General features: G+C 45.7%; 1 protein-coding gene and 1 non-coding gene across 2 annotated transcripts; one reads left to right on the top strand and one right to left on the bottom strand.

Moving 5' to 3' along the window:
- The first annotated feature begins 22,225 nt into the window (after positions 1 to 22,225).
- Positions 22,226 to 31,784, top strand: LOC123409179 (formin-like protein 15). Its single transcript, XM_045102146.1, has 4 exons — positions 22,226 to 22,442; positions 24,543 to 25,423; positions 31,122 to 31,655; positions 31,767 to 31,784. The coding sequence occupies exons 1-4, from the start codon at positions 22,313 to 22,315 to the stop codon at positions 31,782 to 31,784; spliced, it is 1,563 nt and encodes a 520-aa protein (XP_044958081.1). The 5' UTR covers positions 22,226 to 22,312.
- Positions 31,785 to 34,598: 2,814 nt separating this feature from the next.
- On the bottom strand, positions 34,599 to 34,795 carry LOC123414319. The gene has a single exon (XR_006614317.1). It is a non-coding gene; the product is annotated as a U2 spliceosomal RNA (small nuclear RNA).
- Positions 34,796 to 72,089: the final 37,294 nt, after the last annotated feature.

Here is a 72,089-nt window from a genome sequence, read left to right as displayed (position 1 = left end):
CGCAGGCATCATGATCATAGTTAGAACACCCATACCAACATATAATCTCTCATGCTGAAGTGATAATTCCTTCACAGAGTAAAGTATGGATCAAGAACCTTACCGAGAATTAACAACCGATAGCCTTTAGTCATTGAAGCACTTGCAATTTATCATAACATCGGAAAGAGTCAAATAAGAGCTTGTAAAGAAAATGCACATACTCAATCATCCTTTTGTCTTCTACAATTGCTACAACTCACGTGGTACTCATGAGATCAAAGTTTCAGTCGAACACACAAAAAGATAGGGGCTTATAGTTTCGCCTCCCGACTATTTACCTCAAGGGTAATGTCAACAATAATAATTCATGAATACTTACTTCAAAGCTGACATATGAATATAGATCTTTCCCTAGCATATGACGTTAGCCAATATAAAGGCGAAATAAGGAATTGGTGTAGATCACCATGACTCTTTCAAGGGCAAAAAGTAAAGGTACAAGATAGGCCCTTCGCAGAGGGAAGCAGAGGTTGTCATGCACTTTTGAGGTTTGAATGTGTGTCCTCTTAGTGTGAAGGAACGTCACTTTATATCGCCTCCTGTGATAAAGAACTTTATTATGCAGTCTATCGCTTTTATGTCTTCCTCATCACAGGTTCGTACAAAGCTTATTTTCGACATACTAATAGATCATACATATTAGGGAGCAATTTTTATTGCTTGCACCGATGACAACTTACTTGAGGGATCTCATTCAATCCATAGGTAGGTATGGTGGACTCTCGTGGCAAAACTGGGTTGAAGATTTATGGATGCACAAGTAGTATCTCTACTTAGTGTGGACGTTTTGGCTAATATGAGGTGGAAGCAATCGTCACATGCTAAGGGATCTCTAATCATATAACATTGTTCGGAACCAAGCAAACATAATCCATTATGTTATCTTCTTTGTCCAACATCTACTTCTAAGCATGTAATAGTTTAGTGAGTGTTCACAATCATAGCTGGTGTCAAGGATGGTATATTTATATGTGAACCTCTCCTTCTTTATCACTTCCTATTAATTTCAACAATGACCAAGGTCTATGTTTGTCCACCCTCAGCCAATTTCAATCAACATTCTTTTTATATGTGATGGCATCACTTCCCATAAGATCATTACATGATATTTCATGCTTTTTTTTCTTTTATCATTCTTTTGATCATGACATGAGGCAAGGCCCTTAACTAAGACACTCTTTATTATATGACTCACGAACTCGAATACATCGGGGGTGACACAAAGAAAAACTCAAGTCCAAAACACTAAGGACTTTATTCTACTAGAGAAAGATAAAACCAAAAAGGAACAAACTAAAACAAAGGTAAAGACAAAAGATGTGATGGTGATACGATACCAGGGCAACTCCCCCAAGCTTGGAACCAGCCAAAGGGATTGCCCATACCCATGCTTAGTTGTCTTCCTTTGGAGGTGATGGTGGTGGAGTTGTTTTGTCATTTGATTCCAAGGGGGGCATCAATCTTTGATTTATACCTTGGAGCTCTATGATATGTTTCTCCAGCAAAACAACTTCACGAGTGAGATAAGTATTGCGAACACGAGTTGTTTCACAAAACCTCAAGAGTTAAATCAAGGATGGAGACAATAGGTGGAGGTAGGGTTGAAGGAAATCCACTTCTTCAACTTCTTCCTTGTTGAACACATATTGCACTTCGTCCCACGCCTGATTCTTCTCCTTAGTTTTGCCCCTGGCTTCCGTGACTTCCACTCTTTTCAGATCAGCACCTACTTCTTCATAGACACGGGGGAAATTGTTCTCCCCGACAGATTCCTGAGACGACATACTTGCTCTAAATCTGTAGCAGAAAACAGGCTCGAAACGAAAACACTAGAAAATTTGTGTGATACAAGGGTCAGACCTTTCGGGAGAATATATAATGATTTTTTTCCGACCAGAAGGAGTACTCCGCAAGAAAATGGAGTCTGGGAGGCACACGAGGTGGCCACAAGCCCCCGAGGCGCGGCCAGGGGGGTGGCCCGCGCCTGGCAGACTTGTCGCCTTCTTGTGCGCTTTCCGGACTGCTTTAAAATTTTCTATTTTTTCAAAAATTCCAAAACGGAGGAAAATTCCTACTGGAAAAGTTTTGGAGTCTATTTACTTACCGAATCACATACCTTTTCGTTTTCGGAGTCTGAAACAGGTTGATAAATATCCCTTATGTACTCCTTCGGAGTTATGGTATTGATAATATTGCTTACAACATTTATGGGAGTACGTGAGATATAATGCTTGATTCTCTGCCCATTTACGACTCTCGGAAAATTACCTTTCGTGTTGTTGATCTTGATTGCACCAGAATGATACACTTCCTCAACAATGTAAGGACCTTCCCACTTGGAGTGAATCTTGCATGCAAAAAATCTTAAACGAGAATTATATAGCAAGACATAATCACCTACATTGAACTCACGCTTTTGTATCCTTTTATCATGCCACCTCTTAACCTTTTCTTTGAACGACTTGGCATTTTCATATGCGTGAGTTCTCCATTCATCAAGCGAGCTAATGTCAAATAACCTCTTCTCACCAGCAAGTTTAAAAACAAAGTTGAGCTCTTTGATTTCCCAATAAGCCTTGTGCTCTAGCTCAAGAGGTAAATGACATGCTTTACCGTAAACCATTTTGTACGGAGACATGCCCATGAGATTCTTATAGGCAGTTCTATAAGCCCAAAGTGCATCATCGAGCTTCTTAGACCAATTCTTTCTAGACCTATTAACAATCTTTTGCAGAATTAGTTTAATCTCTCTATTGCTTAGCTCTACTTGACCACTCGACTGAGGATGATAGGGAGACGCAATTCTATGGCTGACATCATACTTAGCAAGCGTTTTACGGAAAGCACCATGAATGAAATGTGAACCACCGTCGGTCATTAGATATCTAGGGACTCCATATCTAGGGAAAATAACTTCTTTAAGCATCCTGATAGAGGTGTCGTGATCAGCACTACTAGTTTGGATAGCTTCTACCCACTTAGTGACGTAATCAACAACAACTAGGATATGAGTATACCCGTTGAATTTTAGAAAAGGTCCCATATAATCAAAGCCCCAAACATCAAATGGTTCAATGACAAGTAAATAGTTCATAGGCATTTCCTGACGTTTACCGATATTACAAATTCTTTGACATTCGTCACAAGACAAGACAAACTTACGGGCATCCTTGAAGAGAGTGGGCCAATAGAAACCTGATTGCAATACCTTGTGTGCAGTTCTATCTCCCGCATGGTGTCCTCGGTAAGCCTCGGAGTGACACTTCTGTAGGATCTGTCCCTGTTCATGTTCAGGTACACAACGTCTAATAACACCATCTACTCCTTCCTTATAAAGGTGAGGATCATCCCAAAAGTAATGTCTCAAATCAAAGAAGATTTTTTTTCTTTTGCTGGTATGTGAAACTAGGTGGTATATATTTGGCAACGATATAATTTGCATAATCAGCATACCACGGTGCACTACGTGAAGCATTGGCGACATTCAATTGCTCAATAGGAAAGCTATCATCAATAGGTTGTGGGTCATCAAGAACATTCTCCAACCTAGACAAGTTATCTGCTACTGGGTTATCAGCACCCTTTTTGTCGTCAACATGCAAATCAAATTCTTGTAGCAAGAGAACCCATCTGATAAGTCTAGGTTTAGCGTCTTTCTTTTCCATGAGGTACTTAATAGCAATGTGATCAGTGTGAATAGTGATTTTGGAATCAACTATGTAATATCTGAACTTTTCACATGCAAACACGACTGCTAAAAATTCCTTTTCAGTAGTAGCATAGTTTCTTTGGGCACTGTCTAGAGTTTTACTAGCATAGTGAATAGCATTCAACTTCTTATCAACTCTTTGTCCTAGAACAACACCAACATCATAATCACTAGCATCACACATGATTTCAAAAGGTAGGTTCCAATCAGGTGGTTGAACAATAGGCGCAGTTATCAAGGCCTTCTTAAGTATTTCGAAGGCTTCCTCACATTCATCGTCAAAAACAAAAGGAATATGTTTTTGCAAGAGATTGGTAAGAGGCCTAGAAATCTTAGAGAAGTCTTTAATAAATCTTCTATAGAAACCAGCATGACAGAGGAAACTTCTTATACCTTTGATATCTGTGGGACATGGCATTTTCTCGATTGCATCAACCTTAGCTTTATCGACTTCAATGCCTCTTTCAGAAATTTTATGTCCTAAGACGACGCCTTCATTAACCATAAAGTGGCACTTCTCCCAATTCAAGACAAGGTTGGTGTCTTTACATCTCTGCAAGACTCAATCAAGGTTGCCGAGGCAATCATCAAAAGAAGACCGGTAAACCGAGAAGTCATCCATGAAAACCTCAACAATCTTTTCACAAAATTCAGAGAATATAGCCATCACACATCTTTGAAAGGTAACAGGTGCATTACATAAGCCAAAAGGCATACGTCTATAAGCAAAGGTACCGAAAGGGCAGGTGAAAGTGGTTTTCTCCTGAATAGATTGTGCAACTGGTATTTGGGAGAAACCAGAATAACCATCTAGAAAGCAGAAGTGTGTGTGTTTAGACAGTCTTTCTAGAATTTGGTCGATAAAAAGCAAATGGTAATGATCTTTCCTAGTGGCTTTATTCAATTTCCTAAAATCAATCACCATCCTATAGCCAATAATAATCCTTTGTAGGATCAATCCATCCATATCATTAGGGACAACGGTAATACCTCCCTTCTTAGGGACGCAATGCACCGGACTCACCCAATCACTACGAGCAACAAGATAGATAATTCGTGCTTCCACGAGCTTTAATATTTCTTTTCTTACTACCTCTTTCATATTAGGATTTTATCTCCGTTGATGATCAACAACTGGTTTGGAATCAGGATCGGTTTTAATCTTGTGCTGGCATCGAGTGGGACTAATGCCCTTAAGATCATCAAGATTATATCCTATAGCAGCACGGTGCTTCCTCAAAGTTTTTAGTAACTTCTTTTCTTCATGCTTTGAGAGGCTAGCACTAATAATAACAGGATATATGTCTTTTTCATCAAGATAAGCATACTTAAGAGTATTTGGCAATTGTTTAAGCTCGAACACATGATCACCCTTTGGTGGGGGTGGATCTCCAAGCAGTTCAACACGCAAGTTATTCTTAAGGATAGGATATTGTTCTAAAACAACTCTATCTATCTCATCCCTGTCATTCATAAGCATATCATTTTCATGCTCAAGCAAGTATTGCTCTAAGGGATCAGTAGGAGGCACGACAATAGAAGCTAGCGCAATATTTTCATCCTTACTAGGCAACTCTTTTTCATGAGGTTGTCCTTACCTGACTCCTTACCTTCATCAAGCTACCAATATTCAGAGTTGCGTTTAATTATTTCCAATAAATTCCATTTGAAGTCAATATCTCTCTTCATAAAAGAACCGGTACAAGAAGTGTCAAGCATGGTGCGATCATCATGAGAAAGCCGAGCATAGAAATTTTGAATGATAATTTCTCTCAAGAGCTCATGGTTGGGGCATGAATATAACATTGATTTAAGCCTCCCCCAAGCTTGAGCGATGCTTTCTCTCTCACGAGGCCAAAAATTATAAATATAATTCCGATCACGATGTACTAGATGCATAGGATAAAACTTTTGATGAAATTCCAATTTCAACCGATTGTAGTTCCATGATCCAGTATCATCACATAGCCTATACCATGTCAATGCCTTATCCCTCAAAGATAAGGGAAATACCTTCTTCTTGACCTCATCCTCGAGAAAACCTGCAAGCTTAAATAAACCACAAACTTCATCTACATAGATTAGATTCAAGTCGGGATGTGATGTTCCATCTTCTGTAAAAGGATTAGCCAACAGTTTCTCAAGGATACCCAAAGGAAATTCATAGCAAGTATTTTTAGTAGGTGCAGCAGGTTGAGGAGCAACTCTTTGTGCTTCCGCTCGAGGTGAAGATACCCCGAACAAGCCCCTCAAAGTATTAGTTTACATAGCAACAAGTGACTATAAATTTCAGCACACTATATAAATGTTTCCTTACCAAATTCCACTTACCAAAGGCGCTTCACTCCCCGGTAACGGCGCCAAAAAAGAGTCTTGATGACCCACAAGTGTAGGGGATCTATCGTAGTCCTTTCGATAAGTAAGAGTGTCGAACCCAACGAGGAGCAGAAGGATCTGAAAAGTGGTTTTCAACAAGGTATTCTCTGCAAGCACTGAAATTATCTGTAACAAGTAGTTGTGTGACAAGATGATCCGCAACAAGTAGCAAGTTTTCATCATGTTCATATGATTCGCGTTCGCTACTTTGATAGTTTGATATGTGCGTGGACCGGCGCTTGGGTACTGCCCTTACTTAGACAAGCATCCCTCTTATGATTTACCCCTCTCGCAAGCATTCGCAACTACGAAAGAATAATTAAGACAAAGTCTAATCATAGCATGAAACTAGTGGATCCAAATCAGCCCCTTACGAAGCAACGCGTAAACTAGGGTTTAAGCTTCTGTCACTCTAGCAACCCATCATCTACTTACTACTTCCTAATCCCTTCCTCTAGTCCCAAATAATGGTGAAGTGTTATGTTGTCGACGTTCACATAACACCACTAGAGGAGAAACAACATACAACACATCAAAATATCGAACGAATACCAAATTCACATGACTGCTTATAGCATGACTTATCCAATGTCCTCAGGAACAAAAGTGACTACTCACAAAGCATAATCATATTCATGACCAGAGAGGTAATGAGTAGCATCAAAGATCTGAACATATAATCTTCCACTAAGTAATCCAACTAGCATCAACTACAAAGAGTAATTAACACTACTAGCAACCTTACAAGTATCAATCGGAGTCGCGAGACGGAGATTGGTTACAAGAGATGAACTAGGTTTTGGAGATGAGATGGTGCTGATGAAGATGTTGATGGTGACGAGTACCCTCCGATGAGAGGAGTGTTGGTGATGACGATGGCGACAATTTCCCCCTCCGGGAGGGAAGTTTCCCCGGCAGGATCGACCTGCCGGAGCTCTAGATTGGTTCTACTCAAGTTCCGCCTCATGGCGGCGGTGAATGCTTCGAAAATCCTCCTCCTGATTTTTTCTGGAATGAAACCCTTCTTGTAGCAAAATAGGGGGGCCACAGGGCCAAGTGGGAGCCCACAAGCCCCCTAGGTGCGGCTAGGGGGGAGGCCGCGCCTAGCAGGCTTGTGGCTTCCTCCTGGCGTCCCTTTTGGTACTTTTTCGGCCCAGTATTTTTATAAATTCCAAAATAAATCCTCGTTGATTTTCACAGCTTTTGGAGTTGCACAGAATAAGTATCTCAAACTTGCTCTTTTTTCAGGCCAGAATTCCAGCTGCCGGCATTCTCCCTCTTCATGTAAACCTTGCAAAATAAGAGAGAAAAGGCATAAGTACTGTACCGTGAAGTGTAATAATAGCCCAAAAAGCGATAAATATCAACATGAAAACATGATGCAAAATGGACGTATCACGCACCGGTGAATGAGTGGTGTTCGGTACACACTTTAACCTTAGCTTCGGTATGCCCGCCAGTCTCTTCCTACGACAGTTCCTCGAGTTTTACGGCATCCAGATCTACCATCTCAAGGTGAAATCGAACTTGTACCTCGCGTGCTTCGCCACGCTGTGCGAATGTTGTTTTAGATTTTGACATTTCTCTTCTCTCTTCCACGTTTTCTTCCATTTCCACGTCGAGAAGAATGGCAACGTGTCGTACCCCTGTGGGGGCTTGGTGGTGTAATCCCGGTGGAATGTATTCTCCCCGCGCGTTTAGCTGGTTGAATCCTTCAAAAAGTAGCAGCGGGCGTTCTTCTACGTACGGAGCGTCGGGGATGGGTGCGACTGGGTCAACGTGCCGATGTTCCTTGATGCACCGCCGACCGGTCTAACTAGCTCCTCGAGCCATACGGCAATGAAAACACCGGGATCCTGAGCCGGCTGCAGCAGCTCAAGGTCACGGAGGGGATGATGCCTGCGGATCTGTTAGAGGCCTTCATCTCCTCCCGGGTGTTGCTGTTGTAGGAGCGACCATACCGCATCTGGAACATGGGCTTCTAGAAGGACCAATATCGGTTGTCGATCATCGACCTAGTGCCGATAAAGATAGCCGCGTGCGTGAACGCCATCACCGTCTTCAAGCTCCACGAGGAGGACTGGTGGTTCAGCAAGGAGCCGTTATGCCGTAACTTCCCCCGTTGAGGGTAAGTTTCAACACTTTAGTTTTCCTTTAATTTTCTGACATGTCGACTGACGCGTGACTGACCGCCCCTTTTTACCTTTTTAGCCGACAACTCACGCCGGACGGCCCGAACCCATAGAATCAGGTGGCTGACCACATGAACTCCGACTGTATCGATTACAAGACACACGGAGACGATTCCGATGCCTCCGAGGGCTCGAAGCTGCTGGAGGCACCGATCGGTGCCGCGACCGGGGGGTCTCGGGCAGCCGGTGAGTCCCGCCCCGATGTGATCTTGAAGGACTGTATGGATGATGACGATGATCACGTGCATATTATGAAAGTGTTGTTTGTCACAGTGGAGCTGTCCCAACGCCGCCGACGAGGAAGGAGTGAGGAGCTACCGGTTGTGGCGTGAGCCGATAGGAGGACAGCCGCCCCCACCCGCAAACGATGCAGGAACGGTGGAAGGACATACGATCGATCGAGGCGTCGTCTATCGACCCGGACATTAAGAAGGCGCAGTCGGCGATGCTACCACCACGCACTCGATCGTCGGTGCACAGGGTGCCGAGGCGCAACGGGCGTCAGCTCCCCCTCGTGTGTGGGTAAGGACTTTTGGTATTTGATCTCGTGCTCTTTTCTTTCTTTTGCTGGTTCGCGGTGTTTGAGCTCATGCTTTTTTTCATTTTTCCTGGCATCGAGGCCATTGATCTTCCGCCGCCGGCTCCATCGGGCCCTGCGGGTGAGGCGGCCGCGAAGTTGGTCGTGGAGCATGCCGCGACGGCGCGGCTCGAGAAGAAGCGTGTCCTCCAGCTTCGGTTGGCCAAGGTGGCGAGCGATGCCACGACGCCGGCGACCCCCAAGGCTCATGCCCTCGAGGCCTCTTCGGCTTGCACGGAGCAGGGCTAGGAGCCGGCCATGGAGACGAAGGTGCCGCTGGCTACGGAGCCAACGGTGGTGGAGGAGGAGGGGATGTTGAGCTCGGCAACGGAGCCGTCTCGGTGGCCCAAGCCTAAGCCCAGGGCGGCGATGATCGGGACCTGGTCATTTCATCGGTGTGGCCAAGTCGAGACACGTCGAGTGTTCGGCGGGGGGACTAGCCGGACGATGTCCGCCATGCTGGAGGACTGGGCGAAGTTGAATCATGCCCCAGGAGCGTCTCGGGCGAGCGTGACGACTAGGGAGCAAGCTGTCATGCAAGTCAGCACGGTAGAGGTCATGGCGCGATACCATCATCGGATGGCCGCCTTCACCCATTCCATGGTGAGCAACTTCTAGCTGGTGTAGCAGGTCGTCCAGGTAGGAGACGCAAATTTCTTCTTTTTCGTTCCTTTGCCTTCTAGTGGGGGTGCGCCAGCGCATCCACTGGGTGTAGTCCCCGAGATTCAGGCCGGCCTCCAGGTAGGATCAGCAAATCTTCTCTTGTCTTGTTGTAATCTTGTCGTGTCGGTTGCTAACCGGCTTTTCAATGCAGAGGGGCCATCTCCGAGGTCGAGGCGGCGAAGCTGCGCCACGCGCTCGCGGACGTCCAAGGCAAGAGTGATGAGGTCACCGGCGATCGCGACCGGCTAGGGAAGGATCTTGAGACCGAGCGGGTGGCAACAAAGCGGTTGAAGGCCGCCCACGCGGCAGAGTCAGAGCGGCTCGCCGGGGCCCTCAAAATGGAGGTAGCAGTGAACGAGGATGCATTGACGGCATCGGCTGCGAGCGGGCAGGAGGTAGAGGCCCTCAATGTTGAGGTGGCTCGGCTCAGGAAGGAACTCCGTAGGGTGGAGGCAGCCAAGACAAGGGCGGGGGCGAGAGGCGGTCAACGGGCTCAAGCTCTTCCACGAGGTAGACGAGGCTTTCTCCGGTAAGTGTCTTGGCTTTTTTCTTGGTTGCGGTTGATCGACAGCCGTGTTGGAAATATTCCCTAGAGGCAATAATAAAATAGTTATTATTATATTTGTTGTTTCAAGATAATCGTTTATTGTCCATGCTGTAATTGTATTGAATGAAAACATAAATGCATGTGTGGATATATAGACAAAACTATGTCCCTAGTATGCCTCTAGTTGACTAGCCAGTTGATCAAGGATGGTCAAAGTTTTCTTACCATATGCAAGTGTTGTCACTTGATGACTGGATCACATCATTGGGAGAATGATGTGATGGACAAGACCCAAATTATAAACGTAGCATGTGATCGTGTCATTTTGTTGCTATTGTTTTCTGCGTGTCAAGTATTCATTCCTGTGACCATGAGATCATGTAACTCAATGACACCGAAGGAATACCTTGTGTGTATCAAACGTCGCAACGTTACTGGGTGACTATAAAGGTGCTCTACAGGTATCTCCGAAGGTGTCCGTTGAGTTAACTTGGATCAAGACTGGGATTTGTCACTTCGTGTGATGGAGAGGTATCTCGGGGCCCACTAGGTAATACAACATCACATATAAGTCTTGCAAGCAATGTGAACTAAAGTGTTAGTCACAGGATCTTGTATTATGGAACGAGTAAACACACTTGCCACTAACGAGATTGCAATAGGTATAGTGATACCGACGATCAAATCTCGGGCAAGTAACATACCGAAGGACAAAGGGAATGGTATACGGGATTATATGAATCCTTGGCACAAAGGTTCAACCGATAAGATCTTCGTAGAATATGTAGGATCCAATATGGACATCCAGGTCCCGCTGTTGGATATTGACGGGGAGTGTCTCAGGTCATGTGTGCATAGTTCTCGAACCCGCAGGGTATGCACACTTAAGGTTCGGTGATGTTTCGGTATAGTTGAGTTATATGTGTTGGTTAACGAAGGTTTGTTCAGAGTCCCGGATGAGATCACGGACGTCACGAGGGTTTCCGAAATGGTCCAGAAATGAAGATTCATATATAGGATTGTTTCATTTGGCCTACGAAAATATTTCGGGCATTACCGGCAGTGTACCGGGAGTGACGAATGGGTTCCGGGTTTTTATCGGGAGGGGGCCACCCTCTCGGGAGAGAACCTAATAGCCCATGGGTGGCGCAAAGTGGACTATTTCGGCTAAGGTAAAATCACAGGAGAAAAAAAGAGGGAGGTGGGAAGGAAGGAAGGGACTCCTCGTTCCCCAAACCAAATTGGAGTTGGAGTCCCTCCTCTCCCACTTAGTCAGACGCCCTAGGTGCTCCCTTGAGCCCCAAGGCTAGCCCCTCCCCTCCTCCTATATATACTAGTGGTTTTAGGGTTTTTCAGACACAACTTTGTCATGTGCAACCCTAAACCTCTACTTCGTAGTTCTTCCTCTAGATCGGTTTTCTGCGGAGCTCGGGCGGAGCCGTGCAGGAATAGATCACCACCATCACCGGCACACCGTCACGCTACCGGAGAACTCATTGCTACTGCGACAACAGACCTTCCCTGGTAACGGCGCCATGAATCGTGCTGCTACGGCTACGCCTATAGGGACTTCCTTGGCAAATATGCAAAGGTTTTCCCCGTGGCCTTGGAGCCTTGTGTTGGTGTTCCCTTGAAGAGGAAAGGGTGACGTAGCACAGCGGCGGTAAGTATTTCCCTCAGTTTAAGAACCAAGGTATCGATCCAGTGGGAGGATCGCGTCAAGTCACAAGCACCTGCACAAACACAAAGAGCTTGCACCCAACGCTATGAAGGGGTTGTAAATCCCTTATAGATTGTTTGCGAAGTGAGAACTGAAAGCAAAAAGAAAAACAAAGCAAAGTAAAAGTGAAAGTGGAGACGATAGTTGTGAATAGACCTGAGGGCCGTAGTGTTCACTAGTGGCTTCTCTCATGAAAGCAAGTAGACGGCGGGTGAACAAATTACTGTCGAGCAATTGATAGAACCGCGCAAAGTCGTGACGTCATCTATGGCAATGATTATATCTATAGGCATCACGTCCAAAACAAGTAGACTGATACTTTCTGCATCTACTACTATTACTCCACACGTCGACCACTATCCAGCATGCATCTAGTGTATTAAGTCCAAAAGAACAGAGTAGAGCCTTAAGCAAGATGACATGATGTAGATGAACAATCTCAAATCTATGATGAAAGCCCATCTTGTTACCCTTGATGGCAACAACACGATGCGTGCCTTGCTGCCCCTTCTGTCACTAGGAAAGGTCACCGCACGGTATGAACCCAAAACCAAGCGCTTCTCCCATTGCAAGAATCATATATCTAGTTGGCCAAAAAAAACCCAAGACTCGGAGAGACTTACAAGGATATAAAATCATGCATATAAGAAATCAGCAAAGACTCAAGTATAATTCATAGATAATCTGATCACAAATCCACAATTCATCGGATCTCGACAAACACACTGCTAAAGAGGATTACATCGGATAGATCTCCATGAAGATCATGGAGAACTTTGTATTGAAGATATAAGAGAGAGAAGAAGCCATCTAGATACTAACTACAGACCCGTAGGTCTGAAGTGGACTACTCACAAGTCATTGGAGAGGCGATGATGTTAATGTAGAAGCCCTCCAACTCCAAAGTCCCCTCCGGCAAGGCACCGGGAAAGGTCTCCAGATGAGATCTGGCAGAAACGGAAGCTTGCGGTGGCGGAAAAGTGTTTTCGTGGATGCCCTGATTTTTTCTGGGATTTTAGGGAATATATAGGCGAAAGAGCTAGGGTAGGGGAGCCCCAAGGGGGCCACAAGCCTGGTAGACGTCGGCCCCCGTGGTGGCGGCTACAGGGTTTGTGGGCTCCCTGTGGCTCTCCTGCCTTGGCCCTCAAGTCCCCCGATCTTCTTCTGTTGTGGAAAAAATTATTTTGGGGATTTTATTCCATTTGGACTCCGTTCCAAAATGAGATATGAAAAGAGTCAAAAACACAGAAGAAACAGGAACTCACACTTGGCACTGAATTAATAAGTTAGTCGCAAAAAAGATATAAAAGGTATATAAAACATCCAAAGTTGACAAGATAACAACATCAAACCATCAAAAATTATAGATACGTTTGAGACGTATCAAGCATCCCCAAGCTTAACTCCTGCTCGTCCTCTAGTAGGGAAGTGATGAAGAATGAATTTTTGACGCTTTCATGCTACCTAGCATAGATGTCCTTTGTAACTCCTCTTATGTGACATGAATGTTCAGATCCATTAGATTCAAAACAATAGTTTGCTATTGATGTGGAGACAATAGTACTTCAAGCAAACTAGAAAGGTAATCATGAACTTTCAAAATAACAAGGCCAAAAGAAAGTTATCCCTACAAAATCATATAGTCTGGCTATGCTCTATCATCCTTGCACAATGAATTTAAATCATGCACAACCTCGGTATTGGCCAAGTAATTGTTTTCACACTTTCACTTTCTCAAACTTTTTTAACTCTCATGAAATACATGAGCGTGTGACATGGTTTTAGCACTATAGGTGGAATGGAGTGTGGTGGAGGTTGCAAGACAAACAAGGAGAAGATGGTCACACTACCTAGGCATATCAATGAGCTATGGAGATGCTCATCAATAGATATCAATGTGAATGAGTACGGATTGCCATACAAATGATGCACTAGAGCTAAGAGTACGTGAAAGCTCTTAAAGAAAACTAGTGGGTGTGCATCCAACTTGCTTGCTCACGAAGACCTAAGGCAATTTTGAGGAAGCCTATCATTGGAATATACAAGCCAAGTTATATAATGAAAATTTTCCACTAGCTAAATGGTGGTGACTAAACGAGAGACTCTGAATCATGAAGATCATGGTGCTTAATAAGCACAAGTGTGGAAGGATAGTAGAATTGTCCCTTCTCTCTTTTTCTCTCATTATTTATTTGGTGGGCTCTTTGTCCTCTTTTTTTTTCTTTTTTTGGTGGGCATCTTTGGCCTCTTTTTGTAAATGGGCTTCGCTGGCCTCTTTTATTTCCTCACATGGGACAATGCTCCATCAATGATGATCATCACACTTACAACTCAAAACTTAGAGCAATGATGACTCTATATGGAATGCCTTCGGTAGTGTACCGTGACAATGATCTAGCATGGCATAGACATCAATGGAAATATCATGCTAGCTATGTTACGATCATGCAATGGCAATGTAGAAGCTGTGGCACATGTCATGGTGGTAGTTGCATGGCAATATATCTCGGAATAGCTTTGAAAAAGCCATAGTAGGTAGGTATGGTGGCTGTTTTGAGGGAGGCTAATGGTGGGTTTTGTGTACCGGCGAAAGTTGCACGACACTAAAGAAGATAATGATGGTAGAAGGTGAAAGTGCATCTAAACCATGGACTCAACATTAGTCATGAAGAACTCATATACTTGTTGCAAAAGTTTTAGTAGTAATCGAAACAAAGCATTCAACGCATACTCCTAGGGGAAGGGTTGGTAGGTATAAACCAGCGCGCGATCCCGCCACACAAAGGATGACAATCAATAGACTAATCATGCTCAGACTTCATCACATAGCAGTTCACCATATGTGCATGCTACGAGAATCACTAACTTCAACACAAGTATTTTTAGATCCACAACACCTTACTAGCATAACTTCAATATTACCACAACCGCAACTCAAAACTAATTGAAATAAATCAAACTTCTCTAACTACTCAATGCACATGAAGGTGGAAGTTTTCATATCCCTTTGGATAACTACCCCTTTTGAGACTACTTTCATAGCATAAGCCAACTACCAAGACACGCACCGCTGTGCTCTAAAAGATATAAGTGAAGCACAAAGAGCAAAATGAACTAGCTCAAAAGATATAAGTGAGGCACATGTGAGCTGAATTGTCTAACAAAAGGATATAAGTGAAGCTCGACAAAATCACGATGAGTGCATGTCTCTCTCTCTAGGTGTGCAGCAAGGAAGACTGTGACACAACAAAAATAAAAGACTCCTACGATACAAGACGCACCAAGAAAAACACATAACATGAGGTGAATAAAAATATAGCCCCAAGTAACGTTACCGATGGATTGAAGACGAAAGAGGGGATGCCTTCCTGGGGCATCCCCAAGCTTAGGCTTTTACGACATCCTTGAATCAACTTGGGGTGCCTTGGGCATCCCCAAGCTTGAGCTCTTGCCACTCTTTATCTCTTTGTCCATAAGAACTTCACCCAACACTTGAAAACTTCACAACACGAAACTTAAACAAAAAATCGTGATAACATTAGTATAAGAAAGCAAACCACCACTTCCTTAGGTACTGTAGCAAACTTAAATTCTGCTTATGTTGATGTTGGGTTACTGTATTTTCAATCCTCCATGGCTAATACCCCCCGATACTATCCATAGTTTCATCAAAATAAGCAACCAACTCAACAAAAACAGACTCTGTTAACAGCAGACCAGTCTATAGCAATATGTATACTTCGTATACTTCTGTTAATTCGAAAATTCTGAAAAATTACGACGGTCTGAAGAATTTTCGTAGCAATAAGCAGCAAAAAGAATCAACTCAAAAGCTCTTACATAAAAAAATGAAATTTCTTTTCGTGAGCAGAAAGTTTTTGTCTTTTCTAGCATGACCAAACGATCATCCCCAAGACTAATCATAACGGTTTTACTTGGCACAAACGCAAAAAGAAACACAAAAAGCACAATCATAACAGAATTATGAAAGTGTGAAAACATAAAATAGAAATAAAAAGGATAGATTCGTTGGGTTGCCTCCCAACAAGTGCTATTGTTTAACGCCCTTAGCTAGGCATTCAATGATGCTCTCACAAAAGACAAGAATTGAAGCACAACGAGAGAATCCTAAAGCATGTGAAAATCACATCTAAGTCTAACATACTTCCTATGCATAGGCATTTTATAGGAAAACAAATTGTCAAGACAACCAATAGCTGCCATATGCAAGGAAGAAGAAAGAGACAAGAGCAATCTCAACATCACGAGAGGTGATTTGGTAACATGAAAGTTTCTACCACAATATTTTCCTCTCTAATAGCAATTACATGTGGGATCATAATCAAATTCAACAATATAGCTATCACAAAGAATATTATTTTCATGATCCACATGCATGCAAAGTTGACGCTCTTCAAAAATAGTGGGGTTATCATCAACTAAAGTCATGACTTCTCCAATCCCACTTTCAATATTATTGCAAATATCATACTCATCATGAGGTTTGAACAAATTTTCAAGATCATTGGAAAGATCATCACCCCAATCACGATAATTGCAACAAGTAGTGGACATAGCAAAACTAGCATCCCCAAGCTTAGGGTTTTGCATATTTTTAGCATGATTGTCACTAATAGGATTTATAGTGAAACCATTGCAATCATGCTTTTTATTCAAGGAGTCCTCGTGAATCTATTCCTGAATTTCTTCATCACGATTTTCAAATTCACGCATCTCAAGCAAAACTCCATAAAGAAAGTCAAGTGCACTCAACTCACTAGCAATTGGTTCCACATAAGTGGATCTCTTAAAGAGATTAGCAAGTGGGTTAGGATCCATATCAATGGATTTTTAGCAAGCAAAGATGCAAGCTAAAAGAAGGCACATGGTAACACAAGCAAACAGAAAGTGAGCGGAAGAAGGGCGAACGGAAAAAGGCAAATGAAAACAGCAAAGGAGAAAGGCAAAAAGGCAAATGAAAACCGCAAATGTAAAGTGGGGGAGAGGAAGACGAGAGGCAACTCGCAAAAAAGGTAAATGCAAGAGATGAGTTTGTGACACCTACTTGGATAGATCTTGACTTGATCTCTCCTCCCCGCGCGAGAAATCGACACATTGACGAGAGACTATTCTTGACTTGATCCTCCCCGGCAACGGCGCCAGAAATCCTTGTGCTACTGCGACAACAGACCTTCCGTGGTAACGGCGCCAGGAATCCTGCTCCTACGGCTACGCCTATAGGGACTTCCTTGGCAAATATGCAAAGGTTTTCCCCGCGGCCTTGGAGACTCGCGTTGGTGTTCCCTTGAAGAGTAAAGGGTGATGTAGCACAGCGGCGGTAAGTATTTCCCTCTGTTTGAGAACCAAGGTATCGATCCAGTGGGAGGATCGCGTCAAGTCACAATTACCTGCAGAAACACGAAGATCTTGCACCCAATGCTATGAAGGGGTTGTCAATCCCTTATAGATTGTTTGCAAAGTGAGAACTGAAAGCAAAAAGGAAAACAAAGCAAAGTAAAAGTGAAAGTGGAGACGATAGTTGTGAATAGACCGGGGGGCCGTAGTGTTCACTAGTGGCTTCTCTCATGAAAGCAAGTAGACGGTGGGTGAACGAATTACTGACGAGGAACTGATAGAACCGCGCAAAGTCATGACATTATCTATGGCAATGATTATATCTATAGGCATCACGTCCAAAATAAGCAGACCGATACTTTGTGCATCTACTACTATTACTCCACACGTCGACCGCTATCCAGCATGCATCTAGTGTATTAAGTCCAAAAGAATAGAGTAACGCCTTAAGCAAGATGACATGATGTAGATGAACAATCTCAAATCTATGATGAAAGCCCATGTTGTTACCCTTGATGGCAACAACATGATGCGTGCCTTGCTGCCCCTTCTGTCACTAGGAAAGGTCACCGCACGGTATGAACCCAAAACCAAGCACTTCTCCCATTGCAAGAATCATAGATCTAGTTGGCCAAACAAAACCCAAGACTCGGAGAGACTTACAAGGATATGAAATCATGCATATAACAAATCAGCAAAGACTCAAATATAATTCATAGATAATCTGATCACAAATCCACAATTCATCGGATCTCGACAAACACACAGCCAAAGAGGATTACATCGGATAGATCTCCATGAAGATCATGGAGAACTTTGTTTTGAAGATCCAAGAGAGAGAAGAAGCCATCTAGCTAATAACTATGGACCCGTAGGTCTCAAGTGGACTACTCACGAGTCATTGGAGAGGCGATGATGTTGATGTAGAAGCCATCCAACTCCATAGTCCCCTCCGGCAGGGCACCAGGAAGGGTCTCCAGATGAGATCTCGCGGAAATGGAAGCTTGCGGTGGCGGAAAAGTGTTTTCGTGGATGCCCTGATTTTTTCTGGGATTTTAGGGAATATATAGGCGAAAGAGCTAGGGCAGGGGAGCTCCAGGGGCACAAGCCTGGTAGCCACCGACCCACCTGGTGGCGGCTACAGGGCTTGTGGACTCCCTGTGGCTATCCTGCCTTGGCCCTCAAGTCCCCCAATCTTCTTTTGTTCTGGAAAAATTTATTTCGGGGATTTTATTCCGTTTAGACTCCGTTCCAAAATCAGATCCGAAAACAGTCAGAAACACAGAAAAAACAGGAACTGGCACTTGGCACTGAATTAATAAGTTAGTCCCAAAAAAGATATAAAAGGTATATAAAACATCCAAAGTTGACAAGATAACAACATGAAACCATCAAAAATTATAGATACGTTTGGGACGTATCACTCATCTACTTCCCCGTCTCTCTTTTCGGATCAAGAAGGCGGAGATCGTCATCGAGGTGTACGTGTGTTGAACGCGGATGTGCCGTTCGTTTCGTGCTAGATCGGGACGGATCATGGGACGACAGTGATTTGAATCACGAAGTTGTTCCACTACATCAACCGCGTTTCTTAACGCTTCCCGCTTAGTGATCTACAAGGGTATGTGGATCTGATCTCCCTCTCGTAGATGAACATCACCATGATAGGTCTTCGTGTGCGTAGGAAATTTTTTGTTTCCCGTGCAACGTTCCCCAACAGTGGTATCAGAGCTAGGTTCATGCGTGGATGTAATCTCTAGTAGAACACAAAAGTTTTTGTGGGCACTGAAATTCGATTTGTGCCCTCCTTAGTCTTTTCTCGATTCTGCGGTATTGCTGGATTGAAGCGGCCCGGACCATCATTACTTGTACGCTTACGAGAGACAGGTTTCATCGACTAACATGCAACTTGTTGCATAAAGATGACTGGCGGGTGTGTGCTTCTTCAACTTTAGTTGAATTGGATTTGACCGAGGCGGTCCTTGGAGAGAGGTTAAATAAGAATTTGCACATATCCGTTGTGGTTGTGCGTAAGTAAGATGCGATCGTACTGGATGCACATAATAGCCACGTAAAACATGCAACAACAAATTAGAGGACGTATAACTTGTTTTTGCAGGGTATGCATGTGATGTGATATGGCCAAAGACATGATGTGATATATTGGATGTATGAGATGATCATGTTGTAATAGTTAAATATCGACTTGCACGTCGATGCTACGACAACCGACAGGAGCCATAGGGTTGTCTTTAAACTAATGTTTGTCTTTGCAGATGCATTTACTATATTGCTAGGTTGTAGCTTTAGTAGTAATAGCACAGATAGCACGACAACCTCGATGGCGGCACGATGATGGAGATCATGGTGTGGCGCCGGTGAGGATGAAGATCATGCCGGTGCTTTGGTGATGGAGATCAAGAAGCGCAAGATCATGTCCATATCATGTCACTTATGAATTGCATGTGATGTTAATCCTTTTATGCACCTTATCTTGCTTAGAACGACAGTAGCATTATAAGGTGATCCCTCACTAAATTTCAAGAGAAAATTGTGTTCTCCCCGACCGTGCACCATTGTGACAATTTGTCGTTTCGAGACACCACATGATGATCGGGTGTGATAGACTCAACGTTCACATACAACAGGTGCAAAACAGTTGCACACGCGGAACACTCGGGTTAAACTTGACGAGCCTATCATGTGTAGACATGGCCTGTGAACACAAGAGACCAAAAGGTCGAGCATGAATCGTATAGTTGATATGATTAACATAGAGATGTTTACCACTGAAACTACACTCAACTCACGTGATGATCGAACTTGAGTTAGTGAATTTGGATCATGCCACACTCAAGTAACTAGAGGGGTGTCTATTTGAGTGGGAGTTTATTAGTAATTTGATTAATTAAACTCTAATTGTCTTGAACATATTCTAAGTCCACATTGCAATATTTTATGTTGTAGATCAATGGCTCACGTAGTAGCAACCCTGAATTTCAATACGTTCCTAGAGAAAGCTAAGCTGAAAGATGATGGTACCAACTTTGTAGACTGAGCTCGTAATCTGAGGCTTATCCTACAAGTTGGGAAAAATAATTATGTCCTTGATGCATCGCTTGGAGGTGAAACACCCGCTACGTGTGATCAAGATGTTTTGAACGCTTGGCAAGCATGTAAGGAGGACTACTCAGTAGTTCAATGTGGAGTCTTGTATGGCTTAGAACTGGGACTTCAACGACGCTTTGAACGTCATGGAGCATATGAGATGTTCCAGGAGTTGAAGTTTATCTTTCAGAAGAATGCCCGGATCGAGAGGTATGAGACCTCTGATAAATTCTATGCTTGCAAAATGGAGGAGTATTCGTGTGTCACTCAACATGTGCTCAAAATGTCTGGGTACTCAAACTGTCTAGCTCGGCTGGGGATTGAAATCCCGCAAGAGGCTATCACTGACAAAATTCTTCAATCACTGCCACCTAGCTACAAGAGCTTTGTGTTGAACTATAACATGCAAGGGATGAATAAGTCACCCGGCGAGTTATTCGCGATGCTGAAAGTCGCAGAGTCAGAACTCCGGAAAGAACATCAAGTGTTGATGGTGAATAAGACCACTGGTTTCAAGAAAAGCGGCAAAGGCAAGAAGGGTAACTCCAAGAAGAGCGGCAAAGCTATTGCCCCTCCGGTGAAGAAACCCAAGGCTGGACCTAAGCCAGAAACTGAGTGCTATTATTGCAAGGGGATGGGTCACTAGAAGAGCAACTGCCCCAAGTATTTGGCTGATAAGAAGGCTGCCAACGCCAAACCATGTATATGTGATATACATGTTATTGATGTGTACCTAACCAACTCTCGTAGTAGTGCATGGGTATTTGATACCGGTTATGTTGCTCATATTTGCAACTCGAAGCAGGAAGTGCGGAATAAACGAAGGCTGGCAAAGGATGAAGTGACAATGCGCGTGGGAAATGGTTCCAAGGTTGATGCAATCGCCATCGGCACGGTCTCACTTCAGTTACCATCGGGATTAGTTATGAACTTAAATAATTGTTATTTAGTGTCTGCGTTAAGAATATCTGGATCTTCTTTATTGCGAGATGGTTACTCATTTAAGTTAGAGAATACTAGTACAAATGCCCGTGCGTTGCACCGGGCGTAGAAAGAGGCACAACCAGCTTAAGAGTTATGGGAGAAACAGGAAGAAACAAAGGACTGGAGGAGAAATCATACATTCAAGGGCGCCTATGATGTCAAGAATAAACTCATCAGAGAAAATCTTCTCAAAGATCGATGGGCTGTTCAGCAATACTACACAATGAAAATGACAATAAATAGGAGTCCAAAATATTGAAATGATATTGTGAGTGAAGCTTAAGATGGAATTTGCTTCTGTTGCTTGATAAATATTGCTGCTTCCGATTCTAATGTTGCATGCTTATAAGTTTGAACTATCCAATGTTACGTGGTCAAGTAGCAATAAACTGCACAATGCCATGTCATCGCAACACTGCCGCTACATCAGTGAATTTCCTGTTCTACAGGTTTCAGGTGGATTCCAACAGGAGATATGGAATTTCAGATAGCAAGTCTGAGCCCATGATTTTCAGCAAGTTTTAACCACGACGTTCAAGAGTGACTTGAAAAGAAAACCTTCCATCATCAAAAGTATATGTGTCTCATTCTCCAAGGCAATGGTAACGTAACGTAGCCAATGCAGCCACTCGCACCCACAATAACTTCAAAGCATCATCTGCCAACTCCTCAAAGCCCAAGGAGCATACAATCATACGCACATGAGCCGTGACTGCTGAATGTACTGATCGCTGATCATACGTTCGAGGCGTAGCCATAGGCGCCACAACCAACCATGCCGCTCCCATCTCTCGAGCCATCCTTTCGCTCGTGACGATCATCTTCATCTCCGCCGTCTGCAGCTCCGACCCGGACCTCCTCGTCGACTACTGCGTCGCCGACACGAGGGCCGTCGCCGGTGCGCACCGGCACAGCTACCGCTGCCACCCTCCTCCATTCTATTTTGTTCCCTTGCGCCAAGCCCAGCGAGGAAGAAGAGAAGGGAACTCGCTCGCGCTCCGCTGCAGCAGCGAACCCCGCGCCGCAGCGAACCCGATCGATGGCCTCCGCTGCGGCGTCGCGGCCCCCGGCCCCGCCGCCGCCGCCTCCCTCGCCCCCGCCGTCGGCCGCGATGCAGTGGCTCGCCCTGCGCGTCTCCTTCAGCCTCGAGGACGCCGGCGGGTGTGGCGGCGGTGTTAGATATAATCTTGATGCCTATGTATCTGCATGTTATTTTCGTACTGCATGTAGTTTAGCTTAGAACTGTTCCGGCAAAGTCATGGCTGCAACGCACATGGAAGCGAGATGCATCCGACCGTGCGATGCGGTGTGGTAGTGCGGCAACGTCGTGTGAAGCGGCGAGCAGCGTGAGCAGCTGGAACGTGACGAGCTACATGGTCAAGTTGATCTGGCTGGGTCATCACGAGTCTGTTAGCATGCATGCGTAGTTAGTTGTATGACCAAGTCGTGTGTTTGTTGGAGCGATTCCAGCGATAAGATAAGGTCATGGATAGTGCGTGTGTTAGTGCGTGCATGGGCTAGCTTAGTGGGATTAGTTGCCGAGAGTAGCGGCTGGTTAGTGTGTGGTTGTGTGTTACTTAAGAGTTGTAAGCATCTTTGTTTTAGAAGAGAACAAGGGGAATAGAGAGAAGAAAAGAGCTTGGCTGTGTGATACAGCAGCTCACCAAACATCTGTCTCCATTGTTCTTGAGTTGGCTGTGAGAGGCAGCCGTGAGAGAAGGGAGCCGAGAGAGTTAGCCCCAACATTTGGTATCAGAGCTAGGTTGAAGATGACGCGTGACTCTTCAGCGAGTGGAGCGCTGGTGCCGGCAGTGTCCGCGACGGCGGCGGCGGTGACGGCGACGGTGGCAGCGGGAAAGCTTCCATTCCCGCTGCTAACAAGGACGAACTACACGGCATGGGCGATGAGGATGAAGTACCTCTTGCGAGCCAACGACGCATGGGCTGCCGTTGATCACGAGGCGTCGTCCATGGAGGTCGACAAGGGCAAGGAGGAGATGGCCATGACGATCATCTCCCAGTCGATCGACGACATGACGCTGCTACGCGTAGCGGAGGAGACCGCTGCCGATGTGTGGGCGGCTCTACGCTCCATGCACGTTGGCGTCGAGCGCGTCCGGGAGGCAAGGATTCAGTCCTTGCGCTCGGAGTTCGATGGCCTCAAGATGGGTGATGCAGAGTCCGTGGATGATTTCGCGGCGAGGTTCACGACGCTCGTGGGACGCATCCGTGAGCTTGGTGATCCATTGGAGGAGAAGTACGTCGTGAAGAAGCTGCTGCGAGCCGTCTCCAACAAGTTCATCCACGTTGCTTCGTCAATTGCGTTGTTCGGCGACACCAACAAGATGGCCATGGAGGAGGTCATTGGTTCACTCAAGGCACATGAGGAGCTCGTCAAGGGGCGGGAGACGGCGCGTGAAGAGGAGCAACTTCTCATGGCGAGAGGGCATGACTCGTCGCGAGGACGGGGTCGTGGCCGTGGACGTGGCCTCGGACATAGCCGTGGTGGAGAGCACAGAGACAAGAGCGAGGTACAGTGCTATAACTGTGATGCCTTTGGACATTTTGCTTGGGAGTGTCGGGAGAAGAAGAAGGAGAACGAGGAGAAGGCACTCCTGGCCGGCTAGGGCAGTGAAGAACCGTCTCTTCTTTGAAGTTTCTGCCTGAACAATGGACATCAAGATTAGGGGGTTGAATATTAGATATAATCTTGATGCCTATGTATCTACATGTTATTTTCGTACTGCATGTAGTTTAGCTTAGAACTATTCCGGCAAAGTCATGGCTGCAACGCACATGGAAGCGAGATGCATCCGACCGTGCGATGCGGTGTGGTAGTGCGGCAACGTCGTGTGAAGCGGCGAGCAGCGTGAGCAGCTGGAACGTGACGAGCTACATGGTCAAGTTGATCTGGCTGGGTCATCACGAGTCTGTTAGCATGCATGCGTAGTTAGTTGCATGACCAAGTGGTGTGTTTGTTGGAGCGATTCCAGCGATAAGATAAGGTCATGGATAGTGCGTGTGTTAGTGCGTGCATGGGCTAGCTTAGTGGGATTAGTTGCCGAGAGTAGCGGCTGGTTAGTGTGTGGTTGTGTGTTACTTAAGAGTTGTAAGCATCTTTGTTTCATAAGAGAACAAGGGGAATAGAGAGAAGAAAAGACCTTGGCTGTGTGATACAACAGCTCACCAAACATCTGTCTCCATTGTTCTTGAGTTGGCTGTGAGAGGCAGCCGTGAGAGAAGGGAGCTGAGAGAGTTAGCCCCAACAGGCGGCAGGGACGCTGCGGGGGGCGGGGGAGCCAGCGCCGACTTCGAGTTCCTCCTCGCCGGCTGCTCCGCCGTGTCCACCATGCTCCCCGCCGACGAGCTCTTCTCCGGGGGCAAGTTCGTCCCGCTCTGCCTCCCATCTTCCTCGGAGGCCGCGGCGGCGGCCACCCGGCCTCCGCTGGCCCCGGCGCTGACAACGCAGCAACCCGAGAGGGCGAGGTCGGAGGAGACGCCGAGGGCGGAGGCGGCCAAGGATGCGGTGGTGGAGGCGGAGCAGGCAACGGAGGAGCCTAAGGATCCGGCCAGGAGGTGGAGGGACCTGCTGCGGATGCGGAAGCAGCAGGAGTCGGCGTCGTCGTCGTCTTCCTCCTCTTCCTCGACGGAGACCAAGCCGCTCCGCCGCCTCCTCCGCCGCGGGCCGAAGCCGCTGGAGCAGGAGCCGTCCCTCAGCCTCCCCCTCCTCCGCGACCCCAACGACGCCGACATGCCGCCCGCGTCGGCTCCAACTCCATCACCGACCCCGCCGCCTCCCGTGAGCACGTCGCAGCACCAGTTGCCGCCGAAGATCCGGCTCACGGCAGCGCAGGCGGCGGTGGCGGGCACCGTGAGCCCGCGACGACGCCACCAGGAGCAGGAGCTGCCCACGACGCGGACTCGCGCGCGACGTCCCTCTCCTCTCCCTCACCGCACACGACTCCCCAGCGCAGACCCTCGCGAGGCGAGGCCGGAGAAGGCCGGGGCGAGGTGGATCCGCGTTGGGGTCAACAGATCCCAGCGGCTCGAGCTCGGATCTGGCCAGAGACGGGGGCGAGGTGGCCAACGGCGGAGCTTTGAGCTCGGGCTCCCATGGCAGCAGCCTCGCAGCAGGGAAGAAGGAGACCGAGTGAGGGAGAGAGGAAACGTTTTTTTTCGAGATCCACATAGGGACTGCGGGTTGAATACCCAGAAATGGAGGGAGTTTTGTGCAAAACTGCCAACGACGTACGACAAAAGCGATCGACGCTTTATTATTATAACAAAAGGGCCCATGCGTTGCAACGGGAGAAAGAAATACCACACGACACACGCTCTTAATTTATAAAAAAATGTCTATAATTTGAGAATTTATAGTTACGATACAAATAAAGATGGTCTTATCCTACAAAAATGCAGTTCAAAATTTCACAGGTCTTCTATTTTAACACGGCTTGCATGTGGATTTAATACATACAAAGAATCAGTCAAGTGACCTTCAGTTTCATCTCTAATCCTGATTTTGTTGACGTGTTCATCCCCAACCCGGATGAGTACTGATATGAAAGAAAGACGAATAATGACTTATTTATTAAGATTACACCCTAGATAGTATTTTTATTAAACGTTTAACAGATAAAATAATATCATATTTAAATTCTACATATATTTCTAATCAAATTCCATGTATAATATGTTAAATTTAGAGTTACGGTTTAAAAGATATTGACGTGTTCATCCCCAACCCGGATGAGTACCGATATGAAAGAAAGACGAATAATGACTTATTTATTAAGATTGCACCCTAGATAGTATTTTTATTAAACGTTTAACAGATAAAATAATATCATATTTATCAAATTCCATGTATAATATGTTAAATTTGGAGTTACGGTTTAAAAGATATGAGTATTATAAAAAATATTTAATATATACTACTTGTTTAATGCCATAAACAGTAAGGACTTTTTTTATAAAATGACCTCGGTGGGTTTTCCGACGGAAGCGATAGCCTCTTTATTATTAGGTAAAGAATGGTTGTTCTATTTTTATAAGTAATATCTTTTATGGTCATGCACCCAATGTGAGGGGTTTGTTCATATTAAATCTTGATTGTGATGACACACATATCCATAACATTGAGACCAAAAGATGTAGAGTTAACAATGATAGCGCCACCTTTTTGTGGCACTGCACTTAGGTCATATTGGTGTAAAGTGCATGAAGAAACTCCATGTTGATGGACTTTTGGAGTTACTTGATTTTGAATCACTTGACACGTGCGAACCATGCCTCATGGTCAAGATGACTAAGACTCCGTTCTCCGGAACAATGGAGCGTGCAAGTGGCTTGTTGGAGATCATACATACTGATGTGTGCGGTCCAATGAGTGTGGAGGCGCGCGGCGGATATCATTATTTTCTCACCTTCACTGATGATTTGAGTAGGTATGGATATATCTACTTTATGAAGCACAAGTCTGAAACATTTGAAAAGTTCAAACAATTTCAGAGTGAAGTTGAAAATCATCGTAGCAAGAAGATTAAGTTCCTACGATCTGATTGAGGGGGCGAATATCTGAGTTTCGAGTTTGGTGCTGACTTAAGACAATGTGGAATTGTTTCACACTTGACACCGCCTGGAACACCACAGCGTAATGGTGTGTCCGAATGTCGTAATCGTACTTTATTAGATATGGTGCGATCTATGATGTCTCTTACCGACTTGCCATTATCGTTTTGGGGTTATACATTAGAGAAAGATGCATTCACTTTAAATAGGGCACCACCATCAAAATACGTTGAGACGACACCACATGAGCCATGGTATGGCAAGAAGCCGTAGTTGTCGTTTCTTAAAGTTTGGGGATGCGATGCTTATGTCAAAAAGCTTCAGCCTGAAAAGGTCGAACCCAAAGTGGAAAAGTGTGTCTTCATAGGTTACCCAAAAGAGACAGTTGGGTACACCTTCTATCTTATATCCGAGGGCAAAGTGTTTGTTGCTAAGAACGGAGCTTTTTTTGAGAAAGAGTTTCTCTCAAAAGAATTGAGTGCGAGGAAGATAGAACTTGATGAGGTTTTGGAACCTCTGCTCCCTCTAGATGGTGGTGCAGAGCAGTGGGAAATATCTGTCGAAGCAACACCGGTTGAGGAGGAAGTTAATGATGATGATCATGAAGCTTCGGATCAAGTTACCATCGGACCTCGCAGGTCAAGAAGATCACGTACTGCTCCTCAGTGGTACGACAATCCTGTCTTATCTATCATGTTGTTAGACAACAATGAGCCTGCGAATTATGAAGAAGCAATGGTGGGCCCGGATTCCAACAAATGGTTAGAGGCCATGAAGTCCGAGATATGATCTATGTATGAAAACAAAGTGTGGACTTTGGAAGTATTACCTCAAGGTTGCAAGGCTATTCAGAACAAATAGATGTTTAAGAAGAAGATGGACGCGGACGGTAATGTGACCGTTTATAAAGCTCGACTTGTGGCAAAGTGTTTTTCAGAAGTTCAAGGAGTTGACTACAATGAGACATTCTCACCGGTAGCGATGCTTAAGTCCGTCCGAATCATGTTAGCAATAGCTGCATTTTTCGATTATGAAATCTGGCAGGTGGATGTCAAAACGGCGTTCCCTAATGGTTTTCTTAAAGAAGAGTTGTATATGACGCAACCCGAAGGTTTTGTCGATCCAAAGAATGCTAAAAAAGTATGTAAGCTCCACCGATCCATTTATGGACTGGTGCAAGCATCTCGGAGTTGGAATAAGCGCTTTGACAAGGTGATCAAGGCGTTTGGGTTTATACAAGTTGTTGCAGAATCTTGTATATACAAGAAAGTGAGTGGGAGCTCTGTAGCATTTCTAATATTATATGTGGATGACATATTGCTGATTGGAAACAATGTGGAGTTTTTAGAGAGCGTAAAGGATTACTTGAACAAATGTTTTTCAATGAAAGACCTAGGAAGCAACTTCGTAGGGTGGAGGCAGCCAAGACAAGGGCGGGGTGAGATGCGGTCAATGCGCTCAAGCTCTTCCACGAGGTAGACGAGGCTCTCTCCGGTAAGTGTCTTGGCTTTTTCTTGGTTGCGGTTGATCGGCAGCCATGTTGGAGATATGCCCTAGCGTCAATAATAAAATAGTTATTATTATATTTCCCGTTTCAAGACAATCGTTTATTATCCATGCTATAATTATATTGAATGAAGACATAAATGCATGTGTGGATATGTAGACAAAACTATGTCCCTGATATGCCTCTAGTTGACTAGCGAGTTGATCAAGGATGGTTAAAGTTTTCTGACCATATGCAAGTGTTGTCACTTGATGACTGGGTCACCTCATTGGGAGAATAATGTGATGGACAAGACCCAAACTATAAACGTAGCATTTGATCGTGTCATTTTGTTGCTATTGTTTTCTGCGTGTCAAGTATATTCATTCCTGTGACCATGAGATCATGTAACTCAGTGACACCGGAGGAATACCTTGTGTGTATCAAACGTTGCAACGTTACTGGGTGACTATAAAGGTGCTCTACAGGTATCTCCGAAGGTGTTCGTTGAGTTATCTTGGATCAAGAATGGGATTTTTCACTCCGTGTGATGGAGAGGTATCTCGGGGCCCACTCGGTAATACAACATCACATATAAGCCTTGCAAGCAATGTGAACTAAAGTGTTAGTCACGGGATCTTGTATTACGGAATGAGTAAAGAGACTTGCTGGTAACGAGATTGAAATAGGTATAGGGATACCGACGATCAAATCTCGGGCAAGTAACATACCGAAGGACAAAGGGAATGGTATACGGGATTATATGAATTCTTCGCACAGAGGTTCAACTGATAAGATCTTCATAGAATATTTAGGATCCAATATGGACATCCAGGTCTAGGGTCATGTCTGCATAGTTCTCGAACCCGCAGGGTCTGCACACTTAAGGTTCGGTGACGTTTCGGTATAATTGAGTTATAGGTGCTGGTGACTGAAGGTTTGTTCGGAGTCCCGGATGAGATTACAGTCGTCACGAGGGTTTCGAGAATGGTCTGTAAACGAAGATTGATATATAGGATTGTTTCATTTGGCCTCTGGAAAGATTTCGGGCATTACCGGAGTGTACCGGGAGTGACGAATGGGTTCTGGGTTTTTTACCGGGACGGGGCCACCCGCCCGGGATAGAACCTAATAGCCCATTGGTGGTGCACCAGCCCTTTTGGGCTGGTGAGGCCAGCCCAAGTGGACTATTTTGGCTAAGGGAAAATCAAAGGAGAAAAAAAGAGGGAGGTGGGAAGGAAGGAAGGGACTCCTCCTTCCCCAAACCGAATTGGGGTTGGAGTCCCTCCTCTCCCACTTCGGCCGACGCCCTAGGGGATCCCTTGAGTTTTTAGTGTTTTTGAGACACAACTTTGCCACGTGCAACCCTAAACCTCTACTTCGTAGTTCTTCCTCTAGATCGGTTTTCTGCGGAGCTCGGGCGGAGCCCTGCAGGAATAGATCATCACCATCACCGGCACGCCGTCACGCTGCCGGAGAACTCATCTACTTCCCGTCTATCTTGCTGGATCAAGAAGGCGGAGATCGTCATCGAGTTGTACGTGTGCTGAACGTGGAGGCGCCGTCCGTTCGGTGCTAGATCGGGACGGATTGTTTGACGACGGTGATTTGAATCACGAAGATGTTCCACTACATTAACCGCGTTTATTAACGCTTCCCGCTTAGCGATCTACAACGGTATGTGCATCTGATCTCCCTCTCATACATGAACATCACCATGATAGGTCTTCGTGTGCGTACGAATTTTTTTGTTTCCCATGCAACGTTCCCCAACAAGCCGGGCGCCAGCCTATAGCTAGTGCCGGCCATTGCCTTGCTTGTCTTGTGTTTTAGTGTTTTCGTTGGTTCGACTCATTTCCTGGAGACCCAGCCGTGGGCGGAGCAAACCGCCGCGTAGTGCCAGGAGGAACTACGTTGGGACGGGGGCGAGGTGGACGAGAGCGTCAGCTGGGCAATGGAGGAGGTGGCCCTTGCGTGCGAGGTCCGACTGACTCATACGCACGCGGTCCTTGGGTGGCTCCGAACGGCAGGTGATGGCCTCATCAAGGCTCTCTAACCAGACGGAGTGTGTGAATATTTTTAGTTGCTCCATTAGGTGTGTGAATTTTTTAGTTGTTCCAGTAGGTTTCGGTAATATATTTAGATGTCGAATACTGAAATGTGCCGATATTTTTAGTTGGTCGAGTAATATTCTATAACATATTTAGATGTTAAATATTTAGGTGTGTTGATATTTAGTTGGTTCAGTAATTTTTTGACATGTATTCGATTCCTCCACTAGGACCCATCCAAGATAAAGACTATGACCACGACGGGTCCGAGATTCCTCCTCATAACATTAGGCCACCCCACAAGTTGTGATGGAGTATGCCTAGCACACCGCATGTGTTGGAAATATGCCCTACAAACAATAATAAATTGGTTATTGTTATATTTCCTTGTTCATGATAATCGTTTATTATCCATGCTATAAGTGTATTGATTGGAACTTAAGTATATGTGTGGATATATGGACAACATAGTGTCCCTAGTAAAGCTTCTACTCGACTAGCTCATTGATCAAAGATGATTAAGGTTTGCTAGCCATAAACATGAGTTAGTATTTGATAACGGATCACGTCAATAAAAAATGATGTGATGGACAAGACCCAAACCGTAAGCATAGCGTTTGATCTTCTAACAAATTCACTTGCTACTCGTGTACATTACATAGGTAACTAGTGGTCAAATTAAGATGGATAATTTGCTGATTTATGCATGTAACGTGCTTTGTTGGCCTGCAAAATCCTAGGATGGTATGCATGCACGGGGTGTTGACTTGTTAGTATCATGCATAATTTCTCCCAAAACACATCATGCCCCCGATTCCCTCCCCCAGCCGGCGCCGTCGGAGCATGCGGTGGCGGTCGCGCCCGGCCGACGAAGGCTGTTGGTGCTGGCTAGGCCCCCTCAACGGTCTCCCTTCGCACGGAGCGGGACGTCGTGTGGGGCAGCCATGGAGGTGGGGTGGCCGGCGGCGTGTTTCACGGGAAGGTGGAGTGTGAGAGCCACTGGAGCAGAGCGGGGAGCATGGAGGGAAGGTGGATTCTCGCGACATGTGTTGCAGGGTGGTGGCCGAGGTTGGTGCACAGGTTCTGCTTGTGACGGCGGCGCGAGCCCAAACATGGACGCGGCGGCGCCAAGGAGGTCGTGCCATGAAGGATACCAGCGGGCAGTGGGCGGTCGTTTGCCTCCGTGCAAGGGGCGCTCGGTGTTGCCTCGAGAGAGCTGGCGCTCGGGAGTGCTCGGAGGTGCTGTTCAGATCCGATCTGGTGGCAGTCCCCTGGTAGGTGAAGGCCGATGCGTTGAATCTAGCCATTGCACGACATGATTGTCTGCGGCTGCTCCTCGCTCGTTGTTGTTGGTGGCCTGGATCGCACTCTCTCGCACAATGCAGGTTGGGGAGATCAATTGATGCACAACATCGATGACAATTAGTTATGGTGACTGCGGTGTGAGGCATCTTGAACAATGCTGCCCGAAACATTGAAGGAGTGGAGATGCGCGTCATCACGGATGAAAGTCATGTTCGGTTTTGGCCGGACCAGTTACGATGGCACTTGTGTGTGTCGTTTTCTTCCTTGGAGGCGTCGTCGAGTGTGCCTCCATTTTCCTCGCTTGCTTGGTGTTGGTATTTGTCTCCGGGCGAAAGCCTCAATTCTGTTATGGATTGGTACGATGGCGGCGTCTCCGACGCCATCCCTCTCTTGCGAGCATCGTGCAAGACGACATGGAGTTCCTTTATTGTCCTCCTCCGGTGTTCGCCGCTGCCCTCATCGTTTGTCTCTCACGCTATGTACGGTCGTCGTTGGTGGTTCCAAGACGGTGGCTTCCTTGGGTCGGATCGACTCCTGCCATCCTCTTGCCAACTCCTTTAGGCATCAAGGGGGGATGGTGCATCGACGAGAGAAGCTTGGTTGGAGCTTATGTTCTTCGGAGGACCGAGGTCGATTGAGATGCGGCTATTTCTCGATTTTGGGTAGGCACTTTTGTGTTGTAGTGGTGGTTGTCCTTGGACTAGTCGGATGAAGTTGTCCTTGGACTAGCCGGATGTGGAGTTATGCTACGCTCGTTGTTCGCGACGTCATCTTGTACTTGCAATTCTCTCTTCTTCTATAAAGTTATGGTACACATTTTGCGTACTCTCGAAAAGAATTATGAAACATTTTTTATTGCATAATACTGTGATAAGAAATCTACTCACTCCATTCCATAATATAAGAGCGTTTTTACATTACTATAGTGTTAAAAACGTCCTTATTATGAGACGGAGGGAGTATTTCCGAGTGTTGTTACTCGATTGTGGAGAAGGAGCAACCCAACGGCTAGAAAATCTATAAATATGACTAATGATCATGTTTGGTAACGCTATTCATTATACCTTCAGAAAATTGATAATAACCACGAAGAAGTACTTGGGACTTTGAATGAAATATACTTTTTTTTGGACGAATTGTACCCGCACTTCTTCCATTCATTAAGAAGAGGTACCGGGGATACAAAGATGATAGGCAATAGATAACACCACTGAACACACCAACAAAAAAAGAGGAAGAAGGGAACAACTGGTTCGAGGTGACAACATGGCAAATGCCGAAAAGACAAAAGGACTGAAGTGTCATCACACCTCAAAGGCATTTGTGTCCGTTGCTCCATGCTCCGCCGCGTCTGCTGCAAACTGCAAACAAGGGAGCTCCGGCACCAATCCTACATTGTCATCCACAACATCATCCTCGCTCACGCCACGATTTCACACATCTACAAGAAGAAGTACAAGGTCAGTCGGAAGTCAGAACACCTATATATTCGTTCAGTTCATGTTTTTGCTCTTTAAAAATTGATGTGATTTCCCCTTGGGCCCGAGGTTGCAAGTTTGAAATGAACAATAAAAGATTGAGTTCCTGTACATTAATATTATGAAGGCAGAGCAGAATGGAGAGGTCGGGATGTCGTTGGATGTACGATCCTGTCTCAAACTCCTCAGCTGATGTTGAGGTCACTAAGAAAACACAAGAGTTCCAGTTCGAACGGTGAGTGATCCTCACTAACTCCATGGACTATTTTCTAATGTACTAATTAATCTAAACATGGATGGATTGCCAATAATAGAACTACAGAACTAGCCTGGCAGTTTTGTATATTTTTTTGACAATGAACAAATACTAGAGTAGTAGTAAGTTCTAAATTTAATTTTCTTTGAGTTGCTGAGATAAAAGATGTTATGTCAAAAGTCAAATAGGTATGCCGATCCTTTCTTCTTTGGTGATTACCCGGCAACGTCACAGAAAGGCTGCCACAGTTCATGACGAAAGAGGCCGATCTAGTGAAGGACTCCGTGGACTTTGTGGGGATCAATCAGTACACCACATTCTACACAAAGGAATACCATTCCACTGCCATCAAATACCTATTGTATGATTCATTTTTTTTGCGGATAACGGATCCGATCGCCCCCGTAAGTTTAGTTCCTACCACTCTTGTATCTTGATTTATTTTTTAATCATACTCATGTGTGCATATTGTGTACATTGTGAGCCTTCGCAAATGGGAATCCAATTGGCGATAAGGAAACCATCACGTTAGCAACATGCAGAGTGAAATTTGTGGTGTAATTTGCATTTGGATTTCTGTAAATTAATTTGAGGCATCATGACTGAATATTGATCTAGTAAATTCTATGAATCCAGGTCTACTCAAGTACTGGTATGTACTCCCTTCGTTCCCAAATACAAGTTTTTTTAGAGATTTCACTAAGGTGCTACATACGGAGCAAAATAAGTGAATCTATACTCTAAAATATGTCTATATATATCCGTATGTAGTCCCATAGTGAAACCTCTACAAAGATTTATATTTAGTAACGGTATATATATCCGTATGTAGACCATAGTGAAACCTCTACAAAGATTTATATTTAGGAACGAGTATAATGCAATAACTGTGCTTAACTAGCTCTTCCCAATCAAGAACTCTTCACAAATCCTGTACTTTCTCATCAAGAAATATAGGCCTCTTGTCCCTAAAAACAATGGGTACCAAAGTCTCTTGGACAGTCCCCTCCCTTGTTAGTAGTGCAACGAATTCAATATGGAAAATAATAATGAAACGACGGATTCCTTCGCCTGTAGTTTGAAGCTCTCACTACATGAAGATCTTAGTAGTTCAATAAAATGCCGGTATTTACATAGCTCAAACTGAACTTCACAAAATGTTTTAGCTCAAGACTTGGTTGGGGTGCGCCGGGCCAGGGCAGCAGTGCAACGCCCAGGCAACGCGTGTGGACCCCAGCAGCAAGCTACGGTGGTGGGCCCACCCGCATAAAAAATAAATTTAATATTGTTGTGGGCACATGGCCCACATAGCAGATATTAAACTGATAAGAACAGATACTACACTTGATCTTAGCCAAAAGGCCGAGAAAGGTATGAGTTGCAACGCTGAGGCGGGTCTCCTTTTATAGCAAGCCTCCCTCCGCGCTCCTCCTCCGTCCGCAAGGTGGTACTAAACCTGCCTACTTCCTTCCTCGTCTGCTGTCCCGCTCGCCGTCCAGCACCCACGCGCTGCTAGCTTGGGCCAAATTCGAGAGCCCATCGCAGGTCTTATCGAGTTACGGCCTGTCATCACACCTCAAGGCGTTTGTGTCCACTGCTCCATGCTTCGCCACGTCTGCTGCAAACAAGGGAGCTCCGACACCGACCTTACATTGTCGCTCACAATATCATCCTCGCTCACGCCACAGTTTCAGACATCTACAGGGTTGATCGAAGTCAGAGATGTTTCGCGTGCTTAAACATATTCGCATGGTATATTGCAAAGGCGGCACGCACTTTAGCTGGGCCGCGAGGAAAAGACGAAATTAGCCGCGTGTGTCAGCATCACACATACAACGTTAGAAGGTCGTGATGGGTAACTCAATGCAACTCTAAATCGATCCCTCGCGCACTAACGTAATTGTGACGGGTCTACTGGAAAAGAACGTACATGGTAGCATGAGCACACAAGGACGGACACTCTTGTTAATTTGGTACGGATTATAATACACTTCTCGGTCCATGTGATGAACTTTTTTATAAAAAATAGTAACCACGTCTTTCAATATTTGTCAAAGTTACAACACATACAATCCCAAACTAGACAAAGTGAGGACATATGTCGTGGCACGTTTGCCTAAAACACCTTGAAATGAGCTAAATTGCAACCACAACCTTGAAGGTGCTTGTGAAGGTTGCCAACTGCCGTCAATCTCCACAACCATGGCAGCGTCGTCGGAGATAAGAAAGACAACAAACCTTCATACCCTCATTCGAAGAAGCACTATCACCAACAAAGACGCTTTGTGAGCTGATGAACTCGTCCGCTGTGATTGGCAGAACTTTTCCGACGTGCGTCGATCGGGGAGCAACCCTGTGCCCGTTGGACTCCACATTCGTCGTCTTCAACTGACCAAGATGCATAAGAGCACTCGAACTGTCAACGCCATCCACTTGACATGCGCCGAACCAACCCTACTCAGGTTGTCGTCGTCTTATCTTGAAGAGATGACAAACGGTGGCCCGTTTCATCCTAAATAAACCTTCAAGACTCCAATACAGTGCTGCAGCATGCACGATCAAGACGACGAGGCCGTAGAACACAATTCCAAGATAAGGCGGTCGTCGCTACCACATTCGGAAACCCTAACCTTGATGGTTCAAGCGACCCAGAAGAGACACATGACGCCAACTCCTCGACTCCGTTGCGAGCAGTCTTCTTTAAACGGGGGGAGCCGTGGATACCTTATTCGCTGGAACGACACCGTTGCCTTCATTAAAACACCGCCGCCGCGCAAATTAGGCCCTAACCTATTTGCATGTCATTGCCTAGCACCGAATACTTAACTCCTTATGCTTCGAGGATGACATACGAATAACACAATGGCATTCACTAATTTTTTCAAAGAATACATTGTTTTTAATAAATTGAGAAATATTATGTTGCTTTATTTTTTTCGTCGTTTTCTCACGACAGATGCCATGGGTAGGCTTATCGAGAGTGGTTGGGACCGAATGGACACCAGCGGGCTTCACGAACGGGATTGGTAACTAGCGATGCAAGACGCACGATCTACCCAGGTTCGGGGCCCTCCTAGTGTGCTGCTACCCGAGAGGGAGCCAGGTGAACGGCCGGAAAAACTATGACGATTTGTGCGAATATGAAATAAGTTCGTGAGGATTCAAAAAATATTCGCCAATACGAAATAAGTACATGGCAATTCAAAAAATGTTCGCGAATTCAAAATGTTTTCAAGTATAGTCGCGGTATTTCCGCGACACATGACACGGCATGGCCTAGATCGTGGTTTGGGGCCGACGGACGCCAACGACGTTTAGGAACGGGTGAGGACGTCAGACACATGACGCGGTTCTACCCAGGTTCACGACCCTCCGAAGAAGGTAAAACCCTAGTCGTGCGGGAGTGACTATAGGTGGTCACAATACAGGATGCTCCTTGAGCTGTTCGTGGGGAGGAAGATGGAGCTCTCGCGACTAGTCTTGCTCCCTTTATGGTGTGTGTCAAGTGTTTGCTAGCGAGCTATGCCCTCTCTCTAGGGGCTCACGCTCGGTTTTATAGTGCACCGGGTAGTTAAAATAATGGGGAAAAGAAGGGGCGGGCCCCAGCCTCTCAACCTGACCGTGGGACCCGCCGATTGTCGGGTCACGTCTAGCGCGGGGCCCGGAGGTCATGCGCCACAGTGGCCAACATGCTCCGCCATCGAGGAGTAGGTAGACGCACGCCTGCTACAGGGCCGGCTCGCCCGGTCAGCCTCAGCGGTGACCGGGGTTCGGTAGCCTTCCTCTACTCGTGTCATGGAGGCATGTAGCCACACGGGGCATGTCAATGCGTTCTGTAGCCGCCCAGGCCTCTCATCGGGGTCAAGCCTTATCACCATACGTCAGTACGGGTGGATGGGACGGGAGCTGACCCGTCGACTGCCATTGGGGCGAGCCGAACTGGACGGATGTTACCAGCAAGTAAGCGATGCGGCGGCCGGACGGGCCGCCTATTGCCAGCCGCCGCCAAATGTCTTGGAGTTGGGTTTCCTCCGCTTTGGCATACCGAGGGGTCATATCCCTATTGGAAGCCCCCGAAGCCGTTGGGGTCTGCAGGCCTCCAGACGAGGGGGCGAGCGGCTTCCCCCTAGAGATAAATGTCACCGAAGTCGATGGGCCCGCTGGGCGCTGACGGGCGAAATGTGGAGCACGAGCATCAGGGGTCTCGCCTTGGGTCTCGCGACGCCGCTTCATGTCAAGTGTCGACCGTCAGGCGCCACGTGTGGCCCGTATAGGGGGCCGGGCCCGCCACCATGCACGCGAGGGGACACCGTCGGAGGCTGAGCCCACTAGGCCTCGACCACAAACAGGATCTTGTGCGGGCGTGGGGCTTCAATTGGGGTTCCACGCGCCTCAAGTTAGTGTGGGCGTGGGCGTAATTGATCCCATGCCCCCGTGTCTTCCTAGCCGTTATAAGGGGAGGAGGAGGAGAGGTTGAGGCCAGAAGCACTCTTCTCCCACTCCTCGTCTCCCACCTTGCGCCAGCGTCACGCCGCCCTCCATCGTCGTCCTTCCTTCCTCCTCATGCCTGCAACGCTCACCGCCACCCCTCTTTCCTCCACATGCCCGTAGCGCTTCCTCTCGGTGGACCCGCTAGGTGGCCGCGTCTCCTGCTTCTTCTTTGTCACGCCATCATCGACAAATGCGGAGATGGCCATGTCGGTCGCCGATTCGTGGGAGGGCTCCGTGATCACGGACGAGCACATCGACTACCTTCAATGGATGCCCAAGATCGCGTCGGAGGAGCGGGTGGATGCTCGCGCGCTCGGAAGGGAGCGCACGCCTGTGCCGTGCACTAATGACCCACAAGTGTAGGGGATCTATCGTAGTCCTCTCGATAAGTAAGAGTGTCGAACCCAACCAGGAGCGGAAGGATCTGACAAGTGGTTTTCAGCAAGGAATTCTCTGCAAGCACTGAAATTATCGGTAACAAGTAGTTGTTTCACAAGATGATTCGCAGCTAGTGGCAAGTAACAACGGTAACAAAGGTGCAGCAAAGTGCCCCAATCCCTTTTGTATCAAGGGACAAGCCTGGACAAACTCTTATAGGAGGTAAAGCGCTCTTGAGGACACATGTGAATTTCTGTCAAGCTAGTTTTCATCATGTTCATATGATTTGCGTTCGCTAGTTTGATAGTTTGATATGTGGGTGGACCGGTGCTTGGGTACTGCCCTTGCTTAGACAAGCATCCCACTTATGATTAACCCCTCTCGCAAGCATCCGCAACTACGAAAGAAGAATTAAGACAAAGTCTAACCATAGCATTAAACTAGTGGATCCAAATCAGCCCCTTACGAAGCAACACATAAACTAGGGTTTAAGCTTCTGTCACTCTAGCAACCCATCATCTACTTACTAGTTCCCAATGCCTTCCTCTAGTCCCAAATAATGGTGAAGTGTTATGTAGTCGACGTTCGCATAACTCCACTAGAGGAGAAACAACATACAACACATCAAAATATCGAATGAATACCAAATCACATGACTACTTATAGCATGACTTATCCCATGTCCTCAGGAACAAAAGTGACTACTCAAAAAGCATAATAATATTCATGACCAGAGAGGTAATGAGTAGCATCAAAGATATGAACATATAATCTTCCACCAAGTAATCCAACTAGCATCAACTACAAAGAGTAATTAACACTACTAGCAACCTCACAAGTACCAATCGGAGTCGCGAGACGGAGATTGGTTACAAGAGATGAACTAGGGTTTGGAGATGAGATGGTGCTGATGAAGATGTTGATGGTGACGAGTACCCTCCGATGAGAGGATGTTAGTGATGACGATGGCGACGATTTCCCCCTCCGGGAGCAATTTTTATTGCTTGGACCGATGGCAACTTATTTGAGGGATCTTATTTAATCCATAGGTAGGTATGGTGGACTCTCGTGGCAAAACTGGGTTGAAGGTTTATGGATGCACAAGTAGTATCTCTACTTAGTGTGGACGTTTTGGCTAATATGAGGTGGAAGCAATCGTCACATGCTAATGTATCTCTAATCATATAACATTGTTCGGAACCAAGCAAACATAATCCATTATGTTGTCTTCTTTGTCCAACATCTACTTCTAAGCATGTAATAGTTTAGTGAGTGTTCACAATCATAGATGGTGTCAAGGATGGTATATTTATATGTGAACCTCTCCTTTATCACTTCCTATTAATTTCAACAATGACCAAGGTCTATGTTTGTCCACCCTCAGCCAGTTTCAATCAACATTCTTTTTATATGTGATGCCATCACTTCCCATAAGATCATTACATGATCTCTCATTCTTTTGTTCTTTTATCATTCTTTTGATCATGGCATGACGCAAGGCCCTTAACTAAGACACTCTTTATTATATGACTCACGAACTCGAATACATCGGGGGTGACACAAAGCAAAACTCAAGCCTAAAACATTAAGGACTTTATTCTACTAGAGAAAGATAAAACCAAAAAGGAACAAACTAAAACAAAGGTAAAGGCAAAAGATGTGATGGTGATGCGATACCGGGGCAACTCCCCCAAGCTTGGAACCAACCAAGGGGATTGCCCATACCCATGCTTAGTTGTCTTCCTTTGGAGGTGATGGTGGTGGAGTTGTTTTGTCATTTGATTCCAAGAGGGCCATCAATCTTTGATTTATACCTTGGAGCTCTGTGATATGTTTCTCCAGCAAAACAACTTCACGAGTGAGATAATATTGCAAACACGAGTTGTTTCACAAAACCTCAAGAGTTAAATCAAGGATGGAGACAGTAGGTGGAGGTAGGGTTGAAGGAAATCCACTTCTTCAACTTCTTCCTTGTTGAACACAGATTGCACTTTGTCCCACGCCTGATTCTTCTTCTTAGTTTTGCCCTTGGCTTTCGTGACTTCCACTCTTTTCAGATCTGCACCTACTTCTTCATAGACTCGGCGGAAATTGTTCTCCCCGACAGATTCCTGAGACGACATACGTGCTCTAAATCTGCAGCAGAAAACAGGCTCGAAACGAAAACACAGGAAAATTTGCATGATACAAGAGTCAGACCTTTCAGGAGAATATATAATGATTTTTTTTCGATCAGAAGGAGTACTCCGCAACAAAACGGAGTCTGGGAGGCACCCAAGGTGGCCACAAGCCCCCCAGGCGCGGCCAGGGGGTGGCCCGCGCCTGGCAGGCTTGTCGCCTCCTCGTGCGCTTTTCGGACTGCTTTAATTTTTTCTATTTTTTCAAAAATTCCAAAATAGAGGAAAATTCCTACTGGAAAATTTTTGGAGTCTGTTTACTTACGAATCACATACCTTTTCGTTTTCGGAGTCTGAAACAGGTTGATAAATATCCCTTATGTACTCCTCCGGAGTTACGGTATTGATAATATTGCTTTCAACATTTATGGGAGTGCCTGAGATATAATGCTTGATTCTCTGCCCATTTACGACTCTTGGAAAATTACCTTTCGTGTTGTTGATCTTGATGGCACCGGAATGATATACTTCCTCAACAATGTAAGGACCTTCCCACTTTGAGTGAAGCTTCCCTGCAAAAAATCTTAAACGAGAATTATATAGCAAGACATAATCGCCTACATTGAACTCACGCTTTTGTATCCTTTTATCATGCCACCTCTTAACCTTTTCTTTGAACAACTTGGCATTTTCATATGCCTGAGTTCTCCATTCATCAAGCAAGCTAATATCAAATAACCTCTTCTCACCAGCAAGTTTGAAAACAAAGTTGATCTCTTTGATTGCCCAATAAGCCTTGTGCTCTAGCTCAAGAGGTAAATGACATGCTTTACCGTAAACCATTTTGTACGGAGACATGCCCATGGGATTCTTATAGGCATTTCTATAAGCCCACAATGCATCATCGAGCTTCTTAGACCAATTCTTTCTAGACCTATTAACAGTCTTTTGCAGAATTAGTTTAATCTCTCTATTGCTTAGCTCTACTTGACCACTCGACTCAGGATGATAGGGAGACGCAATTCTATGGTTGACATCATACTTAGCAAGCATTTTACGGAAAGCACCATGAATGAAATGTGAACCACCGTCGGTCATTAGATATCTAGGGACTCCAAATTTAGGGAAAATAACTTCTTTAAGCATCTTGATAGAGGTGTTGTGATCAACACTACTAGTTGGGATAGCTTCTACCCACTTAGTGATGTAATCAACAGCAACTAGGATATGAGTATACCCGTTGGATTTTAGGAAAGGTCCCATATAATCAAAGCCCCAAAAATCAAATGGTTCAATGACAAGTGAATAGTTCATAGGCATTTCCTGACGTTTACCGATATTACAAATTCTTTGACATTCGTCACAAGACAAGACAAACTTACGAGCATCCTTGAAGAGAGTGAGCCAATAGAAACCTGATTGCAATACCTTGTGTGCAGTTCTATCTTCTGCATGGTGTCCTCCATAAGCCTCTGAGTGACACTTCTGTAGGATCTATCCCTGTTCATGTTCAGGTACATAATGTCCAATAACACCATCTACTCCTTCCTTATAAAGGTGAGGATCATCCCAAAAGTAATGTCTCAAATCAAAGAAGATTTTTTTATTTTCCTGGTATGCGAAACTAGGTGGTATATATTTGGCAACGATATAATTTGCATAATCAACATACCACGATGCACTAAGTGAAGCATTGATGACATTCAATTGCTCAACATGAAAGCTATCATCAATAGGTTGTGGGTCATCAAGAACATTCTCCAACCTAGACAAGTTATCTGCTACTGGGTTATCAACACCCTTTTTGTTGTCAACATGCAAATCAAATTCTTGTAGCAAGAGAACCCATCTGATAAGTCTAGGTTTAGCATCTTTCTTTTCCATGAGGTACTTAATAGCAGCGTGATTAGTGTGAATAGTGATTTTGGAATCAACTATGTAAGATCTGAACTTTTCACATGCAAACACGACTGCTAAAAATTCCTTTTTCAGTAGTAGCATAGCTTCTTTGGGCACTGTCTAGAGTTTTACTAGCATAGTGGATAACATTCAACTTCTTATCAACTCTTTGTCCTAGAACAACACCAACAACATAATCACTAGCATCACACATGATTTCAAAAGGTAGGTTCCAATCAGGTGGTTGAACAATAGGCGCAGTTATCAAGGCCTTCTTAATTATTTCGAAGGCTTACTCACATTCATTGTCAAAAACAAAAAGGAATATCCTTTTGCAAGAGATTGGTAAGAGGCCTAGAAATCTTAGAGAAGTCTTTAATAAACCTTCTATAGAAACCAACATGACAGAGGAAACTTCTTATACCTTTGATATCTGTGGGGCATGGCATTTTCTCGATTGCATCAACCTTAGCTTTATCGACTTCAATGCCTCTTTCAGAAATTTTATGTCCTAAGACGACGCCTTCATTAACCATAAAGTGGCACTTCTCCCAATTCAAGACAAGGTTGGTGTCTTTACATCTCTGCAAGACTCGATCAAGGTTGCTGAGGCAATCATCAAAAGAAGACCGGTAAACCGAGAAGTCATCCATGAAAACCTCAATAATCTTTTCACAAAAGTCAAAGAATATAGCCATCACACATGTTTGAAAGGTAACAGGTGCATTACATAAGCCAAAAGGCATACGTCTATAAGCAAAGGTACCGAAAGGGCAGGTGAAAGTGGTTTTCTCCTAAACAGATTGTGCAACTGGTATTTGGGAGAAACCAGAATAACCATCTAGAAAGCAAAAGTGTGTGTGTTTAGACAGTCTTTCTAGCATTTTGTCGATAAAAAGCAAAGGGTAATGATCTTTCCTAGTGGCTTTATTCAATTTCCTAAAATCAATCCCCATCCTATAGCCAATAATAATCCTCTCTCGGATCAATCCGTCCTTATCATTAGGGACAACGGTAATACCTCCCTTCTTAGGGATGCAATGCACCGGACTCACCCAATCACTATGAGCAACAGGATAGATAATACCTCCTTCCAGGAGCTTTAGTATTTCTTTTATTACTAGCTCTTTCATCTTAGGATTTAAATCTCCGTTGATGATCAACAACTGGTTTGGAATCAGGATCGGTTTTAATCTTGTGCTGGCATAGAGTGGGACTAATGCCCTTAAGATCATCAAGAGTATATCCTATAGCAGCACGGTGCTTCCGCAGAGTTTTTAGTAACTTCTTTTCTTCATGCTCTGAGAGGCTAGCACTAATAATAACAGGATATATCTCTTTTTCATCAAGATAAGCATACTTAAGAGTATCTGGCAACTGTTTAAGCTCGAACACAGGATCACCCTTTGGTGGGGGTGGATCTTTAAGCAGTTCAACAGGCAAGTTATTCTTAAGGATAGGATATTGTTTTAAAACAACTCTATCTATCTCATCCCTGTCATCCATAAGCATATCATTTTCATGCTCAAGCAAGTATTGCTCTAAGGGATTAGTAGGAGGCACGACAATAGAAGCTAGGGCAATAGTTTCATCCTTACTAGGCAACTCTTTTTCATGAGGTTGTCTACCAAACTTGGAGAAATTGAACTCATGTGACACACCTTCAAAGCCAACAGTGACAGTTTGCTTCTCACAGTCAATATGAGCATTGACGGTATTGAGGAAGGGTTTTCCAAATATGATGGGACAAAAGCTATCTTGCGTGGTAGAAAGAATGAGGAAATCAGCAGGATACTTCATTTTACCACACAAGACTTCAACATCTCTAACAATTCCCACAGGGTAGATAGTATCTCTATTGGAAAGCTGGATAGTGACATCAATGGGTTCTATCTCGACAGGTGCAATCTTGTCTTTAATTTCATCATATAAGCATTGAGGTATTGCACTAACACTAGCACCCACGTCACATAAACCATGATAACAATGATCTCCTATCTTAACAGAAACAACAGGCGTACCAACAACATGCCTATGTTTGTCTCTAGCATGAGGTTAGCAATTCTAGCAGCATCTTCACACAAGTGAATATCATGGCCATCAACATTGTCGGACAGGAGATCTTTGATAATAGCAATGCTAGGTTCAACTCTAATTTGCTCAGAGGGTGTAGGTGTTCTAATGTAGCCTCTACGTATCACAGTTGAAGCTTTAGAATGACCCTTTATCCTAACAGGGAAAGGTGGTTTCTCAATGTAAGCACTAGGAACAATAGGATCATTATAGGCAATGACTTTCTCTTCAATTGGATTGGGTTTAACTACATTGACTTCTAAGGGAGGATGATATTTAAACCACTTCTCTTCGGGGAGATTAATATGAGCAACAAATGATTCACAGAATGAAGCTACTATCTCAGGATCAAGTCCATACTTAGCGCTAAAATCACAAAAAAGTATTTGTTTCAACAAAGGATTTAACGCAATCAAACTTGAAATTCATACCTGACTCCTTACCTTCATCAAGCTACCAATCTTCAGAGTTGCGTTTAATTATTTCCAATAAATTCCATTTGAAGTCAATATCTCTCTTCATAAAAGAACCGGTACAAGAAGTGTCAAGCATAGTGCGGTCATCATGAGAAAGCCGAGCATAGAAGTTTTGAATGATAATTTCTCTCGAGAGCTCATGGTTGGGGCATGAATATAACATTGATTTAAGCCTCCCCCAAGCTTGAGCGATGCTTTCTCTGTCACGAGGCCAAAAATTATAAATATAATTCCGATCACGATGTACTAGATGCACATGATTAAACTTTTGATGAAATTCCAATTTCAACCGATTGTAGTTCCATAATCCAGTATCATCACATAGCCTATACCATGTCAACGCCTTATCCCTCAAATATAAGGGAAAGGCCTTCTTCTTGACCTCATCCTCGGGCAAACCTGCAAGCTTAAATAAACCACAAACTTCATCTACATAGATTAGATGCAAGCCGGGATGTGATGTTCCATCTCATGTAAAAGGATTAGCCAGCAGTTTCTCAAGCATACCCGAAGGAAATTCATAGCAAATATTTTTAGTACGTGCAGCAGGTTGAGGAGCAACTCTTTGTGCTTCCGCTCGAGGTGAAGATACCCCGAACAAGCCCCTCAAAGTATTAGTTTCCATAGCAACAAGAGACTATAAATTTCAGCACACTATATAAATGTTTCCTTACCAAATTCCACTTACCAAAGGCGCTTCACTCCCCGGCAACGACGCCAAAAAAGAGTCTTGATGACCCACAAGTGTAGGGGATCTATTGTAGTCCTTTCGATAAGTAAGAGTGTCAAACCCAACGAGGAGCAGAAGGATCTGACAAGTGGTTTTCAAGAAGGTATTCTCTGCAAGCCCTGAAATTATCGGTAAAAAGTAGTTGTGTGACAAGATGATTCGCAACAAGTAGCAAGTTTTCATCATGTTCATATGATTCGCGTTCGCTACTTTGATAGTTTGATATGTGGGTGGACCGGCGCTTGGGTACTGCCCTTACTTAGACAAGCATCCCACTTATGATTAACCCCTCTCGCAAGCATTCGCAACTATGAAAGAAGAATTAAGACAAAGTCTAACCATAGCATGAAACTAGTGGATCCAAATCAGCCCCTTACGAAGCAACGCGTAAACTAGGGTTTAAGCTTCTGTCACTCTAGCAACCCATCATCTACTTACTACTTCCCAATCCCTTCCTCTAGGCCCAAATAATAGTGAAGTGTTATGTAGTCGACGTTCACATAACACCACTAGAGGAGAAACAACATACAAAGCATGACTTATCGAATGAATACCAAATTCACATGACTACTTATAGCATGACTTACCCCATGTCCTCAGGAACAAAAGTGACTACTCACAAAGCATAATCATATTCATGACCAGAGAGGTAATGAATATCATCATAGATTTGAACATATAATCTTCCACCAAGTAATCCAACTAGCATCAACTACAAAGAGTAATTAACACTACTAGCAACCTTACAAGTACCAATCGGAGTCGCGAGATGGAGATTGGTTACAAGAGATGAACTAGGTTTTGGAGATGAGATGGTGCTGATGAATATGTTGATGGTGACGAGTCCCCTCTGATGAGAGGAGTGTTGGTGATGACGATGGCGACGATTTCCCCCTCCGGGAGAGAAGTTTCCTCGGCAGGATCGTCCTACCGGAGCTCTAGATTGGTTCTGCTCAAGTTCCGCCTCGCGGCGGCGGCGAATCCTTCGAAAAGCCTCCTCTTGATTTGTTTTTTGGAATTAAACCCTTCTTGTAGCAAAATAGGGGGGCAGAGGGCCAAGTGGGAGCCCACAAGCCCCCTAGGCGCGGCCAGGGGGGAGGCCACGCCTAGCAGGCTTGTGGCTTCCTGCTGGCGCCCCTTTGGTACTTCTTCGGCCCAGTATTTTTTACAAATTCCAAAGTAAATCCTCGTTGATTTTCACGGCTTTTGGAGTTGCACAGAATAAGTATCTCAAACTTGCTCCTTTTTCAGGCGAGAATTCCAGCTGCCGGCATTGCCCTCTTCATGTAAACCTTGCAAAATAAGAGAGAAAACGCATAAGTATTGTACCGTGAAGTGTAATAACAGCCCCAAAAGCGATAAATATCAACATGAAAGCATGATGCAAAATGGACGTATCACGCACCGGTGAATGAGTGGTGTTCGGTACACACTTTAACCTTAGCTTCGGTATGCCCGCCAGTATCTTCCTATGACAGTTCCTCGAGTTTTACGGCCTCCAGATCTACCATCTCGAGCTAAAATCGAACTTGTACCTCGCGTGCTTTGCCACGCTGTGCGAATGTTGTTTTGGATTTTGACCTTTCTCTTCTCTCTTCCACGTTTTCTTCCATTTCCACGTCGAGAAGAATGGCAACGTGTCGTACCCCTGTGGGGGCTTGGTGGTGTAATCCCGGTGGAATGTGTTCTTCCCGCGCATGAAGCTGGTTGAATCCTTCAAAAAGTAGCAGCAGGCGTTCTTCTACGTACGGAGCGTCAGGGATGGGTGCGACTGGGTCAACGTGCCGATTTTCCTTGATGCGCTGCCGACCGGCTCCAACTGGCTCCTCGAGCCATGCGGCAATGAAAACACTTGGATCCTGAGCCGGCTGCAGCAGCTCAAGGTCGCGGAGGGGATGATGCCTGCGGATCTGTTAGCTTCCTTCATCTCCTGCCGGGTGTTGCTGTTGTAGGAGCGACCATACCGCATGTGGAACATGGGCTTCTGGAAGGACCAATATCGGTTGTCGATCATCGACCTAGTGCCGATAAAGATAGCCGCCCGCGTGAACGCCATCACCGTCTTCAAGCTTCGCGAGGAGGACTGGTGGTTCAGCAAGGAGCCGTATGCCGTAACTTCCCCCGTTGAGGGTAAGTTTCAACACTTTAGTTTTCCTTTAATTTTCTGACATGTCGACTGATGCGTGACTGACCGCCCCTTTTTACCTTTTTAGCCGACAACTCACGCCGGACGGCCCGAACCCACAAAATCAGGTGGCTGACCACACGAACTCTGACTGCATCGATTACAAGACACACTGAGATGATTCCGATGACTCCGGGGCTCGGAGCTGCCGGAGGCACCGATCGGTGCCGCGACCGGGGGGTCTGGGGCAACCGGTGAGTCCCGCCCCGATGTGATCTCGAAGGACTATACGGATGATGATGATGATCACGTGCGTATTATAAAAGTGTCGTGTGTCATAGTGGAGTTGTCCCAGCGCCGCCGACGAGGAAGGAGTGAGGAGCTACCGGCTATGGCGTGAGCCGACAGGAGGACAGCCGCCCCCACCCGCAAACGATGCAGGAACGGTGGAAGGACAAACGATCGATCGAGGCGTCGTCTATCGACCCGGACATTAAGAAGGCGCAGTCGGCGATGCTACCACCACGCACCCGATCGTCGGTTCACAGGGTGCCAAGGAGCAACGGGCGTCTGCTCCCCCTCGTGTGTGGGTAAGGACTTTTGGTATTTGAGCTCGTGCTCTTTTCTTTCTTTTGCTGGTTCGCGGTGTTTGAGATCAAGCTTTTTTCCTTTTTCCTGGCATCGAGGCCATTGATCTTCCGCCGCCGGCTCCATCGGGCCCTGCGGGTGAGGCGGCCGCGAAGTTGGTCGTGGAGCATGCCGCGACGACGCGGCTCGAGAAGAAGCGTGCCGTCCAGCTTCGGTTGGCCAAGGTGGCGAGCGATGTCACGATGCCGGCGACCCCCGAGGCTCGTGCCCTGGAGGCCTCATCGGCCTGCACAGAGCAGGGCTAGGAGCCGGGCATGGAGACGAAGGTGCCACTGGTTACGGAGCCAGCGGTGGTGGAGGAGGAGGGGATGTTGAGCTCGGCAACGGAGCCATCGCGGTGTCCCAAGCCTAAGCCAAGGGGCGGCAATGATCGGGACCTGGTCATTTCATCGGTGTGGCCAAGTCAAGACACGTCGAGTGTTCGACGGCGGGACTAGCCGGACGGGCCGGACGATGTCCGCCATGCTGGAGGACTGGGCGAAGATGAATCGTGCCCCAGGAGCGTCTGGGGCGAGCGTGATGACTAGGGAGCAAGCTGTCATGCAAGTCGGCACGGTAGAGGTTATGGCGCGATACCATCAAGGGATGGTCGCCTTCACCCTTTCCACGGTGAGCAACTTCCAGGTGGTGGAGCAGGTTGTCCAGGTAGGAGACGCAAATTTCTTCTTTTTCGTTCCTTTGCCTTCTAATGGGGGTGCGCCAGTGCATCCATTGGGTGTAGTCCCCGAGATTCAGGCCGGCCTCCAGGTAGGATCCGCAGATCTTCTCTTGTCTTGTTGTAATCTTGTCGTGTCGGTTGCTAACCGGCTTTTCAATGCAGAGGGGCCATCTCCGAGGTCGAGGCGGCGAAGCTGCACCACACGCTCGCGGACGTCCAAGGAAAGCATGACGAGGTCACCGGCGATCGCGACCGGCTACAGAAGGAGCTTGAGACCGAGCGGGTGGCAACAAAGCGGTTGAAGGCCACCCATGCGGCAGAGTCGGAGCGGCTCGCCGGGGCCCTCCAAATGGAGGCAGCAGCGAAGGAGGATGCGTCGACGGCGTCGGCTGCGAGCGGGCAGGAGTTAGAGGCCCTCAACGCTGAGGTGGCTTGGCTCGGGAAGGAACTCCGTAGGGTGGAGGCAGCCAAGACAAGGGCGGGGCGAGAGGCGGTCAACGGGCTCAAGCTCTTCCACGAGGTAGACGAGGCTTTCTCCGGTAAGTGTCTTGGCTTTTTTCTTGGTTGCGATTGATCGACAGCCGTGTTGGAAATATTCCCTAGAGGCAATAATAAAATATTTATTATTATATTTGTTGTTTCAAGATAATCGTTTATTATCCATGCTATAATTGTATTGAATAAAAACATAAATGCATGTGTGGATATATAGACAAAACTATGTCCCTAGTAAGCCTCTAGTTGACTAGCCAGGTGATCAAGGATGGTTAAAGTTTTCTGACCATATGCAAGTGTTGTCACTTGATGACTCGATCACATCATTGGGAGAATGATGTGATGGACAAGACCCAAACTATAATAGTAGCATGTGATCGTGTCATTTTGTTGCTATTGTTTTCTGCATGTCAAGTATTCATTCCTGTGACCATGAGATCATGTAACTCAATGACACCGAAGGAATACCTTGTGTGTATCAAACGTTGCAACGTTACTCGGTGACTATAAAGGTGCTCTACAGGTATCTCCGAAGGTGTCCGTTGAGTTAGCTTGGATCAAGACTGGGATTTGTCACTTCGTGTGATGGTGAGGTATCTCGGGCCCCACTCGGTAATACAACATCACATATAAGTCTTGCAAGCAATGTGAACTAAAGTTTTAGTCATAGGATCTTGTATTATGGAACGAGTAAATAGACTTGCCGCTAACGAGATTGCAATAGGTATAGTGATACGGACGATCAAATCTCGGACAAGTAACATACCGAAGGACAAAGGGAATGGTATACGGGATTATATGAATCCTTGGCACAAAGGTTCAACCGATAAGATCTTCGTAGAATATGTAGGATCCAATATGGACATCCAGGTCCCGCTGTTGCATATTGACCGGGGAGTGTCTCAGGTCATGTCTGCATAGTTCTCGAACCCGCAGGGTCTGCACACTTAAGGTTCGGTGACGTTTCGGTATAGTTGAGTTATAGGTGTTGGATACCGAAGGTTTGTTCAGACTCCCGGATGAGATCACGGACGTCATGAAGGTTTCCGAAATGGTCCAAAAATGAAGATTTATATATAGGATTGTTTCATTTGGCCTCCGGAAAGATTTCAGGCATTACCGGCAGTGTACCGGGAGTGACGAATGGGTTCCGGGTTTTTTCGGGAGGGGGCCACCCTCCCGGGAGAGAACCTAATAGCCCATGGGTGGCGCAAAGTGGACTATTTCGGCTAAGGTAAAATCAAAGGAGAAAAAAAAGAGGGAGGTGGGAAGGAGGGAAGGGACTCCTCCTTCCCCCAACCGAATTGGAGTTGGAGTCCGTCCTCTCCCACTTAGTCAGACGCCCTAGGGGCTCCCTTGAGCCCCAAGGCTAGCCCCTCCCCTCCTCCTATATATACTAGTGGTTTTAGGGTTTTTGAGACACAACTTTGCCACGTGCAACCTTAAACCTCTACTTTGTAGTTCTTCCTATAGATCGGTTTTCTGCGGAGGTCGGGCGGAGCCATGCAGGAATAGATCATCACCATCACCGGTGCACCGTTACGCTACCGGAGAACTCATTGCTACTGCGACAACAGACCTTCCCTGGTAACGGCGCCAGGAATCGTGCTGCTACGGCTACGGCTATAGGGACTTCCTTGGCAAATATGCAAAGGTTTTCCCCGCGGCCTTGGAGCCTTGCGTTGGTGTTCCCTTGAAAAGGAAAGGGTAATGTAGCATAGCGGCGGTAAGTATTTCCCTCAGTTTAAGAACCAAGGTATCGATCTAGTGGGAGGATCGCGTCAAGTCACAAGTACCTGCACAAACACAAAGAGCTTGCACCCAACGCTATGAAGGGGTTGTCAATCCCTTATAGATTGTTTGCAAAGTGAGAACTGAAAGCAAAAATAAAAACAAAGCAAAGTAAAAGTGAAAGTGGAGACGATAGTTGTGAATAGACCGGGGGGTTGTAGTGTTCACTAGTGGCTTCTCTCATGAAAGAAAGTAGACGGTGGGTGAACGAATTACTGTCGAGCAATTGATAGAACCGCGCAAAGTCGTGACGTTATCTATGGCAATGATTATATCTATAGGCATCACGTCCAAAACAAGTAGACCGATACTTTCTGCATCTACTACTATTACTCCACACGTCGACCGCTATCTAGCATGCATCTAGTGTATTAAGTCAAAAAGAACAGAGTAACGCCTTAAGCAAGATGACATGATGTAGATGAACAATCTCAAATCTATGATGAAAGCCCATCTTGTTACCCTTGATGGCAACAACATGATGCGTGCCTTGCTGCCCCTTCTGTCACTGGGAAAGGTCACCGCACGGTATGAACCCAAAACCAAGAACTTCTCCCATTGCAAGAATCATAGATCTTGTTGGCCAAACAAAACCCAAGACTCGGAGAGACTTACAAGGATATGAAATCATGCATATAAGAAATAAGCAAAGACTCAAATATAATTCATAGATAATATGATCAGAAATCTACAATTCATCGGATCACGACAAAGACACAGACAAAGAGGATTACATCGGATAGATCTCCATGAAGATCATGGAGAACTTTGTATTGAAGATCCAAGAGAGATAAGAAGCCATCTAGCTACTAACTACGGACCCGTAGGTCTGAAGTGGACTACTCACGAGTCATTGGAGAGGCGATGATGTTGATGTAGAAGCCATCCAACTCCAAAGTCCCCTCCGGCAGGGCACCGGGAAGGGTCTCCAGATGAGATCTCGCGGAAACGGAAGCTTGCGGCGGCGGAAAAGCGTTTTCGTGGATGCCCTGATTTTTTCTGGGATTTTAGGGAATATATAGGCGAAAGAGCTAGGGCAGGGGAGCTCCAGGGGGGCACAAGCCTGGTAGCCGCCGGCCCCCCTAGTGGCGGCTACAGGTCTTGTGGGCTTCCTGTGGCTCTCCTGCCTTGGCCCTCAAGTCCCCCGATCTTCTTCTGTTCTGGAAAATTTATTTCGGGGATTTTATTCCGTTTGGACTCCGTTCCAAAATCAGATCTGAAAACAGTCAAAAACACAGAAAAAATAGGAACTGGCACTTGGTACTGAATTAATAAGTTAGTCCCAAAAAAGATATAAAAGGTATATAAAACATCCAAAGTTGACAAGATAACAACATGAAACCATCAAAAATTATAGATACGTTTGAGACGTATCACTCATCTACTTCCCCGTCTCTCTTTTCGGATCAAGAAGGCGGAGATCGTCATCGAGGTGTATGTGTGCTGAACGCGGAGGTGTCGTCCGTTTGGTTCTAGATCGGGACGGATCATGGGACGACATTGATTTGAATCACGAAGTTGTTCCACTACATCAACCGCATTTCTTAACGCTTCCCGCTTAGTGATCTACAAGGGTATGTGGATCCGATCTCCCTCTCGTAGATGAACATCACCATGATAGGTCTTCGTGTGCGTAGGAAATTTTTTGTTTCCCATGCAACGTTCCCCAACAATGGTATCACAACTAGGTTCATGCGTGGATGTAATCTCGAGTAGAACACAAAAGTTTTTGTGGGCATTGATGTTCGATTTGTGCCCTCCTTAGTCTTTTCTCGATTCGGTGGTATTGTTGCATTGAAGCGGCTCGGACCAACATTACTCGTACGCTTACGAGTGACAAGTTTCATCGACTAACATGCAACTTGTTGCATAAAGATGACTGGCGGGTGTGTGCTTCTTCAACTTTAGTTGAATTGGATTTGACCGAGGCGGTCCTTGGAGAGAGGTTAAATAGAAATTTGCACATATCCGTTGTGGTTTTGCGTAAGTAAGATGCGATCGTACTAGATGCACATAGCAGCCACGTAAAACATGCAACAACAAATTAGAGGACGTATAACTTGTGTTTGCAGGGTATGCATGTGATGTGATATGGCCAAAGACATGATGTGATATATTGGATGTATGACATGATCATGTTGTAATAGTTAAATATCGACTTGCACGTCGATGCTACGGCAACCGACAGGAGCCATAGGGTTGTCTTTAAACTAACGTTTGTCTTTGCAGATGCGTTTACTATACTGCTAGGTTGTAGCTTTAGTAGAAATAGCATAGATAGCACGACAACCTCGATGGCGGCACGATGATGGAGATCATGGTGCGGCGCCGGTGAGGATGAAGATCATGCCGGTGCTTTGGTGATGGAGATCAAGAACCACAAGATCATGTCCATATCATGTCACTTATGAATTGCATGTGATGTTAATCCTTTTATGCACCTTATCTTGCTTAGAACGACAGTAGCATTATAAGGTGACCCCTCACTAAATTTCAAGATAAAATTGTGTTCTCCCCGACCATGCACCATTGTGACAATTCTTCGTTTCGAGACACCACGTGATGATCGGGTGTGATAGACTCAATGTTCACATACAATGGGTGCAAAATAGTTGCACACGCGGAACACTCGGGTTAAACTTGACGAGCCTAGCATGTGCATACATGGCCTCTGAACACAAGAGACCAAAAGGTCGAGCATGAATCGTATAGTTGATATGATTAACATAGAGATGTTTACCACTGAAACTACACTCAACTCACGTGATGATCGAACTTGAGTTAGTGAATTTGGATCATGCCACACTCAAGTAACTAGAGGGATGTCTATTTGAGTGGGAGTTTATTAGTAATTTGATTAATTAAACTCTAATTGTCTTGAACATAGTCTAAGTCCACTTTGCAATATTTTATGTTGTAGATCAATGGCTCACGTAGTAGCAAGCCTGAATTTCAATACGTTCCTAGAGAAAGCTAAGCTGAAAGATGATGGTACCAACTTTGTTGACTGAGCTCGTAATCTGAGGCTTATCCTACAAGTTGGGAAAAATAATTATGTCCTTGATGCATCGCTAGGAGGTGAAACACTCGCTACGTCTGATGAAGATGTTTAGAACGCTTGGCAAGCACGTAAGGAGGACTACTCAGTAGTTCAATCTGTAGTCTTGTATGGCTTAGAACCGGGACTTCAACGACTCTTTGAACGTCATGGAGCATATGATATGTTCCAGGAGTTGAAGTTTATCTTTCAGAAGAATGCCCGGATCGAGAGGTATGAGACCTCCGATAAATTCTATGCTTGCAAAATGGAGGAGAGTTCGTGTGTCACTGAACATGTGCTCAAAATGTCTGGGTACTCAAACTGTGTAGCTCAGCTGGGGATTGAACTCCCGCAAGAGGGTATCACTGACAAAATTCTTCAATCATTGCCACCTAGCTACAAGAGCTTTGTGTTGAACTATAACATGCAAGGGATGAATAAGTCACCCGGCGAGTTATTCGCGATGCTGAAAGTCGCAGAGTCAGAACTCCGGAAAGAACATCAAGTGTTGATGGTGAATAAGACCACTGGTTTCAAGAAAAGCGGCAAAGGCAAGAAGGGTAACTCCAAGAAGAGCGGCAAAGCTGTTGCCCCTCCGGTGAAGAAACCCAAGGCTGGACCTAAGCCGGAAACTGAGTGCTATTATTGCAAGGGGATGGGTCACTAGAAGCGCGTCTGCCCAAAGTATTTGGCTGATAAGAAGGCTACCAACGCCAAACCACGTATATGTGATATACATGTTATTGATGTGTGCCTAACCAACTCTCGTAGTAGTGCCTGGGTATTTGATACCGGTTATGTTGCTCATATTTGCAACTCGAAGCAGGAATTGCGCAATAAACGAAGGTTGGCAAAGGATGAAGTGACAATGCGCGTGGGAAATGGTTCCAAGGTTGATGCAATCGCCATCGGCACGGTCTCACTTCAGTTACCATCGTGATTAGTTAGGAACTTAAATAATTGTTATTTAGTGTATGCATTAAGAATATATGGATCTTCTTTATTGCGAGACGGTTACTCGTTTAAGTTAGAGAATAATGGTTGTTCTATTTTTATGAGTAATATCTTTTATGGTCATGCACCCAATGTGAGTGGTTTGTTCATATTAAATCTTGATTGTGATGACACACATATCCATGACATTGAGACCAAAAGATGTAGAGTTAACAATGATAGCGCCACCTTTTTGTGGCACTGCCGCTTAGGTCATATTGGTGTAAAGCGCATGAAGAAACTCAATGCTGATGGACTTTTGGAGTCACTTGATTTTGAATCACTTGACACGTGCGAACCATGCCTCATGGTCAAGATGACTAAGACTCCTTTCTCCGGAACAATGGAGCGTGCAAGTGGCTTGTTGGAGATCATACATATTGATGTGTGCAGTCCAATGAGTGTGGAGGCGCGCGGCGGATGTCATTATTTTCTCACCTTCACTGATGATTTGAGTAGGTATGGATATATCTACTTTATGAAGCACAAGTCTGAAACATTTGAAAAGTTCAAGCAATTTCAGAGTGAAGTTGAAAATCATCGTAGCAAGAAGATTAAGTTCCTACGATCTGATCGAGGGGGCGAATATCCGAGTTTCGAGTTTGGTGCTCACTTAAGACAATGTGGAATTGTTTCACAGTTGACACCGCCTGGAACACCACAGCGTAATGGTGTGTCCGAACGTCGTAATCATACTTTATTAGATATGGTGCAATCTATGATGTCTCTTACCAATTTGCCATTATTGTTTTGGGGCTATGCATTAGAGAAAGATGCGTTCACTTTAAATAGGGCACCACCATCAAAATCCATTGAGACGACACCACATGAGCCATGGTATGGCAAGAAGCCGTAGTTGTCGTTTCATAAAGTTTGGGGATGCGATGCTTATGTCAAAAAGCTTTAGCCTCAAAAGGTCGAACCCAAAGCGGAAAAGTGCGTCTTCATAGGTTACCCAAAAGAGACAGTTGGGTACACCTTCTATCTCAGATCCGAGGGCAAAGTGTTTGTTGCTAAGAACGAAGCTTTTCTTGAGAAAGAGTTTCTCTCGAAAGAATTGAGTGGGAGGAAGATAGAACTTGATGAGGTTTTGGAACCTCTGCTCCCTCTAGATGGTGGTGGAGAGCAGAGGGAAATCTCTGTCGAAGCAACACCGGTTGAGGAGGAAGTTAATGATGATGATCATGAAGCTTCGGATCAAGTTACTATCGGACCTCGCAGGTCGAGAAGATCACGTACTGCTCCTCAGTGGTAGGACAATCATGTCTTATCTATCATGTTGTTAGACAACAATGAGCCTGTGAATTATGAAGAAGCAATGGTAGGCCCGGATTCCAACAAATGGTTAGAGGCCATGAAGTCCGAGATAGGATCTATGTATGAAAACAAAGTGTGGACTTTGGAAGTATTACCTGAAGGTCGCAAGGCTATTAAGAACAAATAGTTCTTTAAGAAGAAGATGGACGCGGACGGTAATGTGACCGTTTATAAAGCTCGACTTGTGGCAAAGTGTTTTTTAGAAGTTCAAGGAGTTGACTAGGATGAGACATTCTCACCGGTAGCGATGCTTAAGTCCGTCCGAATCATGTTAGCAATAGCTGCATTTTTTGATTATGAAATCTGGCAGATGGATGTCAGAACGGCGTTCCTTAATGGTTTTCTTAAGGAAGAGTTGTATATGATGCAACCCGAAGGTTTTGTCGATCCAAAGAATGCTAACAAAGTATGTAAGCTCCACCGATCCATTTATGGACTGGTGCAATGTAACGACCAAGATGCGGTCCTTTCCGATCTCGGGATCGAGGCCCCGAATAGGAAAGAAGCGCATCTAAGCGTTTTGCAAACAGGTAACACATCACATACATAATAATAAAGATAGACAATCAGGGATTCAATTGCCTTCTCATAAATATCTCAGAGTACATCACACATACAACCAAGGTAGTTCCGCTACGGACTACAAAACCTAGAAAGGCTATGCTACCCTGCCTGCAGGCTCACGATCACGACCACGCCTCAATCTTCTGGATAGTTCACGTAAAGACGGTCTGTCTCCTCGTCATACTGCCACGCCAGCTGAGTGCCGTCGGGATCATCTGTCTCTGGGGTACCTGAACCTGTTGGGATTTTGGAGGAATCCGTGAGCCACGGGGACTCAGCAATCAAAGACCTTGGTGCCAGAACTAGTCAAGTTATTAGGTTTGATAAGGTGATGTGTTTAAGGTTGCAGCATGCTAAGCTTGATTTAGTGGCTAACTTACGTAGAACATGAATGAGAGTGGACTATACTAGCGGTCGTGAATACTTGATCACTATGTGATCCTGAACACCTACCTACGTCATTCATAACCCCACCGTGTTCCCGATCGAAGAGAGATCTTCGAGGGGATAGTCACGGTTACGCACACAGTTGGCAATTTTATTAGCTTAAGCTTAAGTTATCTAATACCGGATGTTAACAAAATATTCCAAGTTGCCACATAACCGCGGGCACGGCTTTCCGAAAGATTAAACCCTGCAGGGGTGCTCCAACTAGTCCATCACAAACATACACAGGCCGCAAAGTAATCCTCTTTCACGAATCTCGTGATCTCGTCGGATTCCTTAGAGGAAAACCTCAACTTTGGGGAAAACCAAAGCTTCACTGGGATTCCTATACGCAACATATACCGCTAAGGTAAGGCAAGACTAGCAGGACCTCCCGTCGTGTCGACGACCCCGATAAGAGCCGCGTATCTCAGTCTCAGGACACGACGGATGGAAAAGCCTACAGGATCCAAACCTCAAGTTTCCCTGTGGTGACCCCCGGAGTCTGTCCATGTTGGACCAACACTCATGAGGAGCACTGGCCCAGGTTGTTGATTAAATTCCTCGGGGTAGCTATTCCCTATGCAGTTAATTATTAAGTGATTAGCAAATTAACACCAATGTTGGGTCCTACCGGACAAGCCTTAGCACTACGCGATTTATCGAGGGGGTCCCCATAACAACCCCGAACGTGTTAGGAGCGATCATCATGGAATCAAACACCGGTAACCGGTAACAAAGGCGGCAATAACGGAACAAAGCACCCGGCAAAAGGCTAGGCCTTCCATCTTTTACCAAGTATATAGGTGCATTAATGTGATAACAAAATTTAAGATAATGATATCAAGCCCATGTTATCACATGAGTCAAAGCACCTGCATCTAGCAATGCTAACATTAGTAGCTGAGCAAAGCCTACTTAGCCATTCAAGTTTTGCTAGGAAGGGATAGTGTTTGGTTTCATGGCATTTCAGGAGGCAATATTTCAGTGCTAGGTAGCGAGCAATTTGACATGGGAACGTAATCTAGCATAACAAGTCTAGAGATGGAATCAAGGTCATATCATCTTGCATGTGATATCCTCAGCTTGGAATGGTTCTTGTTCGTCCTGCACGTACTCTCCCGAATCCACGTACTCGTTTTCCGATCCCGGTGCTACCCAACATAAGAATAACATCCAATGAACAACAGCACCTCAAGATGCAACAAGCACATGATGCATGAGATGAACAATGAGCATGCATCACTATTTCTATCACTAGCACAAGCAAAAGAAGCTAATACAAGTTTCTGGACAGAACTGTACCCTAAGCTATTTTGACATGCATGAGAATGACATGATCAGATGCGTATCGTGAAAACGATGCAGAACCATATAAAGAACATTACAAGCGGAGCTACGGATCATCGGGAATCAACGAAACAAGATATGAAGCCCTACGTGTCAAAATCTTCACCACACACTCAAATGGCACAAATCTGGTCTTCCTAGGTTGCCAAGACATATAACAACCCAACATGAATGGATTGGAGCAAGGAAGAACACCACAACATCAACTAAGCCCTCATAATCATCAAAATGGCAAAACTACATAATCTGCCATAAACTGCATCTTAGCACTTTGTGAGCTACATGCAACATAGCTACAGCCCTCCAAATGTGACAAATAATATATGTGGCTGTAGCCAACCAAGAATACTACAAGCACAAGCAAGAATCACGCCAAAAGTAATTAAACACAGGAAGACACAAGGCTGCAAGCTTTCCCAAAACCATCAGACCTCAGGGACTTTGTGAAAATTACTGCACCTGACTTTCTGTCTTTGCTCTGAAGCTTTTTGACAGCAGCCAAAACACAACCTAGAGGACTCCAAATGAGATGAAATTTGACAGGGAGATTCACAAACATATCAGGTCCAAATTCCTAGCACTAAACTAAGGCTAGATCCCAACTTAATGACCAGCACAACCTCATCAACAGAGGAAGAAAAATATAACCAGATTCTCAGACTTTGTGAAAATCTCAGGTTTTTTCACTAATCTGGAATTTCAGCCCCAAGCCTACTTTGGATGGGCACAACTTGCACACATGGATTCCAAATCATGAATTGAAACCAACATGTGGTAGAGGGGGTTGCCCTCTACTACCACAACCAAGAAACAAATACAAGAGCACTTCACAAGCCATGGGACCAAGCTCTAAACTTAGAAGAAAATGTAAATATGACTTTTTCAGAAAATGTTCCAAAGGCAAAAATGATTTCACCAATGGAATCCTGGGATCTTTCTACCCCAAAATCATATATAAAACAAATGCACTTGCTTGGAACAAGTGAGCTCAAACTAGGAAGGAAATACTACATAGAATCCTACAAAGTGAATAGTGCAACATTTTATGCACTTTCACTAGATCAAATATCTCATAGCTATGCTCATGTGAATAAAGACAATATAGACATGAGGGTTTGGACCCCATGTCTTGTGTCATGCCCAACAACACCACAATCACTACTACTACCACATATATCTTACACACACCTCATGCCCTCTTTCATATGCACATGAGGAGGAGCACAAGTGTTGCCAAGTGGGGCTATTTTCACCACATGCATATCATCAACTCATATGCATGTCATCTAGTAGAAACCCACACCACCTACACATGCTAGCAACACAAAGAATGCTAACACATGCATATGGCAATCACACACACATGCATACCTACACTAGCAACACCTCATGTGTGTGCAACACACACACACATGCACATCACCTACTGCCACCTCTTACTAGTCACACAAGCATAAACACAAGCCACCTACATAAGATCATCTACTAGGAAGCATCACCATACACACACACCCATGTGTGACTAACCTCATGTGTATGCACACACACACATGCACCTCTCACAAGCACCCAAACATACACCACGTCACCTTCCACTACTATACAACACAAGCAAGGGGATAAAATGCCAATCTCAACTGAAGTGATAAGCACAAGACTATAAGCACATGCATCTACAACTCTACTAAGTGCATATTCACACACACAAGTGCATCACCACTTATTCACAAGCCACCAACAAATGAACATACATCTAAGTGCACAAGAAAAATAAGTACCTAGCTACGAAGAACAAGGCTGCAAGGTGGTGAATAACAAAGGAAAAATAAATGTAGAGGACAAGGGAAAAAATAAAAGGGAGGTACTGGGGGTCCAACCCCAGACCTGCTGCTCGAGCACACACAGTCACAAGGCAGCTACCACTCTGCTACAGCTTCTGATTTGACCAGAGAGGGGGTTCTCTTCGGGTATGCTTAACCTGCCTGCTACTGTGCCGAAGAAAATAAACGAGAAAAAGGGGTTGCCGAGGGGAGGGATCGAACCCACGCCCTCCTACAGGCAACAGGCAACAGGCACCACTACTACTACCACTAGGCTACGGAACGATGACTGAACAGAGAAGGGGCACTAATCCTACTGAACCTGCCCTCGAAGATACACAGGGGAGCCGCGGCGGCCGGAACAGGGGAGCTGTCCCGCCGGCGACATAGCCCAAATCGAGCAACGACTCGTGGAAGGGAGGACCCCTACGCACCCACGAGTCCATTCCCTGTGCTAATTCCGCCCGAGACGTATCACAGCAGCCTAGCTATGGTGCGCGGCGGCGCCGGCGACAGGGAAGCGGCCCGTCGACGATCTGCTGCTCCTACCGAAGTCTACTGCAAGGAAGGGGGTAGGAAATGGATCTGCTCACCCAAGGGAAGAAGAACTCGACCGCGACGGAGAGGAAGCAGGGGAGGCAGTGGTGGTCGCCGCTCGGGTCTGCTCGTCGGGGAGGGATGTCGCCGCCGTGGAGAAGGAGAAGCAGGGGGCGCTCGCGTCAACCTAGCCGCGGGGATGGAATCGTGGATGACCCTGCGTGCTCGCCGAGATGTTGGAGGGGAAGAAGGGACCCGGACGCGGCGGCGAGGAGCAACTCAACCTACTGCCATGGCGGAGGGGCTCTACTTTACGTGACGCGGATCTTCAGATAGCGAGGTGGAGAGGGGAAAGGAGGTGACGGCGCGAGAGAGGGAAACCTAACTGCACGGACACCAAGGGGGGTCCCTTTTATGGAGGAGAGGGGCGAGGAACGTGCCTCGACATCCGTGACGCCGTCAGGTCGCCATTGCCTGAACCAGAGGGAGAGGAACACTGACGGAGGGAGGAGACGACAGGGACGCCGTCTACAGGGAAGCCACACGCGAGAGAGGGGAGCTGGGCCTGCTAGTGGGAGGAGGCCCACTAGTTGGCGCCAGATAGGAGAGGAGAAAAAACCTGAGGGTTTTTTCTAATTAAAACAAACAGGGAAAAAGATGTAAATCACAGACAAATCTGTTGGGGTTAAAAACAAAACAAAAATGCCCGTGGTCATAAGAAATTATGACCTAATTGAATAAAATAGAAAAGAAATATCTGGAGCAATTAAATATTTACAAAACAGAATTTGTTGGGTCTGTTTTGTGAATAGTTGCACCCTTAAAACTAAGTTACAAAACAACAAAAACACATCTTGACATCCACCACAAAATATACTGAATCATGGGCATTTTTGAATCAAGGTTGGGACAAGTGAATATTGGCTTGAGATAGAAAAGAGAGAGAGAGGTTTGCAAATATGACAAGCCCACTTCATTTAGAGCTAGACACACACACATGAAATCATAGAGCACCCCAACACATACACAACATCACAAAGTAGCTAACCACAAGATCACCACACCACAAGAAATGCTAAGATCATATAACACAACACAAGACAAGGCAAACAATGATATGCTATGCATGTAGGCATGGGAAGGAAGGAAAAAAATACAAGGGACATCACAAGAACTCATGGCACAAATGATATCATCATTCCTCTGACAAGGTGGACCCACTTGCATTAGGTTCCAAATAGGGAAGGTTTACACTTGGGGCACTACATGCAAGCATCTCGGAGTTGGAATAAGCGCTTTGACGAGGTGATCAAGGCGTTTGGGTTTATACAAGTTGTTGGAGAATCTTGTATATACAAGAAAGTGAGTGGGAGCTCTGTAGCGTTTCTAATATTATACGTGGATGACATATTGCTGACTGGAAACAATGTGGAGTTTTTAGAGAGCGTAAATGATTACTTGAACAAACATTTTTCAATGAAATACCTAGGAAGGAACTCCGTAGGGTGGAGGCAGCCAAGACAAGAGCGGCGTGAGAGGCGTTCAACACGCTCAAGCTCTTCCACGAGGTAGACGAGGCTTTCTCCGGTAAGTGTCTTGGCTTTTTCTTGGTTGCGATTGATCGGCAGACGTGTTGGAGATATGCCCTAGAGTCAATAATAAAATAGTTATTATTATATTTCCTGTTTCAATATAATCGTTTATTATCCATGCTATAACTGTATTGAATGAAAACATAAATGCATGTGTGAATATGTAGACAAAACTATGTCCCTGGTATGCCTCTAGTTGACTAGCCAGTTGATCAAGGATGGTTAAAGTTTTTTGACCATATGCAAGTGTTGTCACTTGATGACTGGATCACATCATTGGGAGAATAATGTAATGGACAAGACCCAAACTATAAACGTAGCATGTGATCGTGTCATTTTCTTGCTATTGTTTTCTGCGTGTCAAGTATATTCATTCCTGTGACCATGAGATCATGTAACTCAGTGACACCGGGGGAATACCTTGTGTGTATCAAACGTCGCAACGTTACTGGGTGACTATAAAGGTGCTCTACAGGTATCTCCGAAGGTGTCCGTTGAGTTAGCTTGGGTCAAGCATGGGATTTGTCACTCCGTGTGATGGAGAGGTATCTCGGGGCCCACTCGGTAATACAACATCACATATAAGCCTTGCAAGCAATGTGAACTAAAGTGTTAGTCATGAGATCTTGTATTACAGAACGAGTAAAGAGACTTGCCGGTAACGAGATTGAAATAGGTATAGGGATACCGACGATCAAATCTCGGGCAAGTAACATACCGAAGGACAAAGGGAATGGTATATACGGGATTATATGAATTCTTGGCACAGAGGTTCAACCGATAAGATCTTCATAGAATATTTAGGATCCAATATGGACATCCAGGTCCCGCTGTTGGATTTTGACCGGGGAGTGTCTCGGGTCATGTCTGCATAGTTCTCGAACCCGCAGGGTCTGCACACTTAAGGTTCGGTGACGTTTCGGTATAATTGAGTTATAGGTGCTGGTGACCGAAGGTTTGTTCGGAGTCCCGGATGAGATCACAGACGTCACGAGGATTTCGAGAATGGTCCGTAAACGAAGATTGATATATATGATTGTTTCATTTGGCCTCCGGAAAGATTTCGGGCATTACCGGAGTGTATCGGGAGTGACGAATGGGTTCCGGGTTTTTACCGGGACGGGGCCACCCGCCCGGGAGAGAACCTAGTAGCCCATGGGTGGCGCACCAGCCCTTGGTGGGCTGGTGAGGCCAGCCCAAGTGGACTATTTCGGCTAAGGGAAAATCAAAGGAGAAAAAAAAGAGGGAGGTGGGAAGGAAGGAAGGGACTCCTCCTTCCCCCAAACCGAATTGGAGTTGGAGTCCCTCCTCTCCCACTTCGGCCGACGCCCTAGGGGATCCCTTGAGTTTTTAGGGTTTTTGAGACACAACTTTGCCACGTGCAACCCTAAACCTCTACTTCGTAGTTCTTCCTCTAGATCAGTTTTCTGCGGAGCTCGGGCGGAGCCCTACAGGAATAGATCATCACCATCACCGGCGCGCCGTCACGTTGCCGGAGAACTCATCTACTTCCCCGTCTATCTTGCTGGATCAAGAAGGCGGAGATCGTCATCGAGTTGTACGTGTGCTGAACATGGAGGCGCCGTCCGTTCGGTGCTAGATCAGGACGGATCATGGGACGACGGTGATTTCAATCACGAAGATGTTCCACTACATTAACGGCGTTTATTAACGCTTCCTGCTTAGCGATCTACAAGGGTATGTGGATCCGATCTCCCTCTCGAAAATGAACATCACCATGATAGGTCTTCGTGTGCGTAGGAAATTTTTTGTTTCCCATGCAATGTTCCCCAACAAGCCGGGCGCCAGCCTATAGCCAGTGCCGGCCATTGCCTTGCTTATCTTGTGTTTTAGTGTTTTTGTTGGTACGACTCATTTCCTGGAGACCCAACCGTGGGCGGAGCAAACCGTTGCGTAGCGCCAGGAGGAACTACGTTGGGACGGGGGCGAGGTGGACGAGAGCGTCAGCTGGGCAATGGAGGAGGTGGCCCTTGCGTGCGAGGTTCGACTGACCATACGCAGGCGGTCCTTGGGTGGCTCCGAACGGCAGGTGAGGGCCTCATCAAGGCTCTCTAACCAGACGGAGTGTGTGAATATTTTTAGTTGCTCCACTAGGTGTGTGAATTTTTTAGTTGCTCCAGTAGGTTTCGGTAATATATTTAGATGTCGAATAGTGAAATGTGCCGATATTTTTAGTTGGTCGAGTAATATTCTATACCATATTTAGATATTAAATATTTAGGTCTGTCGAGATTTAGTTGGTTCGGTAATTTTTTGACATGTATTCGATTCCTCCACCAGGACCCATCCAAGAGAAACACTATGACCACGACGGGTCCGAGATTCCTCATCGTAACATTAGGCCACCCCACAAGTTGCGATGGAGTATGCCTAGCACACCGCGTGTGTTGGAAATATGCCCTACAAACAATAATAAATTGGTTATTCTTATATTTCATTGTTCATGATAATCGTTTATTATCCATGCTATAAGTGTATTGATTGGAACTTAAGTATATGTGTGGATATATGGACAACATAGTGTCCCTAGTAAAGCTTCTACTCGACTAGCTCGTTGATCAAAGATGGTTAAAGTTTGCTAGCCATAAACATGAGTTAGTATTTGATAACGGATCACATCATTAAAAAAATGATGTGATGGACAAGACCCAAACCGTAAGCATAGCGTTTGATCTTCTAACAAATTCATTTGCTACTCGTGTACATTACATAGGTAACTAGTGGTCAAATTTAGATGGATAATTTGCTGATTTATGCATGTAACGTGCTTTGTTGGCCTGCAAAATATTAGGATGGTATGCATGCACGGGGTGTTGACTTGTTAGTATCATGCATAATTTCTCCCGAAAAAACATCATGCCCCCGATTCCCTCCCCCAGCCGGCGCCGCCGGAGCATGCGGTGGCGGTCGCGCCCGGCTGACGAAGGCTGCGGGTGCTGGCTAGGCCCCCTCAACGGTCTCCCTTCGCACGGAGCGGGACATCGTGTGGGGCAGCCATGGAGGTGGGGTGGCCGGTAGTGTGTTTCGCGGGAAGGTGGAGTGTGAGAGCCACTAGAGCAGAGCACAGAGCGTGGAGGGAAGGTGGATTCTGGCGACGTGTGCTGCAGGGTGGTGGACGAGGTTGGTGCACAGGTTCTGCTCGTGAAGGCGGCGCGAGCCCAGACATGGAGGCGGCGACACCAAGGAGGTCGTGCCACGAAGGATACCGGCGGACAGCGGGCGGTCGTTTGCCTCCGTGTAAGGGGCGCTCGGTGTTGCCTCGGGAGAGCTGGCGCTCGGGAATGCTCGGAGGTGTTGTTCAGATCCGATCTGGTCGCAGTCCCCTGGTAGGTGAAGGCCGATGCGGTGAATCTGGCCATTGCACGACATGGTTGTTTGCGACTGCTCCTCGCTCGTTGTTGTTGGTGGCCTGGGTCGCACTCTCTCGCACAGTGCAGGTCGGGGAGATCAATTGATGCACAACATCGATGACAATTAGTTATGGTGACTGCGGTGTGAGGCATCTTGAACAATGCTGCCCGAAACCTTGAAGGAGTGGAGATGCGCGTCATCACGGATGAAAGTCATGTTCGGTTTTGGCCGGACCGGTTACGATGGCACTTGTGTGTGTCGTTTTCTTCCTTGGAGGCGTCGTCGAGTGTGCCTCCATTTTCCTCGCTTGCTTGATGTTGGTATTTGTGTCCGGGCGAAAGCCTCAATTCTGTTATGGATTGGTACGATGGCGGCGTCTCCGACGCCGTCCCTCTCTTGCGAGCATCGCAAGACGACATGGAGTTCCTTTATTGTCCTCCTCCGGTGTTCGTCGCTGCCCTGATCGTTTGTCTCTCACGCTATGTACGGTCGTCGTTGGTGATTCCAAGACGGTGGCTTCCTTGGGTCGGATCGACTCCTGCCATCCTCTTGCCATCTCCTTTAGGCATCAAGGGGGGATGGTCCTCGACGAGAGAAGCTTGGTTGGAGCTTATGTTCTTCGGAGGACCGATGTCGATCGAGATGCGGCGAGTTCTCGATTTTGGGTAGGCACTTTTGTGTTGTAGTGGTGGTTGTCCTTGGACTAGTCGGATGAAGTTGTCCTTGGACTAGCCGGATGTGGAGTTATGCTACGCTCATTGTTCGCGACGTCATCTTGTACTTGCAATTCTCTCTTCTTCTATAAAGTTATGGTACGCATTTTGCGTACTCTCGAAAAGAATTATCAAACATTTTTTATTGCATAATACTGTGATAAGGAATCTACTCACTCCGTTCCATAATATAAGAGCGTTTTTACATTACTATAGTGTTAAAAACGTCCTTATTATGAGACGGAGGGAGTATTTCCCAGTGTTGTTACTGGATTGTGGAGAAGGAGCAACCCAACGGCCAGAAAATCTATAAAAATGACTAATGATCATGTTTGGTAACGCTATTCATTATACCTTCAGAAAATTGATAATAACCACGAAGAAGTACATGGGACTTTGAATGAAATATACTTTTTTTGACAAAATGTACCCGCGCTTCTTCCATTCATTAACAAGAGGTATCAGGGATACAAAGATGATAGAAAATAGATAACACCATTGAACACAACAAAAAAAAGGAAGAAGAGAACAACTGGGTCGAGGCGACAACATGGCAAATGCCGAAAAGACAAAAGGACCGAAGTGTCATCACACCTCAAAGGCATTTGTGTCCGCTGCTCCATGCTCCTCCACGTCTGCTGCAAAGTGCAAACAAGGGAGCTCCGGCACAGATTCTACATTGTCACCCACAACATCATCCTCGCTCACGCCACGATTTCACACATCTACAAGAAGAAGTACAAGGTCAGTTGGAAGTCAGAACACCTATATATTCGTTCAGTTCATGTTTTTGCTCTTTTAAAATTGATGTGATTTCCCCTTGGGACCGAGGTTGCAATATTGTTTGAAATGAACAATAAAAGATTGAGTTCCTGCACATTAATATTATGCAGCTAGAGCAAAATGGAGAGGTCGGGATGTCGTTGGATGTGATATGGTACGATCCTGTCTCAAACTCCTCAGCTGATGTTGAGGTCACTAAGGAAACACAAGAGTTTCAGTTCGGACGGTCAGTGATCCTCACTAACTCCATAGACTATTTTCTAATGTACTAATTAATCTAAACATGGATGGATTGCCAATAATAGAACTACAGAACTAGCCTGGCAGTTTTGTATATTTTTTTGACAATGAACAAATACTAGAGTAGTAGTAAGTTCTAAATTTAATTTTCTTTGAGTTGCTGAGATAAAAGATGTTATGTCAAAAGTCAAATATGTATGCCGATCCTTTCTTCTTCGGTGATACCCGGCAACGTCAGAGAAAGGCTACCAAAGTTCATGACAAAATAGGCCGATTTAGTGAAGGACTCGCTGGACTTTGTGGGGATCAATCAATACACCACATTCTACACAAAGGAAGACCATTCCACTGCCATCAAATACCTATTGAATGATACCTTTTTTTGGCAGATAACGGATCCGTTTGCCCCCGTAAGTTCACTTCCTACCACTCTTGTATCTTTGATTTATTTTTTAATCATACTCATGTGTGCATATTGTGTACATTGTGAGCCTTCGCAAATGGGAATCCAATTGGCGATAAGGAAACCATCACGTTAGCAACATGCAGAGTGAAATTTGTGGTGTAATTTGGATTTGGATTTCTATAAATTAACTTGAGGCATCATGACTGAATATTGCTCTAGTAAATTCTATGAATCTAGGTCTACTCAAGTACTGATATGTACTCCCTCCGTTCCTAAATACAAGTCTTTTCAGAGATTTCACTAAGGTGCTACGTACAGAGCAAAATAAGTGAATCTATACTCTAAAATATGTCTATATATATATCCGTATGTAGTCCCATAGTGAAACCTCTACAAAGATTTATATTTAGTAACGGTATATATATCCGTATGTAGTCCCACCTTTTACCAAGTATATAGGTGTATTAAATTAAATAACATTAATATATGGTGATAAGACAAGGAACCCATGTTATCACATGGAAGCATCTGCACTTGCAACTAGCAACGCTAACAACATGGTAAGCAAGCGGTAACATAGCCAATCAGTGGTTTGCTAGGTCGAACAGGTTGAAGGTAATCATGGCATTGTTGAGAGGCTGATATTTAACAAGTGGTAGGCAACAAGACATAAATGATAGAAGCGATAAACTAGCATGGCAATGATAGTAATGGTATCTGGGGAAATAATCATCTTGCCTGAGATCCTGCTTGGAAGAAGAACAACTCGGTGAAGCAGACGAACCAGCGTAGTCGAACGGGTCCTCACATTCCGACACACTTGCGGAACTCTATTGAGACGGAGCAAACCGGAAACAAACATCAACACAAATATTCACCACACGATGCACAACATGATGCATACCCTACTATGATGCATGATCAGTTCAAAGATGCAAGGCATGGCATGGCAATTCACCTCACGCATACTCTACACATTAAGTGAAGCTCGATATGCAACGGGTTGCATATCGACGAAACTCCACGTTTAATTATTTAACTCACTCCCGATTATTTACTCGGCAATATTAAATTGTAGTTAACATGGCAAGGGGTGAGCGATGATCCTACATGACATCCTAGTCGTTAACATGCGGAACTTAGAACAAGCTACGTTACCAGAGGCATGCAACAAAGGATCTTATGCCATGAATGCGACATGCATGCGAGTTCAACATCCGGCAAGAAGAGAAGGAAACAAGTGTCGCCATGGCGAGCGAGAGGGAACCATGGCGGCAAAACGGAAACGATGCCACGACAACGTTCCTATCCCGATATCTCAACGGGGTATCGTGCCAACGTACTGGGAAGCGTGTGCGGGAACGTTAAATAAAGATGGGGTGATCCCGGCTACCGGGTTCCCATGTGTCGAGGCACAACAAAAGAGGAACACAAGGTGCAACGGCCAACATACGGTGCAACACACGATACAACTCATACATCACATACATACGGTCACGACAACGTTCCATCGGTATACCTTCGACGCATGTGAATCGGAGCGGTTCGTTCGGTGAAGGGGAACAACGGTCGTCGTGGACGTCGCGGAAGTCGTGGTACCGGTCTCGTCGACGGTAGTCGTTCACTCGGCGTCCTGGTTCTCGGGTCTTCGGCGTCGGTAGTCGATCACGTTTCCTTCGATGTTCGGGGTTCGTCGAGGACGTCGTTGTACCCGCCGATCTTGTCGGTCCCATGAAGGAGGGGATGACGCACGCGGTCTTCGCCATCATAACCAGCGACATCAAAGAACAACGCGACGCAAGCAGCAGGCAACGGCGACACAACAGCATCATGCCACCACCTAATAGCAGCAACTTGCAACAGCAAGCTAGCAAGCTAGCAACACCTAGCCTAACTAGAAAGGCAAGCAGCAGCTACAACTAGCAAGCATATACAACAGCCTAACAGCAAGCACTAGCCGGCATGGGCAGCAAGCAGGCCAAACAGCTAGCAAGCAGCTACGGCACAACAAGGCATCAGGAAGAGCAACTCCAAGCAGCTAGGCACAACAAGCTTAGCCAAGCATCCATCAGCAACTAATAGCAGCAAGCATCAGCAGCAAGTAACAAGCCACAGCAAGCAACAACGATAGCATCAGCGGCAGCAACAGCAATACTTGGCAACAACAAAACGGCACGGCAACGCAACAGATGCATCGGCCAAGCATGCATGGCAGCAGCATCCCACGCAGGCAAGCACATCAGCTAAGCAACACAACAGCAGGGCAGCAGCATTGGCGGCAGCAACAAGCGCAAGCAACAGCAAACAACACGTAGCGACAAGCGGCAGCAACAAACAACATGGCACAGCAGCAGCATACATAGCAGCAGCAGCTAGCTCTCGGCTTGGGCGCACAGAGGACCAAGGCAGGGCAGCACGGCGCGGGGATGGGCGAGGTCGGCGCGCGGACAGGTGCGGCGCGGCGGCGCGAGAACGGCGCCTGGATGGGAGGCGAGGCCATGGCGGGCGAGGCCGAGGGGCCCTGGCGCTCGGGGCGGCGCGGCGCGGAAGGCCCGAGCTGCGCGGCGCGGAAGGCCAGAGCGGCGCGGAGAGGCCGGCGAGGCGGAGGGAGCTAACGGCGGGGCAGCTGAGGCCGGCGGCACGGGGTGGATGATGCGAGGCAAGAGCGGGGAACGAGGCTAACGGGAGGAGAGGGCTCGGCGCTGGCATCTCGCAGGCGGGGGCGGCGGCACGGATGGGAGGCCGGCGAGGTCTCGGGCGAGGCAGGGGCTTGCACGCGGGGCAGAGGGGATCGCACGGGAGGACGACGGCGCGAGGGAGACGAGGGAGAGGCGCAGCGGCAGATGGGATCGAGCGTGGCTCTCCGTGGCGCTAGGGTTGGAGGCCTAGTCTAGCCTTGGGCCGGCTGGGCCTCTCTCCCCTTGGGTTTTTTTTCTTAAACTTTTAAAATAGAAATTTTTAAATAAAGAAAGGCTTTTAACAAAAACAATAAAATAAATGCCTTTGACCCCTTTTGAAAAAAATAATATTCCCAACTATAAAAATAGTTGGGATTTTTAAAAGAAATAATATAAACCCTTTTTTTTTGAAGAATTAAAATTAAAATCTTTTGAAGAATAAAATAAACCTCTTTTATTTAAAGAATAAAATGAAAGCGCTTTAAAAGGAAAAAGAAAATGATACGGATTTAAAATAAACAAAGAAGAAAATAAAGAAAGCCCAAGGGGTTGCCCCCACATTTAATAAAATGATTTTCTTTAAAAGAAGATGATTTTTTTTAAAAGGGGGTTAACACGAAAACTTTAGCAAACCACAAAAAGAAATAAGAGGCGAGAGAGGGGGAACTACTATCGCTCTACGACTCGGTGATCACTCGAAGCACAACACTCAATACACCACACGCGATGCAAGATGCCATGCACGATGCGACGATGCAAACTAAATGATGATGCCACCAAATAAAACTAATCACACGACGAAAACGGAAAAGAAGGGGGAATCTTCCGGAACGTCGGCATCGGGCTGTCACATCACACTATTGAACACAACAAAAGAGAAAGAGAAGAAGAAGAGAACAACTGGGTCGAGGCGACAACATGGCAAAATCCGAAAAGACAAAAGCATCGAAGTGTCAT

This window comes from Hordeum vulgare, chromosome 7H (genome assembly GCF_904849725.1).
Source record: "Hordeum vulgare subsp. vulgare chromosome 7H, MorexV3_pseudomolecules_assembly, whole genome shotgun sequence".
In the NCBI taxonomy this organism is placed as follows: Eukaryota; Viridiplantae; Streptophyta; class Magnoliopsida; order Poales; family Poaceae; genus Hordeum; species Hordeum vulgare.
The sequence above is the reverse complement of the archived record's forward strand: the minus strand, read 5'-3'. Positions and strand labels throughout refer to the sequence as shown.

Excerpts from the sequence above, each read along its gene's own strand:
- LOC123409179 (XM_045102146.1), top strand. The coding sequence starts at position 22,313 with ATGGCCTCCGCTGCGGCGTCGCGGCCCCCGGCCCCGCCGCCGCCGCCT. Across the intron at positions 22,443-24,542 it reads GGACGCCGGCGGGTGTGGCG|GCGGCAGGGACGCTGCGGGG; the intron begins GCGGTGTTAGAT and ends TAGCCCCAACAG. Across the intron at positions 25,424-31,121 it reads GCAGGGAAGAAGGAGACCGA|GATGGTATGCATGCACGGGG; the intron begins GTGAGGGAGAGA and ends GCAAAATCCTAG.